Raw genomic sequence first — 72,089 nt, forward strand, 5'->3', positions numbered from 1 at the left:
CGCTGGTCATTCTGACTTTGCGGTTCAGTCAATGTAAAGAAAGGCCAACTTAAAGCCTCAGCGGTTCCCATGGACTGGGAAACATTAACCCTTCATGCTCATTAGCCATGTGAGCTGGGTCTGAATAGGTGGACAAGCCTCTGGTTGGAGAAGAGCTGGGGGGGTGGGAGGCAGACTCTTGGCAGAGGCCAGTGTCAACTGCTGTGTTGTTGTGTGAAGCAGATAATGTGATTTCCGGACCAGAGTTCTCTTCACACCTCTCTGCGGCAGCGGCCCACTGTGAGGTAAAAGTCTTTAAGATGAGCTCCAAGAGGGTGATTTTCTAAACACACTGGACCAAAGCTCACAGTCAATAGAGCCCTGATCCATTCAGGATGCTACAAGTCCAGGTCTGTTAAACTGGCTCAAGACTCAAACAGTTATAGTGACACAGGAAGACACTGCAGGCCTACGCTTCTTTACTTTAAAGATGTGTGAGGAGGTGAAACGGGTGGAGCAGCTATGTAGGCCAGTGGAACAGAAGAGTAATGGCTGACGGCTTAAGCAAGATGATTTAATTTCCAGACAAACATTTTCAAACATTTTATTGATGTAGTGTCACACAAGAAGTCATTTCTCACACCTAAGTAGTCCAGATCACACAGAATTCCCGCTCTCTGATTGTTTTTATTATTAGGAGTACTTCAGCCTGCTTGGTCACTGTGTGAATCATGGCCCATTCCACCCTGCCACACCCGTCATTATAAACACATTTCACTTTGCCAAGTTTTGTCTAAACTCTTGGAACAGGCTTTAAAGTCTAGTGGAGATTGCAGAGTTTACAGAAATATTAATGTGTCAGGCTACATTACAAGAAAGTCTGCCTAACAAAATGTACTGTTTTCCATTTATTGGTAATAGTGCAACAATTTTAAAGTGACATCTTGTGTTTGAATAATTCTCTCAAGCTATGTCACACTTTGGAACAGGTCATTTAGACTTTTAGTGTGAGAATATGTGATTACTGTTTCACAGATTTAAAAAGTATATTTTTGTGTTTTTGAAGCAATGAAAATGAATAACTAGATACACTGTAAGTTACCCGATCATTCATATTAATATATAACACATCCAACATTCCTGCAGATCATCATGGAAGTTACTGATTATTATTGATCATCCATTTTTTGCCATAACTTGCTAATAAGTATATAAATGAGTGGACAGCCACCAGCAAAAGTGAGCAACCACACTTACTGTGACACTTAATTTTATCCTTGTGACAGGTGGACAATGAATTTCTTCACTTTTCTTATTTCTGCATTAACAGTGGATCATACACTGTTGGATCAACACTAAATGACACCTTGTTACGTAGGTGTCACTCATAGTGTTGAATCGACAGAAAATGTATCCTCCAACTACTTCCTCTCAGTTTTACAGAGTGTTTTAGCTTCTTTTAGCTCATTGTTTTGGTTCTACAGCCAGCAACTTTAATATTTTGAGTCACTATTGTCAACCACGTTTTATTCAGCTGTTTTAGCGAAAAAGCTCAGATAAACTCATTATACGCCACCTGTCCTTGATTAAACAGAGGACAAACACAGTTGGCGTCTAGCAGCATTTAGCAGTTAAAGCACCAATGTAACAAGGGCAAATGCAGAGTTTAACATGTTAATTATGTTATGTGTTATATTGCGCATATATTGGACTGGAAACATGATTTAAAATATATTAATGCTGCTCTGCATCTCCTGCTTGCATAAACAAGCCACTGTTTGCTAACATTTTAGCCATACGATGATGAATTGTGAATGTGTAATGTGATTAATATGTGTTGTCATATGAGAATGAAATATTGATGCCTTAAACATTTAAAACAGCATGAAGTGATGTTAGACACTGGGAGCCACAATAGGGGGCAATGGATAGTTGTTTTTATTGGCAACATAATGTCAATATTTAAGTCTACAACTCTGCTGGAACCTTGACACACCCAATCAAAACTATTTAAATCCACTCAATCACTCCAGCTTATATGTTTTCTCTTCTGATTTCACCATCCACCTCGAGCTCCCTTGTTTTCTTTGCCCCTCTTCTCTGTCTCTTCTATGAACTCACTGGAAAGGGAGAGAAAATGATAGCTTTGGTTGTTTGTTCACTCAAGACAAGCAACATTTTACTAGTTGTGTGAGTAATTACAGATTTCTGGAAGTAGAAGAGGTGAAATATCTGCGGGGTGAATGCTGGGTCAGAAAAACAATAACACAAGAGAACATGGTTCACATCCCAGCTTGTGCAAAAAGTTCATTTTGGTTTCTTTTAAGCGTGTCCTTTTAAGTAACCGCTTATTGTCATCAGGGTCACAATAGGTTATCTTTGGGCGAATGGCAAAGTACACCCTGGACAAGTCACCAACTCATCACAGGGCACATAGAGACACAATTTAGTCATCAGTTAACCTGTTAAGGTCATGTCTTTGGACTGTGAGGAAGCCGGAGTACCCCGGAGAAAACCCATGCATGACACGGGGAGAACATGCAGACTCCACACAGAAAGGCCCCAGCCGAGGTTCAAACCAGGAAACTTCTTTTTGTTTTTTTCTTTAAGATATTCTTTTGGCCTTTATTTGACAGAGACGGTTGAAGAGTGAAAGGAAATGTGTGGAGAGAGAGATGGGGAAAGATCCACAGGTCAGATTCGAACCCTGGGATTCAAGCAAGGACTGAGCCTTCGTACATGGGCTAAACGACACCCCTCCCCGGAACCTTCTTGCTGTGAGGTGACAGTGCTAACCACTGCACCACCCATTTGGTCGTTTATTAATTAATCACAATTAAAATCTCAATTGGGGTGTTGTTTAGCTCAGTCGGTAGAGCAGCCACCCCATGTACAAAGGCTCAGTCCTTGCTGCAGCGTCCCAGGGTTCGAATCCGACCTGCGGGTCTTTGCTGCATGTCATTCCCCATCTCTCTCTCCCCACATTCCTGTTACTCTTCAGCTATATCTATACAATAAAAGCTTGAAAAAAAAAATCTCAACCACAGCATCGGCAGAAAATACTCATGGGTTGTTTAGGATGATTCTGATGAGCAATGTTGTTTGTCATTTAGATATGAAGACTTGTTAAGACAGACAACACACCCATCTCAGTCCTTTCCAGCTTGGTCAACTGATCTCCATCCATCCCCTCCCTGTGTAATGTAATGTAACTTCATCTCACCAACATCCTCCAGAGATGCTCCAGCAAATCATTTAATCCATCAGATCCGTTCTTTTACTGGACAGCCAGGACTTTTAAGATGTGACTTCATTTAATTGCGCAGAGCCGTGCTCATATTTACCAGCCCAGCCTGTCTGCACTGCTTTGTACCAGAGGACAGCAAAGGGACGATAAAAAGAGATCTGACATTAATGAGTCAGTGCTGTTTAAATTCAAACTTTGTGAATAAACTTCACGTCCTGTGGGTGGAGAAGCAGGCACACACCACCAACATTTCAGTTATGCAAATCTAAAGCATCACAGTTGGTATAGATTGGGTTCTCTTCTCTGTGATTCAGACAGACGAGTGTGTTTTGGATAATTACCTAGACCTTTGGATGACTATGTTTTCAGCAAACTGCCCTCACAGGCTGCTCTAGTCCCAGACAGACTAAACTTCCTCCATCACATCTCATCTGTAACAGTAAAACACAAAGCACATCTGGTTTACTGGCCCAGTGGCTTCTCAGGTGAAAATTCAGAGCATGTGGATATTAGCTTTAGTTGAACAACTAAAGGGGATGGACATCTGGCTGCCATGATGACCCTCTTCACCAAGAAAACCAGGCGTCATTCTCAAAGTCCTCCATGTCCACTTCAATCTTCTACAAACTCACACACTGATGAATATGTAGAAAGGGTTGAAAAACTTCAAGTCAAGAGAGAACATCTTAATTACAGAATAAGACTGGTGATGCTGTCTCACAATGATTTCTGATTTACCCAGGCTTTGGCTACACAGATTGGACTGGATTAGTGGGATCAGTTCATTGTTGATCTTGGTCTTTTCATGAGATTTGTTGTGAATAGAAAAATCATAGAATAATTACCAGTCTTATCTTTAAAGCTGAATGAAAATAAAAGGCATCAAAACTACACAATAGCAAAATTCTCTGCAATGGATATGAATTTTCTGTAAAGACCAGATGTACTCTGCCAAGGTCGTTTTGAAAAACATTCACTGAGAATTGATTGAAATGTTCCAGACATCTGGCAGACATACACACTCATAATCATTTGATTTGTTTACTTTTCACTCTGTGTGTATGATTAATTTAGTGTGTGCATTACAGTTCCTATTAAACTGTATCATATGAGGCACCATTATGGGAAGTGGTCAGTGTGTGCATTGTACTAAAGGATGCAGTTTGTCTGCTAGCCTTTCTGGTGTTCAAGGAAGAAAAAGGGGCAAGAAACAGGCTCAAATCCTGCACTAGGTCAAAAGACCTAATAATAAAACCTATATTTTGCTAACTACACCAAAATGCAGTTCTGACTGTCAACATGAGATGTCACTCTCACTATATCGGGAATATCAGTCACACAAAGCACTGTGAGCCAGAGCCACAGTGTCACTTCAAGTGTGATTCCAGAGTACCTGTGGTGAAAAAAGAAAATCAGCAACATTATGTAAAATTTAGTATTTTTTTGATGATTTGGCACCCTTAGAGTTTATAGTTTTGACCCCTGGGGGGAAACACTGACTGTCAGTCAGAGTAACGTCAGCTGGGATAGGCTCCAGCCGCCTTATGTGGATAAGCAATTACAGATAATGGATGGATGAAGTGTAAGAGGCTAAAACTCAGAGGTTACATGATAATTCTATATTGGTTTCTCACTATGAATGACACCTTTCATTCATGAGCCTCTGAAGCAACTTTATGTAAGATGCAGTTTCAGAGTGCAATTCCACTGTGGTGACAGCTGTACATGTGTATATATTATCATTGCATAATACTAGTGAGTGGCAACTTTGCCAAACAGCCAAACATCCAGCAAGTGCAACAACACAAGACATAGCAGCCAGCTAATATTACTTTTTTTACAAAGCTCTCACCAACGACTAAAAGTCAGTTCCAGATTTACTCCTGTCTGGTGACTTCTTCCTCGCTCATTCTCTCCTTTTTTTCTTCTTAGCTACCTTCATCAGCCCCTCATCAGTCTATTTGCCTCTGCCATGTCCATAGGGGCTCCTGAGCCCAGTTCCATTGGCCTGCTCACCTGGCTCCCGTACTGGTGCACTTGCCGACACTACTGCCCCACCTGCATTCTTCCTTAAAACCTCCCCTGAAAACTCACCAACACCAACACTTGAACTCCCAGGTCGGACAGTAGGGCTAACTGAACTGACATCAGCTACAGTTAGCAGCAGGTAGTAGTTAACTTACTTTAGCAACAAGTAAAGCTTTCTGTCTATCAGGAAACTGTTCACAGAAAGTTAAAGCTGGCAGTCTGAAGACATCAAACCAGAAAACATTTTTCCATAAAATATGATCCAGTTTCAATAAAATCAGCGAAAGAGACAGCGGTATGTGACTTGGTGCCATAAAGCATTAGGTAATGCAAGCACAGGCGTATGAGGCACCATCTACTCCATTACAAGTCAGTGTAGCATCAAAATTTCAAATCTGGAAATCACTGGGAGTTTCAGACTTTCTTGAAAATGAATGTACAATACAGGACTGTAATCTACCACTCAGATGTTCCTTGGATTGGTGGTTGAACAGTTGTGAAGCTGAAATTGGAGTGAAATTGAAATGGAAAACTGTTGAACTGACTGTGTGTGTTATGATGGAGGCTTTCGCCTCCTCCTTTCCCTATTATTTTCCTCATGTTGGTCTGTCTGTCTGTCTGGGTGTGGCCTTCGGATCTCACCACAACACCTGATTCCCATCATCCAATCAACCTGCATGAGACTCTGTCAAATCATTCAGTGCCCTCTGTGGTAACAAAGTTACGAACAGCCTAGTGAATTTTTAGAAGGCTGGTTGTGGTATTTGTCAAACCTTGATCTCCCTGTGCCTGAGGAAATCTGCAAGCCATTCTCCAACCACCTCTGTCCTTGTCTCCTCTTTGCTCCTGTTTTTGGATTCACCACCAACCCTGTACTGTTCTGCATCACCCTCACCTCAGAGTTCGCTCAGTCATATCATAACATTGAGAGTTGTGCTGAAACTATCCCTGCTAGTTTCAATAATCTCATTTAACTGATCTTGGTCTTTAGCTTGTGTTTGCATTTTGAGTCCGCTATTGTTCTTTTGTTGATCTTGCCATCTGAACACGTTGAACAAACACTTGTTTGCACACAAGAGGGTGTGCATTTGATCTGAGAGGAGTTCATCAAGATTTCTCAGTCATCAAGACCACTGGGAGTAATATTTACTACTCATCATCTTACAACAGATTCTAGTGTACAGCACAAAGTCTCTTAAAAGACTTGAGATATGTGAGATGCCCTTGAACCCTGCTAAACGGGTTCGGTTACATCTATCTCAAGTTCAATCCACAAATTTCAAGGAGTATTTAAATATGTTCTCCAAAATTTCTCCCATTTTTGTAGCATCCATCAACATGTCCTACAGTTCTTTATTTATTGGCATAGTGTCAAGTGTCATGGGAGTTTGTTAACTGACTGAGACAGACTAGCTTTACCTCTTTTAACATCATATGAATGTGGATTTCCTCTTTAAAAAGTCAAACATAAACATATTTACTATTAACCATCCACATCTTCTATCCAGAAACACTGATATTAGTATGTATCTTTCAAACCCTTATTAGGACTGATCTTTCGGGTGAGAGTGTCCAAGTCTGAGAGACGTCTGTCCAATAATGCATCGGGCCTACTGGGCATGCGCTGGCCAGGCCGGGTGTGTTATTACAGTACAGCCGGGACAACAGAGCTTGAATCAGCAGAATACCAAAGTGGATGAATGAATGTGTTTTCATCTGCAGTTGGAGAACAGCTGAGGTATCAAGACTGTCTCATCTCATGTGATGGAAGACTGCATGGCACAGCAGAAATCTGCTGTAACAGATACCGCTGAAACAAAGACAGACAGTCAATAGACAATAGATGTCCATCCAGTCTGTCAGCCAATGACGTGGGGTAGACTTACAGTAATGTTTCCTTATTGTCTTATTGTTAAACATCTGAATAATACCTGAAAACCTTCAGACAGATCATCAATCATGATTCAGTTCTTTATACAGTATATATATATACTTTATTTCATACAGCTAGATGAATGTATACATAGTATACAATACAAAAGACAACAATAAAAATAACATTATCTGTACATGATGTGAAAGAAAAAACAAACTAACTGTACAATACCATCTTTTAGATGGTATGATTGGTCCCTCTGGACTTGTTGGCATTGAGTCCATCAGTTTAAAATTACACTTTGAAATAGTTATCTATCATTGGGTGATGTTTGTCTCATTCCAGATGTCAGTCGAATGTTGAAATTGGAAGCCTTCAAAGTTTGAATCTCAGGTGGTGAAATTCGTCTCCCTCGATGTCCGTCTGTTTCATTGTTGAATGTTATAAACATGTGGTCGAGTCAGACGCCCTTGCACTTCAAATATTAGGGCGTGACACCAAAACTGGACTTTTACCAAATATTTTTAAGATTACTGATCCATTTTCTATGTCACTACACATATTTTCAGCTGAGATGCAGTAACAGTCATCCAATGAAAACAATCCCAACACAAATAAAACTAAATGGAATGTAGATATGTAGACCAATGGGTGTTTGGTGATTGATTGTGCTTTAGAGTGGATTTTCTCTTACATCACCAAAGATTTGTTCCTGTTTGTGAGAGAGTAAATAAACAGACCATATACATTTTGATGGTTGGAACAGTATAGGCTGACATGATGCACAAGCTGGGAAAAATACAGAACATATGCATTATGTCTTTCCATTAAGGGCTGGAGGTGATGAAGCAGCCATGCAGCAGAAGGCCAGAAGCCTGTGATGGCCACAGCAACATGGCAAACATCATCTTTGTTTGTATAATGGAGCTCTGAGGAGGGTAACAGCATGGTGTATTCATTAGCAATATTAATATTATTCTATTAACACTTGATCTATGGAACAGATCTAATTTGTACATATATATCTTTTATCTTTTTCATTTTTGAAGCACTATTAATACTGCACATAAGAGGCCTGGAGTAGGAGTATACAGTATAAACAGGTTAAAAACTAAATGTTTTTACACTGTGTAACTTTTCTTTAGAACTAATAAATATTCATTTTATCATGGGATGTCCTTTCACACAGCTCATTTCTATTTAGGGGAGTGCTTTATTTCTTTCATATCTTTTTATATGTTCTGTCTTTTACCTAACTCTGGAAAGAACTCTGAGTTTTTAACTAGAAAAGTACTCTATAAATTAACTATTATTAGTATTGTTGTATCAGTTACTGCATACTGAACATTTAGGTACTCAGTATAGAAGGGGTTTAGTGGTTTGAGAAATCTATATGAATCTTTCAAACCAAAACTCTGTTCTTCTAGAAGGAGCAAATACAAACCTCAAACCTGAAATCAGAACTTAAAGAACCAAGATGCTTCTTCTGTCAGACAAACAAAACCTCAAAAGACATTTAAGAAGTTAGGACCGGAGATATTTTTGCATTATAATTATACAGTTTGCAGATTAATGTTTTGTTGATTCATCAATTTGTTTCAATGTTATACAGCCACCTTTTAAGCCTCCATGAGGTTTTGGCAAAACCTTTAGAGTCTAACTGAAATCACATTTCATCCCTTTTCATTGTCAAAAAGTTAATCGTTTTTAATATTTAAACATAGAAAAAAGGTCTTTGGGGGAATATCATAAATGCTATTTTTTTTATCTCCATCTGTGTAGACAGATACTCCTTGAATACGAAAGCTGTGGTGCAACTATGAAGTAATTCACAGAGCAGATATGTATATACTGTACATTTATACTGTAGCAGACAAAACAATGCATTTTAAATCCAGTTGGACTTAAGGTGGTGAGCATACCATTAGTAAGCTTCTGTCCAGAGAGGTGTCTCTCACAGTACTAAGACTTTTATAACTCTTTGGCAACATTGAACAAACAGCTGAGCATTGGTCAGTTTAGTTTACACAGAACGGACACAGATGCATTATGACTGCACCGTACAAACAGCCCACATTCTCTACATAGAATGTGGCGACATCTTAGCTCTAACTAAGTAATTTTCCTCTAAAAAATATTTTTTGACTTTTTGGTCACTCTTTGATATTGATTGAAGATCGTCAACTGTTTTTCATTTTGGAAGGATAAAGCTCGTAAAGCTATTTGTTAAGATGATCTGACTCTGGCTGGCAGTGTAATTGGCTGCTGGTTTTGATTTTTCTACATCAGACAATAGCCAATAACACTGAATCAAGAAAAATGAATAAAAGATGTTGAAACTGCATGAATCTGCATGAATGATACAGTACTGTGTTTCACATTTTGAATAGCTCTTCAGTAAAAAAGGAGAAAAATGTCGATTCACAGGCGAGATATCTGCTGCTGCACAGTGAGAGCGTGGAGGCTGAACCTCACAAAGCTTCACCTGTTTGTTCTTGGTCTCTCCTTTGTCTCTGCTTTTGCAGGATTATCCTATACACATAACGATACCAAGAAACTGTTTGAGTGCAGATGTGTGTGATCAGTGTCTCTGCATCTTTCTTCTCTGGTACTCTTTGAATATGCACATTGTGTCATCTTTCCTGGTAGAGGTAGACTAACCACAAGTCAAACTTGCCACAGATGGTTTGACAGTTAACAAGAAGACAGCATTCCTTCTTTTCTCTTATCCAAATAGATTTCTGTCTTTTCAAACAATAGAAGAAGACCCTCTCTGTCTCATTGGCTTTCTTTTTCAGGCTGCATTTGCAACCAACGCAGCCATAGAGACATTATCATGCTGATTTGAGCTAAGGTTCATGTCAAATCTTTGTCTGTACTCTTCTAACATGGCTTCAGGTTGCAGAGGTCCAGTTCCTGAGGCTTCCTTCTTCCGGAGCAGTGCTCTCTGGGTAGATTCAGACCATTATCAGTCATGCAGCGCACTGATCGCCTTTTAAAGCCCCTTCCACAGGACTTGGAGCAGTGGGTCCAGGTCCCTACATCCCACATTGGACATGGATCCCCACATGCCCTCACTGCTACAGGCCTGTCAGCACTGTCACAGTCCACTGCAGGACGCCCCTCCATACTTTGGCATTGAACCAGCCTCTTCTGCAGACCATTCCCGCAAGTCACTGCGCACGAATCCCAACTTCCGGTTACCCAATGACTGACTGGCCTCTTACCCATCATTTGCTTCTGAGCTTTTACCTTATTACTGTCTGCCAAGACACTGTTCTGCGCTGTGTGGCTTTTCTCCTCTTTCCGCAGAGTCTTCTCCTGCTTGCTTTCCTTGACAATGTAGAAGGAGTAGCGCACCCTGGGAGGAGTCATCTTCCCTACAGAGAGCACCTCCACAGTCAGAGGCTCCTGTAGGGGTCTGGTGGCCTGAAGAATCTCTACAGATGTGGAGGTGCCACTGTAGCGCAGTAAGCTGCCTTTTACAATCAGGTCACGCTCCACTGCTGACACCACATAGTTGCCATTCAGCAGGTACTTGCCGTACCGATTCTTCACCGCTAAGTAGTTTTCATCACTGACCATGCCTTTGTAGCCACGCTGACGGATGTCAATATTAGAAGCTCCAATAGGCAGCGTCACCACAAAGTTGTATCCATGACTGAAAAGAAAGTGTGGAGATATAGACCATTAATGATGCTGGATAGCCAGTGATTATTCAGAGAACTTTCAGGACAATAAACGTAATATGTAAACTCAAAGGTCATCAAATGACTCCAAAACAGAGTAGATCACAGCCTGCCTGTTTCCTCAGTGTATCTCACAAGTGGTCTTGAGGCTAGTTTTGACTGGTGTAGTTTTATTAAAACCAATTTCTCACATTTATCTTCAGCAATAAAGAAGATTTCCCAATAAATCCAACACGATTTGGTGACAAACGACAAATCAACATGTCAAAGCTGAAACATGATATTCTACATGATGAAGGAATACTGTGACATTTTGGGATAGGGAGTTAGCAAATTTGCCATCCAGTAACTTTTTGCCAGCCATCTAGACGTGAGGCTCCAATGCATTTCATTGTATTTTCCCCAAGTGTCAAATAGAGAAGATACATTATGGAATTAAAACCATCTTAGAGCAGCTTGAAAGCCTTAACTTAGGCCTAACTTATTAGTTATCTTACTAGGCTGGCTGTTTGTCCCTGCTTCCAATTTTTGAGCTAAGCTAAGTATGCTTTGGACTGTGATATTATCCAGCTTCCAGAGCCAGATACAGTCTTCCAAAAATCTCCTCAAACCATTTCTTACTTCTGTAAGACACTATTAAGATAAACTATTTCATGAATATATTGAGAACCACTGCATATTTATAGGAAATGGTGCCAAAATATTGTCATACATTTCTTCATTTCATTACTTCAGTTATACGGATATGCTGCACCCATGGTGGTCATTTGTGTAGGTTCCAGGTACAGTGGTTACAGGGATACCATGTTGGGAGCGCTGTGATTGGACAACATTGGCTGCTTCAGTTTTCTGTTTATGATGTAGAGATTGTTGAGTGCTCCAGTGTAAAGCTTCTGCTCACTGTTATCTACAGTTGGCCTTACTCTGTCCTGACACTTTAGATGTAAGTAATACAGTATGTGCTGATATGCTACTCACATAGGTTTGGTGAACATTCCTGAAACCTTCTTGCAGCCTTGGTTGTCCCCACCACACACACCGCACTTGTCAAACTTCCTGTTAGAGTCCAACTTGCCATCGCAGCCTGCCTTGATGCATTTTCCTTGGACACATACAGCTGAGGTGTCAGGAGAGCAGGGTGTCCCATCCACAACCTGCAGGGTTTGCAAAATCACATCATGCAGATCTTTATGTCGATATGCAAGCATAAACAACAGAGAGAATGGAAGTGCTGTTGAGACATTGTCTCCACATAAATGCTCTACCATCTTTACATACTTCTGTCTTAACAAACATAATGAATCAAAGTAAGAGCTACATAAATAGAAAGCCAAAAGTAGCACCAGAGGGAGTGTACAGTGTCCTTTAGTGTAAACGAGATGTTGGCTTGCATCGCAGATACACACTTGTTTCCTTGGTGGTTGCATAAATAGTCGCTGACAAGCCACAGCTGTGAGATGATAAGGTCCCTGCATGTTTCGCTTCCTCACCACTCCATCTATCCTGCAGCCACAGACGCTCTCTCTACTGCCACTAACACATAATCTCTCACTACTTTGCTGCTAGATGAACAGGCCTTTACTTCCTTTACTTTACTTGCATTGTGGATCAGGGTCAAATCATACCGGGCAGTTACACATCAACCCTGAAAACATTTGCGAACAGAGAGCTCAGAGCTCAGATCAATATTTCGTTTCAACAACACCTCCCATGAGGTTTCGACTCTATTTAGCTCAGGATATTAACAGAATTCCCCAGTGTCATGTAGCTTAGCTTTTGAGATAGGTCTAACTGTGGCTGAACTTTTTTTTTTTTTTCTTTTACATTGCAGCATAATGAAAGCTGACAGCATGTACAGCATGTACCGTCTACAAGCTGCAACTGCTTTTGCACCACAGCTAGCAATTATCAGGCTCAAATCAGCCTCCAGATGGTTGGGTAATTAAGTCTTATTGGTAATGTGAAAGCAGTCAATATGTCATTTGCTTAGAACTTTTCAGAACTCATTGCAGTTTCTCAACTTCATAAACATGGTATACCTGTAGGGTTGTCTAATACATATCATTTGTGTTGTTAAACTAATTCAATTTTTTCAGTTGATTGAGGTACGGCTCAACATATCAAATTGGCTACATACCTTTGGAGCAAGGACATAGAAGTATCCAGTCCCATTTGCCCGGCAGATGAGCTTGCATTTGTCCTTGGGAGAGATGCCTGAGTATTTGGGAACCCAAACCACAGAGGAACCCAGTCTGTTGGTGTTCAGGTTTAAGCCATTGAAGGCCTCACACTGCTCCTCACGGAAACTCTTACCTGAAGATGGAAAAACAGCCTCAGCATACACTGACAACTCTGTTGACCGTACTGTTACAAGAGAAAAGGCTTTTTGGCCAATGTAATGCTATCTTGGGTGATTTGATAGCTAGAGTTGGGTTACTACTGTAATTTAGAAGCTAGTTAGTCAAACCTGCTAACAATTAGGGTTACATTAAGGCAGGTAAACACACTCAAAATTCAAAAAACTAAATTTAAACTAGGACAACATGCAGAGACAACCCAAGCTTGACAGGCCTGGCATGCCTAGTTATGGATGTGATGCTTTTTTGGGAATGATTAATTACATCATTTAATGTGTGTCTTCCTGTATGAGCATACTCAAACAGAGACTAGAGTACCTGTTTCAGGACAAGGGTTGATGTTACAGGAGCGATATTTGATGCGAAGCCCGTAGCAGTATTTGCCTCCATTCTCTGGGACAGGGTTGTTACACTCTCTCTTGGCCAACTGAACTCCTCCACCACAACTTCGGGAACAGTCTCCAAAAGCACCCCACTTCCCCCACCGGCCATCCACCTTGAACAAAAGCAAAACAGACACAATTACACATCAATCTGTCATAAAAACGACCAAGCAGGACAGTTCTCTCTTTATCTTACCTTGGTGTTTATAGTGCTGTTCTTGTCAGTGCAGGCTCCTCGGTAGCAAACCTTGCCGTTGCCACAAGTGGTGCCGTCTGCCCAAGGGAAGTGTCTGGTTTGGCAGACCAGCTGGCCGCGGGCCTTCCCAGTGCACCACAGCTTGGTGCAGGGCTGCATGTATGGGCAGGGCTTGGAGCCGTGGCCGAAGGCGAGCTCACACTGGCGGTGCAGACTGTAGCTGGAACCAGGCAGGTTGTCTGAGAGAGACAGCTGCCTCTGAGGCTGGTCTAGCAGGCAGTCTCCTGCAGAAATAAACCAACAACACTGCAAACAATAAGACTATAAACACAAAAGTGTGGAAGTGACTACTTGTAATATGGAAGGTGTTGCAGAGAGTTGTCACCAGCTCTGCAGTTTCTGTCATCTTTCAGCTTATCGTTTGTTTTCACGGTCCTCAACTTTACCGTTTTCATTCAGTCTCAGAGGTCATCAACCTCATTTCCAGTGCAAAAGCTAATATGCTAATAAGTCAATTTCATGCTACCTCTCCAGCACCAAACAACAGACGGAAAACATTAGCAACTACCGGATCAGCGACTAAAGAGCCAGATAATTACCACAGGAGTCAGTGGAGACCAAATCATACATTAGCTAAGGGAAAAGTCAATATTGGACTTACAATATTACAAGAGTTTACCAGTTGGACAGAAACAACTCGAAATGAATGCTACTATGTGTCTGCTGAAGGTGTAAACAGGCAACTGTTAAATCATTCACTCAGTCTACTTAATACGTTTGTCATATGTCAGTGTTTTCTTTACAGCTTTGTGCTTTGCACCACTGCGGCCAAAAAAATAATACATTTATGTAACATATTGACTGAATGATGCACAAGGCTGTATGACTATTAGATATGGAGTTGGTATTAACACATATATTTGGACCTATAAACAATACATGAGCCTAAAAAGTGCCAGTACTGTTTGTTCAATCACTTTGGCTTCAGTCTGTAGAAAAACACCTGTAGCTCTATATGACACAGTGCAGACACCAGATCATGTTTGGACTGAACAAATGACTCATGTAGAAAAGACTGTAGTGTTAGCTTTAGAGCGCTAAACTTAGTAAAGGCTAATTTGTTTGTGAGCAGGTCAGGAGGTAATAAATTGGTGTTTAATTCTGTTATTTACACAGAATCCACTTAGACTCACTTACTGGAGTTTACACATGGACAGAAAAAGACTTGGCATTAAAGAGCTACTGCGGAGAAAAAGCTAAATGATATATTAATATGCTTATGAATGTTTGATTGGACTGTGGAAGTGGATCCCACAGACACACACACACACACATATGTATATATATATATATATTATATATATAGAATATATATATATATATATATATATAGATCTAGATAATATATAGATATATATATATATATACACATATGTGTTGTCATTCTCCAATACTAAGACAGTTCTAGGAAGCGGAGTGTTGCAACTCTGTTATAATCTTGTTTTAAACAATAGAGTCAAAGCTATAGAAGTCTGATCCCATATAACCCATGTATCCCATGTATCATTAGTCAGTAGTTTTAATGTGCTTTTTGGAACTGATTATTTCAGCATTTCACCATTTCTCTCTTTGAGAAAATATTCTTTGTTTTTTTAACATTTCTACCGACTGATCAAAAAAGATCAAAATGGTCATTATCAACTCCCAGGGGAAATCTTTCTCTTTAGCTACTAAATGCTACAATATGTAAGCTAATTACTAAATTTATTGTCTGCTGTTTGGTGCTGGACAGGTCGCATACAATGAGTTTATCAGAGCTTTTCTATCAGAGCTGAAAGACACTAAAACACTCAACAACCAATTTCACATTACACGTTGCGACTTGACCCATTGTTCATACAATACAATACAATAGGAACAATATTGATTAGTGCAGCTTTAAGTCTTTATTGTTGATTGATTCCTTGTGTGGTAAAGTGTGTTGACTTTACTAACATCCATTTCATCCCAGTAGAAATGTTTAAAAAAAATAATATGAATTTGTCTTGTGGCTTATTATATTTCCATAATAAGCCACAAGATTACAAATTTAACCTCGACGAATCAGAGCCAAGGTCTGTTTTTTCGTGGGCATTAGATTACAACCAGCTGAACATGAAGTCCGGTCGGAGTGTATGAGTTCAGAGACTTTCACAGGAAGTGTTTACTCACCATGACCTCTGTCCAGGAACTCAGTAATGATGGCTGCGCTGCACACAGACCAGGGCCTGCTCCTGTCAATCTGAATCAGTGTGGGAGACATCATGTGGTTGTCCTTTAGTTTCCCAAATACCTCCTCACATGCTTTCACATTGTCATGGGGCATGTTGAATACATGACCTGAGGGAAGAGGGCGGGGTGGGAAGAGAGACAAAAGTAATTCTATTTTCAATCGTCCCGTGATTTAAAATATGATAAACAATTAGAGTGAGAGTTTAGAGAACCTTTTGAGCAGATCAGGAGCACATGTATGTATAAGGCGAAGCAAACTCGACTTGGACTGACTTGAAGCTGATGTCATAGCAGACAGGAATGCAGTTATGCATGGGAATATTCAGCGTGGCTTATGTCCATGTTGTAAACCAGACCCGACAAGGGAATTTAGTTCCCAAGGAAATCATTTCAGTTCCTAAATGTGGACATGTAGTACTTTCCAGAAGAAAAAAAAACATAAACTGTGTTTCAGCCTATTCAATCATGAGACTTAATTACTTAACATATGCACAGTGTAAACCAGTGCCTCTCCTGGGGCCTCAGGAGTGTGCATCTGGTCTCAGGCATGCGTCTTGCTTACTTTAAAGCCTTTTCAACCACTGATTATAAAAAAAAATAAAAACTATCACGTGTATTATTAATATGATTTGCATTAACTAGAGAGATTTACTGTATGTGTCTCGAACTACAGTTTATGCAGATTAATACCACTCAACGAAGGAGTAGCAGTGTTCAACCTCAACTCATTTTCCGTTTTCATCTTTGACAGATTAAAACAAGTAATTTAAAGATGCAAGGAGATGTTTTGTTGGGTGAAATTACATCCATAAGATCAGTCTAAATCATATATAATCAAGGAAAAGATGTCACTGTAGATTCAGCCTCTTTGTCTAAACTACACAGGACACTTCACTACCCACATGTAAATCGAAACTTCAGTTCAGCGTAGCGTCTCCAACTACAGCTTAGGATGTGAGATTTAGTTGGTGAGTATCATTTTTCTGACACCGTGGGACTAAAACTGGCTAACTCACTGTGACGACAAGACTTTGGGAAGCTGCACTCAGTTACGACATGTAGCTGCTGTTTGCCAGGAAATACTTACAGCATCTAATGTTGCCTAAAATCACAAATAGTCATTTTCTCTTTATGTACAGGTGATGCAAAAAAGGTACGTGTAAACTTTAGACGTGTTGGCAGGCTCGCTGTTTACACCCTCTTCCAGTCTTTATGCTAAGCTAGGCTAACCATACTCTGGCTCTTGCTTTGCTCTTAAAGCACAGACATAAGATTGGTTTTAATCTTTCATCGTCTCACTCTCAGAAAAAAAAAAATCCAAAAAGTTCAACTATTCCACAGCAACTGTGCCAGTCCAAGGTTAATATGTTGGAGACCATAGTGTATTCTCAAATACAACCAGCATTACAGCATTTTAGTGGATTTGTGTCTCCTAAAGAGCAGTGACTGAGGGCTCTGTCCAGAGCAAACACTTCCCACACCTCATTTCTCTTCTTTGTCTACATTTTGTTAGCATCACAGTCCAGCTGGATTGCTAAAGAGAAGTGTCCATGTGTTCGTTTTTATGTGAATTCATGCTTGGTGACTGAACTTTTTTTTCAATTTGTTACCTCTCACTTGCCACTTGTGTAAAGCCACACTGTGCAGTCGTAATGTTGAACGTGCACTGATTCCTCCCTTGAACCCAGAGACCTGCTGGTTTTGATTGTGCCCATCTAACGAGGAACTGATTTTCAAACTGAACATCAGTTGAATGCAATTATATAGCTGATAGGGTTGAAACCCAGCAGTGATCTGGGACCTGGACTGAAAACCACAGCCATATTAAACATAATGAAAGTTGCAAAGCCCTCCGGCCAGGCCAGTTTCCACCCTGATTATGCGTGTATACGTCTGTCAAACCTGCCTGCAGAATTCCTTTGACATTTTAAGCTACGGTTCTGTGCAGCTCTTGCCTTGAGCATATCTCAGTCTGAGGCCAAATGTGCATTAGCATAAATCTAAAATGCATAATGTGAGTATTCAGTCCCTGCTGATGTACAAGTTCCCCAACAACAGGGCCAACTTTCTTACCAAGTTCGTGTGCAGTTGTAAAAGCTGAGGGTAAGCCATCATCTTCAATGACAGAGCAGCTCCTCTTTGGGTCACACATGGTCCCAACGTCAGCCATCCCCAGTGTATCACATGTTGTGGCCCCACAAAGATCCTGGTGACACAGAGACGTAACTGTTAATGTGAAAAGCCTTTCTCTTTACTCTCATAAAAAGCTTGAAAAATCTGAAAGGACTCGAGCCATGTTCCAAACATGCTGTGTGTGGCTGTGCTGTGAGCTACAGAAAGAGCAGCACTAACACAAAGCACATGGGGCTCTGATTTGCTTATTGCTGCTCTATTCTTAAAATATATTGAAGCAGGGGGTCAGGGCAGATAGCCCACCACAGATTTCCTCTTGTTGTTTAGTTAACGAGTTAAGAAGAGAGTTTGGGAGGAGTAGATGAGTCCCACCTGTGGCACACAGCCAAAGGTAAAGTAAAACCATGTCGACTCCACTGCAGTTTTATTATCTACATGTTTACCACAAACTATCTCACTATCTTTTCCTTTCATTCTGTTCAGTCATACAGTTCCCAACCAACTTTCCTCCCTCAATAAATATCTCTGCCAGTTTTGTGTCACGACCTTGGAATGATCTATCTTTGGCATGCTAGCGGTGTAATGTTGGTCGTTTAATCCTCCAATTTACTCCAAACTATTAGATAAATTGCCCTGAAATTTAATACAGACATTCATGATCGCCAGAGGTTAAGTCCTAAAGACTTTGTTGATCCCCCAACCTTTTCCTCTAGTGCCAATATAAGTCTGTTCTTTTTTGGTGTTGAGTTTTGGTGAAATGCCTCGATCACTGTTGGATTTTCTCTCTAGTGCCACTATCAGGTAAAAATCTGAATATGGCCAATGTTTTGTTTACCTGCAAAACTAATGTCTTCATTACCAGCCTCAACAGTGTATATTGCTAATTAGCAAATGTTAGCATGCTAACACGCTACAGTACAATAGTGAACATGGTTCAATTGCATCTGCTTAACAGCAGGAAACACTGTCATTTTGATGTTATCATGCTGGCATTAACAAGCTGGTAGCATGTTGTAAATTAGATCTAGTCTTGTTATTGAACATTACAGGAAAAAAAATTTCCCCACTGGAACATTCAGTATTATTAGAAATAGCCGTGAGTCATTGCTTATCAGGAAAATAGTTTCCTTGTCCTGTCTCGAGGCTAACTGGAAAGGGTTTTCTGTGTCTAAAACTTCTGTCTGTTTCACTATTTCTGGACAAGAATTGTGTTATTATATATCAGAATGACTTCCCTGTGCTTGTAGCATTCAGTGAATAAATAGTGGATGATGAACTGGTTAACCTAGTCTCCCACTGAAGCCCAGCAATGCCAGAAGCACCCTCTGCCAGCCATGTGTATTCCACACCACTTGCTCTCCATAACCTATTACGAGATTTTTCCCATCGCAGCAGCTGCACTCATTGTACCCTACAAGGACAACGAGACCGGACCTGGACCTTCCTACATATAATTGCCCTCACTGTAAATAAGAGAATATGTTTTGACCTTGAAGTGTTTTTGTAGGTTGCTATGCAGCGAAGGAGAGAGGCCGTTTATCAGATGGCCAGTCAGAGCCAAACTGGACCTAATGGAAAGCAGGCACCAACGACCAGACATCAGGCAGGGAGAGACGGAGAGAAGTTAGTGACTCTATGGAGAAAGATTTACTAGTCAGTGGTCACAGCTCTGGTGGCCACATGGGATTAGCTGACAGCTGTGATCAGGATGAATGCTTTAAATAATGTCAATGGCGTGAATAACCCAAGAAGGAATTTGGATTTCTGATTATTATGAAAGTGCTTTATATAGGCAGATAGTGACCCAATTCTTATTCCACAGCAGACAGAGGTGAGGTCTTTCATGGAAAGAACTGGCTCAGATGCTCTTTTCCAGTGACTCATTGAACTAAATGAAGGGGACTTGCAGAACTGTGCAGTTGACAGGCTGCACCAACACAAGAGTTTATAAAAGATTACTGAGCGAGCATACAGAGCACAGACCTCTTCATGAAGTGTCAGGCAAATGAAGGCAATCAAATGACCACAAAGACAGGCAACATGACCACAGAGACTACAAAAAGATAAGGGGTGACTGCACAAAACAACTATAAAGCGGTGAAAATCAAGGACAAAGAGATGTGAAACAACTACAAGACACACAAAATAATAACAAAGAGACACAAAATGACTACAAAAAGGTGGAAATCAAGGACATGGATACATCTACAAAGACACAGAACTACCACAAAGAGATGATAAACAAAAACAAAGAGATGCAGAATTTATACAAACAATAGTTTTTGTATCACTGAGAGTTCTGGTTCACCTGCAAAGTATTACTGAAAAAGTAATTGTTTTCTGTTTCTTTCAGTCTGGTTATCTTTCTCCTTTGTAGAAAGGGTGGGGGGGCCCAGGGGCCCATTGTCTTATAATACACCCATGCACAAGTTGTGTAAGTTGTGAGTGCAGTATTTCTATTATTTGCACAACCAGTGTGATGCATTACAGCTGGATTTGGCATAGCTTACTCCTGCTTACCTGTTTGGTGAACAGAATGGCAGTATCCCAGTACTCTGGGTGCTTGTCACCGTGTTTATTCAACTTCTTCTGCCAGGAGCAGAAGTTGCGCAGAGTGAGGGCTGCATTACTGGAAACCTTAGGTCCCTTGTCAGCTTCATTTATCACCATGAAGCCCACTACCACTATGTTTATGGAGTTGAGAATGCTGGGGTGCTTGTAAAGCCTGGCTGCTACTGACATCAGGGTCAGGAGGTAATGCTTCAGGTCATCCCCGTGAAATTTGGCCATAGATTCATCTGCCACCACCAGCACCTCCACAAACCTGGGGATGGAGGCAAACCTCTTGGACCTCCCCAATGTTTTCAACACAGTTTCAGTTAAGCCATCAATCTCCACTTCGCTCATGTGCTTGTATTTCTCCAGGGAAATGTTGAGGTTGGAGTCAGGTGTAACTCCACACCTGCTGGTGAAGTTGCCGCCTGAGTGCGCAACGCGTCTCCGGCGGATGACATGCGTCCTGTCCAAAGAGTTTCCATATCTATCGGCTGCTGCGTCTTCAGTCCTGCTCTGGCTGATGAAATACTGCATTCCGTTATAGGAGAATCCTCCTTGGAGACCTTTGCACAGGCTGAGTGCAGCGTATGAGTCCGGGTCTGCGTTGACATCACCGGAGTAGAAGCATTCCCTGAGGTCAGCGGTGCCAGAGCCATTAGATGCTGAGGAGCCACTCTCAGGCGGCAAACTTCCCGCTGCAAGAAAACTAGAATCTGGCGTTAGGTGGAGGTAAAACTCCTGTTTGAATGCACTTAGTCTAAAAATAATCTGTCTCTCATTCATCTGCTCTGCACGCCGGTGCACATGCTTTTCATGCTTTTGGTGATCCACGCGAACAGGTATGCAGACGTCCACCTCCATGCAATATGTAAGTTTCGAATAAAGCATGAATTTTGTAAAAATTATCAAAGAACTAATGAGTATAGCCATCTCTGCTCCTGCTCTGAAAAGTCCACTCTGTAATTCGGCTGCGGTGCGTTTGCAGGCAGTGAAGAAGTTGTGCGCAATGGCACGAAGCGCCGCTTGTGCGTCCTCAGAAAAAGAAAAAAAAAAAACTAAGCACCCGCACTGCCTTCTAGCTTCATTCCCATCTTTCACCGTTTCCACTCTGGCCACCAACTTCAGTGAGCTGCTGAGCTTTAAACACCGATGATCAGTGTCAAGTGAAATCAGGGTATGTGCGCAAGAGAGAGCTCATTGGTCATGCGTCTCGGTTTGTGCTGCACACCGCAGCCACTTGTAACTCTCCAAATATTATTGTTGCTGTACAGCGTGTGTGAAAAGAGCTCTAGCACCCCTGCCCCCCCACCCCCACCCCCGCCAAGACTCACTGTGAAGCGGACAGACATGGAGCAAACACAGGAGGAACAAACGACTGCTTTCATTTGTATTTTTGACATTCACGCACCCAATTCACCCCAAACCTCCAAACTATAGAGCCAATGACGTTACACAAAAATCTCTCTTATTTATTTTCCATATAATGTTTATTAAAAACACGTTTCCAAAGTTCCACAAATTAAAGAACCAAAACACGATTTATTTCTGCATACCCTGACTCTTCAGAAAAAGTAAAAAAGTCAAAGTGAAATGCGCACAAAGAGTGACACCTGTTGGCGCCTCAAGTCCACCGCAGCTTCAGCGCGTCAAAGCGCCTCAACGAGTTTGTTGTTCTCTCGCGCCATCTAGCGGCGAATGCCTCAAACCGCACCCTCAGGAACTTTTTTTTTTTTTTTAGTGCGTGCATTCTGCTGGCAAACAGTCGTAATAAAGTCATTTACATGGTGCCTGGCAGAACATGTGTTTAGTCTTGTAAAACAGCAGAAGCCCTTTTTGTTCATGATTCCATTATATTATATATATATTATATATATATATATAATATATATATATATATATATATTATATATATATATATTGATATATATTATATATAATAATTATATATATATATTATATATATTATATATATTATATTATTATAATATATATATATATATTTATATATATATTATATCTATATATATATATATATATATATATATATATAATTTTTAACATTTTGAATAAAAATTTGAAGTTTATTTGTTCCATTGCTCTTTTTTATTGAGCTCCTTTAAGCGTTGCTTAATCCTAATATTCTAAAAGTTCCTGTGTTGAAGGTTTAAGGCGCAAAACACCCAATTAACTGTTAATATTCTTCCTATAGCTCCACTGCTGAGGATGAAACATTTCCCAGTGTTCAAGGTTGCGGTCAGTTTCAAACTCACACAGTGCGTGTTTCTGTGTTCCTTTGTGCGCAGATAGAGCAGATCGGCCTTGTGGGGGGCTCCGGACTCTGTGGGGGCCTGCCACTCACAAACCGCTCAGAAATAACTTGAGTAGCGGACTTCCAGCTATGCGTAGTATAGATGTCCTGCCGCTGCCATATAGCACGCTGGGTTAATAATAGGATCACGGTTGTCAAGCTATTTCAGAAGGGGGGAGTGTCGGCCTATTCTCATTGGATCCGTTTTATCCGCGAGTATCTCATGAAGTGCGAGTGGGAGGAGAATTTCCAGCAACGGAGGATATCAAAAATAAACCCCCTCATGTCCAGAGAAGAGCAGAAAGTATAAATACCCCCGATGTGTCCAGATTGCAGCGGTGCTGGTGAGTGGTACAAGAAGACTTAGCTTGGTTAGGGAATTCAAAACGACAACTCAGACAGACTGAAATTAAATACCAGACATACTTTGACCAAGACTGGTTTACAGCACTGGAAACAAATCACTTTAATTTGAAAAGATTTGATTTGAGAAGATCCCCCTTCGATTGGAGACGACGCGCCACTTACCAGAGAGATAACGGACATACATTGTAATAAACTCTTTATTTTCTATCACTCGAGTGCAATTTCCATTGCAGAAGATGTGTTCAACTGTGTGTTTAATATTTTCACTCCTGTGCGTAACGAACGCGGCACTTTCCACTCCATTTGAATCAGAGGATATTGTACCTGTTCGGATAAATGGAAGACTCAGCGGTCGTTTTTGGAAAAGAAGCGAGGAGCTGCCGAGATTTAGCCTCAGTGCATTTGGCAAGGACTTGACTCTAAACCTCATTCCAGATACCAGCTTTCTCGCGCCTTCCTTCACCATCCAGCGCATCAAAGCCAAAGATGTTGGCGCTTTACGCAGCGCTTCAGGTGCCCAACCTGTCGCCAATCTCCAGAATTTTATGAACCAGACGGACGAGAGTGAAGGACAGCTCAGGAGCTGCTTTTACTCTGGGAACGTAGATGACGACCAGAACTCTGTTGTGTCTGTCAGTTTGTGCTCTGGTATCTTTGGCTCCTTCATAACGGAGGGAAAAGAGTATTTAATTGAGCCCAAATTTCGTGGCGGTCCGGGGCCAGACTCTGCAGAGCAGCTGCATGTCATCAAGAGGAGGACATTCACCAAAAGCCACGGTGTTCCCCTCCTGTTTGATCACGCAGCGGCGGAGAGCCGAGTGGAGAAGCACAATGGGGAAAGTTTTACGCACGGCGACAGTGACGCACAGAGGGAACCACCTCGCCGGAGACGCTTTGTTTCCGCGCCACGGTTCATAGAGACCCTGGTGGTAGCAGATTCAACCATGACCCACTTCTATGGAGATGAAATAAAGGTCAGACACGTTGAACGCACTCCTTCACGCACACACTGTTGATAGAAACAAAATAAAGCACTATAAAGCAGCATTTTTATTTCATAGATTAGATAAACAAAGAAAAACGTCACATTTTCCATTTATTTCTACATCTTGTTTGCAAGGATTCACAGCCTGAGAAATATAGTGACAGAGATTGTTTCTGTTCTGCTTCATAAAACATGTTTTGAGGGAGCCTAAGAGGAAGTCGGTGGGCTCCCTGTTTTCCACAGGCTGAGAAAGAGGTCAGGCAACAAAAACGCGAGCAATGCTGAACCACATTCCTCAGGACTTGGTCACGATTTGGCAGCAGATGCTCAGCATCATCCAGGGAAGATCCACAAGGCTTACAATATCTATTCTGGCTGTCCTTACTCAGTGTTATAAATTCATATAATCAACCAGCTCCTGTTGTATGTCATATAAAACATCTAAAATTTCAATTATACAAAATTGAATAGATGGTGATTTAATATAAAAAAAATTAAAATTAAAATCAACAACAATCCTGTTTCAATCTGAAGCTAAACTGAAGAACTATTTCAACAAAAGTAGGACAATCCATGATCCTGCCACACTCTGCACCAGCCAAATTCTTGTCTGTTTGTACTTAACAAACTCCTCAGCTGCCAAACCCTCTGCCTTATCCCACAGTAAGTACATAAGTAAAGGGAACCACTCTCAGGTTAGGACTGATAAACTGGGTTTATATTGGCTTTTCATTATAAATCAGGCTTATCCTGAATTTCACAAAGCTGTATTACCCTGGTATTCTGCGAGCAGCGGCGGTGTTAGTTATTTGGAGGCAAAAATCAACATGTGGCTCTGTGGGTGTGTGTACAGCACATGTGGAAAAACTTTTTATACTGGGAATATCATCCCACACTAGAAAAAAAAAGTGATGGAAGACATAAGACATTACAATACACATCATGGCACAATCCCCCACGTTTTCCTCTAAAACACAACACTATGACAGCTCTGTGGAAAACCCTGCCCATCCCTACCTCCCATGACACAATCATGGAGAGTGAACAAAAAACAGTTTGGAAGCAATAGACTAATACTGCACATTATTAGCGGGAGAAATACAGGCGGTGTCAGACTTCCTTAATGACCAATCATCAACCAAACATCTGCTCCTCTCATCCCCTTAAAAGACAGCAAACTGTTTATTGGGCTGGGAGGAGACTCCAGGCCAACTTTTTCAAGGAGAGAACTAATACTGTAAATAGCAAAACAGATATGAATATACAGCACAACAAATATTAATATAGAGGGCCAAAGAAGGTAATTATATGAATCAGAACATTCTCAGCATGAATAACAATGCACACAAAGTTATTTGGGGAGTCAATTTTATCTGTGCCCTTTGGTTATATAGTAGAATAGCAACAAGTAGTACAGTAAACTGTCTTTATATTAACATCTGTTACCTTTATGTTCAATTATTATCAGTTTTTATCTGTGACAAAGTTATACTGTATTAGCCAATAAGTAACAAGAAATTTAAATTATGTCTGCTATAATTTACATATCAGTCATATCAGCAGATAAAGCGTTTCAGGTTTTGCAACTCAAACATCAGCCACAAAAATCCAATATTGATCGGGCTCCATACGAGCATAATTTTATTCAGAAATTCCTGCACTGTGTGATAAATATCCATTTGACCCTGCTTTCTTTTATCCATCCTCCACTGTCTCAAGCGAAGAAGTTCATGTTCACATGTTTAAACATTGTATCTTGTCTCTCCTCCTCTACAGCACTACATTCTGACCCTGATGTCGATGGCCGCCCAGCTTTATAAACACCCCAGCATAAAGAACTCAGTAAACATGGTGTTAGTAAAGATGTTGGTGGTGGAAGATGAGGAGGTCGGCCCCGAGGTCTCCAGCAACGGAGGTGTGGCTCTGAGGAACTTCTGCTCCTGGCAGCAGCTCTTTAACCCACCAAGCCAGAGGCATCCAGAGCACTATGACACTGCTATGCTCTTCACCAGAGAGGTGAGTGCCAAAGTACATACCTGGTTTACAGCTGCCGAATGACCTTTTAGGTCTCTGCAGTAAAACATACCACCATCTTCATATAACATTTCAAACATTTAATGAGAGACATTTGCCAGAATTTGAGCATAAAAGATCATTCTTGACCTTGGAAGCAGTAGCCTGATTAAAAAAAAGAGTTGTGAACATCAGACATTGACTGAGAAGGGGTCAAAGGTGACCAGAAGTCATGCCATGGTTGGAGAAAGATCAAGAAGGCCATTTCCTTCAAATACCAAATAACATCTTTGTTCTAATTATGTTTAATGGACAGGGGCATGGTAACCCCTGTCTCTGTTCAAAGTTCCATACTTAGGTTAAATTATGACAACTGAGCAATCTTCATCCACTGTGGAATACTTTGTGACGTGGTTGAAATCAGCGAAAAAGGTTAAGATTTTTTTATGGTCAAATTTGCTAGAATTTTTACATAACTCTCAAACAGCAGTGGCCCAAGAACAGATCCTTGGGGAACACCAAATATTGAATTGAAAGGAGCACCAGTATCAAGTGGTTTGGTTAAATGTTTTAGCCACAGGAAGTGGTAACTGCTGACAATATTTGGTTATGAAACTATAATTTAAAATGAATCAATGCCTGTGCATAATATGAATGGTGTTTCTAATTGATTTGGCTTTCTACAAACAACATAAGCATAGTGATATAAACATCTCTACTAAATTGACCATATACTACCCAGCACGAAACAACAGGCAAATGGAGTGAATAAGTTAGTAGCTAAAGAGCCAGATATTTCCCTTGGGAGTTGTTGAAGACTAAAACAAAATTAAAAGTGCAGTGAATACTTGATTTCTCAGGTGGCCAGAAACATTTGCCTGATATCAGAAAGAAGTGTCAACATGTAAGTCTTCATTTCCTTCTGAGCATTGGTCAACTCTTTGGAGTTTGCTGATTCAAAGGTCTGGATCCAGGAAACAGAAACATGACTCTAAATAAATGTCAGTGATTCTGCTGAATATGTACACGTGTTTGGCTAGCACATTACTAGCCATAAAACCACAAAAGGCCCACAATACATCAGACATGTATGATTTTCAACTTATGGTGGAGCTCTGCCTAAAAAAAGCCCAAACAGAATTAATACAGCTTTAAAACTATTCAAATATCTTAACACTGGTTTTGACTTTGGTGACTCACAGTGATTTTAAAATACACACAGATCATGGTAGATTATGATACACTAGCCTTTCTTCAGGGGGTTAACTGTTTAGTGCATGAAACAACTCGAACAACATTGTGAGTGTATTATTAGAATAGACAGTCCACTCACCCATGGTCTGGTGGATTTTCTCCATTCAGAAGACTATAATGCAACAAGGATGAGTCACAAATTGAACCCTTGTGGAATTCAGTCCAGCTGCAGTACATAATTTGGTTTCAGAGGCAGCAGATTCAACCACACAAGAATTACTTGAAAAAAGCAGCATAGATGCATTTTCAGGTCAATTGTGTTTAAAGTGGTGGTCCCAGATGAAAGAGAGCCATCTTGGGGGATAGTTATTATCACATTGTGCTCTTTTGAGCAACCCAAGAGCAAAGATGAAACAAGGTGAAGTTAACAAAAACCTTTCTAGCCCTTTGGGTAAATTAAGGATGCTGAAAGGGGAACTCTGGGATGGAATAGTTGTAATCTTTTCCAAGCAGGAGGAATGTCAACAGAGAGCAAACAAACTGTGCTTTATGGATGCTTCAACAGGAAATAAGTTCACAAGTCCTCGGGGTTTGAGTTGTGATTGGCTTGTTCTCCTGTATTTGCCTGCCTTCGTCCATCTGGTATGTGCATGTTGACAAGGTGTTAGCAGACAATACATTAGGCAAGGAACTTCTCTGTTATTACATTTTTACAGCTAAGTGCCCTGGTTGCAGCTTGGTTTGATGACAGGCTTGACATTTGTCCGCCTACTGAATGACGTAGTGATGTAAATCTGACCCTGGACGGGGAAATGATGAATAGAACATATGGGCTTTTTGCAGTCTTGTGTTGGGTTTGTTGAAATGGCTTTCAATCAAGGAAACAATCATTCACGCAAACCCAGTTTATTTTTCCATTTCTGCAGAGATATGCTTTGAAATGTAGAGGACGGAATCATCATCATCCTTGTGGATGAGCTAACTTTAGTGCAGCCACAAATCAACCCTGACACGATTAAGACTCTTTAAATGGTCAAGACCTGAGTATGTGACCGGGTCAGGGGTTAAAAAATGTATCCCACAGTCATAAGAGAAGGCTTGCAGCTACTACTGGCTGTTGTGAAACTCAAAACTTACACTCCGTCGCATGTAGTGGAAACATTTTTCTCATGCATTTTTGTGGTGCGCTTGCAAGTCCGCCTGCAAATGCAATACTATGACTTGTGCTTTGACCCATACGTCTCACTTTGTGTCTGTGTGTCTGCATACGTGAGTGATGGATGCTACTGCGGAACTAGGTGTACAAACACATGCTGAGCTGCATTCAAATGTCAGCTCCAAGTCCAGATGGGTTTTGAATCACAGCAGTCTCTGCCTTGTGGTTTTTTGGGGGCTGATGCGAGACCATGGACACGTCCGTCTCTGTCATACACAGCTGGGTGTATTCTCAAGTAGGGAAAGATTTCTGATGCACCACACTGTTCATTTTCCCACATCACAGCTCTGGATATCTGCACACTGAGGGTGATTAGTTGCTTTGTTTTTATGACGGAAACACTGAGCAACATGTTTTTGATTTGTTTCTTAAAGTATGGCATAAAAACAACAGGACATAAATAGATGGTGAGGGTTCACCATCCTACGTGATTAATATAACAGTCACTCAGGGCTGCCCATACACTTACTATATTTATTATTTTATTTGATAATGTGTTTAGCTCTTTGATAGCCCACTCTGCAAGCTGTTTCTCAGCAAATGGTAAATGCTGTTCAAGAAAAATAGCCCTTATCTCACTTTATAACAAAACATCAAGCCAATTTAGGTGATTAAAAATCAGATTTCCATTGTGTTGTGGTTACAGATTGATTAGAGGTTCATTGAGGAATTGCTCCATACTACACTGATTGTCCAAAGCCGTAATCTGAACTGATTCGAGTGAAATAGTTGAATTCGAACCAATACAAATATGCAATCTCTTGATTTTAGTGCAGAGTTTTAGTGTTCCATGACACTGAGGCTGTACAAGATTAAAAAGTGGCTCATAGTATGCTGCTTTCGTTCTTTGCAGTGAACGGTGTGTCACTGTTGATTTTTGGCATTCTTCTGTGGTTCTACTGGCTTATGGCACTTGTAAATGATGCATGCCAATTCTTATTGACATAATGTATGCCACTGCAAATTATTATGATGTACCACTGTTTGTGTGACTCGTCATTAGTAGCAGTACTTATGTCACTTTGACTCGTACTGTGTTGCTGCCGTTCGAATGGTACATATCACACCCCACTGCTGCATTGTATTGGCATATGTCACTGCTGTGGTAAGGGTTTGCCTAATATGGTACATATTTGTAAACACATACATACAATACACTTAAAGTAAATTTAAAGTAAATAAACATTTTGATCTAACGCCCATTTGCTTTTAGCTCGCACTGCTGGTTGAACCTCCAGCTTCTACTTTTTTTTGTGCCCGAGGGGAATTTTCTATCCAGGTAGAACACAGAATACACAGCGATATAGGCACTAGGCACACAGACTGAAGTATGAAGAACATGATAATATCAATATCAGCCCCCAGGAGTTAAACGAGAAGCTAATCATCGGTTAGGTCATTGTGAGCATAAGGCTAAGCTCACTGCACTAGCCTTACGGGGATAATATATAGCTACAGGTAGTCCCAGTAGCTTAGATACTAGAAAAATGTAGCACTGACAGCATATGATCATGGCGTTACCTACCTGTTTAAAACAGTACCTGCAGATGAAAAGTGGCACCTGTCAGCGGAACATAAGTTTCATGGTGTTTTTATGTGGCACACAGCAAGAACATACTGATAGTCAGCAATGAAAAATAGCTGTAGTGATTGTCAAAAGCCTGTCGTTGAGTAGTATGTGCAGGCAAAATGACAGTAACCTTTGCACCAATGTGTCATATTCCAGTTAAAACTGCTAAGAATTGATGTGAAATTGCTAAAACAAGAGCAGGCATACCATCAGTGCATGATCATAAGAACAGATATGTGTCTGTGGAAGAAAAAGTCTCCCACATCATAATCAGCAGTGATATACTGAAAGTGGCATATGCCAGTAAAACAAGAGTGGCACACACTCAAAGTCTTAGTAACATATAATACACTTAAACACAAGTGCTACATGATTTTAATTTTCTTGCAGGTAAATGAACATTTACAACAAATAAAAATGTAATCAAAAGAAGTCTACGTTTTCGAAGTCATCGTTGTGACCCCGGTGCTCTGGTTTCATTCTGTGTTTGTTTTCTGTTGCAGGACATCTGCGGTCAGAAGAGCTGCGACACGCTTGGTGTGGCCGATGTTGGGACGATGTGCGACCCCAAGAGAAGCTGCTCGGTTATCGAGGACAACGGGCTGCAAGCTGCCTTCACAGCTGCACACGAGCTTGGTTAGCTCACATTTATTGTCATATTGGTGTTAGGCATAGAAATGATGGAAAAATGTTAGAAAAGTAGTGTAATGTGTTTTTTGTCAGTCATTCATGACCACACTTTAGTGCACGTGTGAACCTGAGTGTCATTAGAATTGCATCCTTTCCCACTGCAGGTCATGTGTTGAGCATGCCTCATGATGACTCCAAGACCTGTGAGAGACTGTTTGGAGATCTGGGAGGACATTACCTGATGGCGCCGCTGTTTGTGAGCCTCAACAAGAGTGCGCCTTGGTCTCCCTGCAGCGCTCTCTACATCACAGAGTTCTTTGACAACGGACATGGTAGGAAATATTTCAGGTTGTCGCCCCAGCCTGTTAAAAAATTACACACTGAATAAATCAGAAAGTGAGCAGCCCTGTGGAGACCTTCTGCCAACATGGACATCTGCCACGACACTGTGGCTCTGTTATTAGGGCTGATTCAGAGATGAATAAAACATACTGTTATTTCTCTCACACTCTAAGTATGGCTTTCCTGCTTAAACATGTCGCTCCCATTAAATTATGGGTTGTAGGGATAGTTTATCTAGCCCTAGATTTCCACATCTCTTCTTTCCACATCCTCTTCTCCTCACCCTTTCTGTGTCTGGTGTTGTGCATGTTGTCCATCTTGTATTGTTTGTATCTTTGCAAGACGTATCAGTGAACCTTCTTTTCCACTGAGTCATACAATGGACTTCTTCCTGTTCTTCACCTCAGCCAAAAGCAACAGCTGGTGTCAGCAAAATATGTTCTTTATCAGTTGGAAAATGCCTCCAACAAAAACTCATGTGGCTGAGAATGTTCATTCCAAGCTGCGGATGTCATTGACAACTCCAGACTAAAAGCTTATTGAATGTAATAAAGAATCATTAGAGGAACAATGAATAAATTCAGATTTAGAATAGCTGTCAAATGTCCAATTTCAGAGCACGAGGCTACCCATAAAACTGCACTGCATTAGTTACACCTAAATTATTCATTTTTATAGTCAGGATACAACTTGCCCTGAATATTTTTCCACTGGTGTCATGCCACACACAAAGAGTAACACATTTACAATTGTCACAGTGCCACAGTGTATAATCTCCATAAACCACAATATAATCAGCCTCATACAGTGTTGCTTTGTATTGTAACCACAGGGGACTGCCTGCTGGATGTACCAGAAAGTACCCTGCCGTTACCAAGAGAGCTGCCTGGCACCAAGTACAGCCTGGACCAGCAGTGCCAGCAGATTTTTGGAGAAGAGTTTGTCCACTGCCCCAACACCTCAGACAGTGATGTTTGCAGCAAGCTGTGGTGTCGTGAAGACGGGACACAGCAGTGCTCCACCAAGAACGGCAGCTTTCCCTGGGCTGATGGCACCCCATGTAGTCTCAACGGGACCTGTCTCCACGGAGAGTGCATGTTGACTGAGGAAGTGATGAAGCCGCCGGTAAGACTGCTTCTTCATCAGATAACAATGGTTTATGTCATCAGAGCAAGGCTATGTATCCTGAGTGAAGAATAAATGCCCTTCTTACAACTGAGAAGATGAGTTCAGTATAAATAAAACAAACCCTTGGCCTGCTATAGCTTAGTTGGTCTGATTTAACCAGTAACTCATAGTGGCTAATCCTAGCTGGTTAGAAAGTCAGTTTCCTGACTTTGTTACTCATCTATGCTATTATTAGCGGGTATCTACAGATTCAAAAACACATAGGCAACATCAGGCAAGCAGCTGGTGCTGGAGCAACAATGACAAACAGTACAACTGCACACCTTTTAACTTTTAACCTCACTAGAAATTGCTAGAAAAAAAGGCAATACACTGTATGCAGCAATGTATGTCTGTGGGGGTGCATCAGTAGGTATTTTGTCATTGCTTGCTTCTACAGCTGTCAAAAGCACCACTGGACTGTAGTCTTTACCTTGATGATGACCCAATGACAAACCATGGCAAAATACCTTCTGATGCTCCCCCACAGACACACATCAGAACCTTTCATCAAGCTCTCAGCTAATGTCCAAAGTCCAAACCATTGCGCAATGATAGAAAAATACTAGAGGGACAGCCAAAAATAGCATAAATCCTGTGAATGATGGATCTCGATCAGCATATATTTGAAAATGAGCACAGTTCCCCACTCAGCGCTGGTGTCCAGGGGAGGTGGGCAGCCCATCTCTGACTAGATGGTTAACGTGGTCATGACATAAATTAGTCCCAAAAGGTTGATGGTGTCCTGCAACACTCTATGTCAGCATCGGCTTTTCAAGGTTCGTGTTGAGACATTTTCAACCCAACAAATGCCAACTTTTATAATGTTGTTATGGTTTAGCCCCAAGGCTGTTATCAAATTAATTAAAAAGATTAAAGACAAATTTGAACATTTCACACTTTGAGTCATTGAGTGCCCGTCAGCTGTCAGTAATTTTTGTCAAGTTTCGACCTTATCAACCGTGAAAGCATATGACATCAGTTAGCTATGCACTCTTTCCCAGTTGACTTCTCGTTGCATGATGCGTGCTGACAACATTTATTTGCTTGCACTTGCACCCTGCTGAGAACTGCCTGCAGGTTTTTGATGAGTCACTTCCTTAGAATCTCACTGCTCATTTACTCAGACATAGAGTCTCGAGATCAATAGATTGTTCGTAGAAATAAAACTCATAAGTCAGCAACTTCTCCTTCAGCAGGTTGATGACAGACAGATGTTTTACACTGGGTTTTTAATATGTGCAGAAAATGCATCTGTAATCAAGGTTTGTCTGAGGGTTTCACGGTTTAATTAAATTAAATTAACTTTCCCACCCATGCTGGTTTGCCAGATTTAAAACATTTTTGACAAAAGATTCATTCTTGACCTTGGAACCAAGAGTTGAGGAAGTGATGGACAAGGAAGTGCTCAGACAAAAATGGAAATTTGAACATCTAAAATTCCATGACAGCTGGCAAACTCAGATGAAGAATGTGTAATACAATTGAAAGCTCCAGAATAGTTACCATTTGAATAACCCAATACAACGTTTCCATTGGAAATCTGCTGATTTAGGTTCGCCTGCAAAGACAAGTCATCAATACAAAGTGTCACTTAGTGGAGATATGACACATTTTCATTATTGCAGCTGTGTGCAGTGAGCAGGAATACATGAATGAAAAGTAAAGGCTAAAAGTACAAGTTACAGCATTGTTGGACTTGAGTGAGTTCAAATCCAGTTGCTGCATGATGCCTTTTTATATTTCCTTAAAGAACATTTATACATCTCAGTGTTTCATTTTAGCTTGGTTGCCTTGATATCTTCTCCTTGTGTTATGATCACACATCTGTTTGTGAATCCAGACGTGCTGGCAGTTGAGATGTTAGCAGGTCCAAACTCATAAAACTTCTGGAAAGGACACACACACCAGAGACACACACACACACACACACACACACACACACACACACACACACACACACACACACTTTCAATTTTGCCTTACAAAGCTGCAGCATGGCAGGTTCCACTAGCGGTGAGTGACACATGTGGCAGGAATGTGGGTAGAGGCAGACAGTAGACGCGTGCCGAACTTCAACACAGATTTAGCCTGAAGTCGCGGCACGCCAACGCACTGTGCGGCCTCAAACCCAGAAGCCCAGACTGTGGTTTAGGCTACACAGCTGAGATTGCCTTTGGCACTGAGCTCCAACCAACTACTCTGACTCTTCTTTTTTCCCTCTTTTCTTACTGTGTACCGCAGGTGGTTGTGGACGGTGGCTGGAGCTCGTGGGGACCGTGGCAACAGTGCTCCAGAACATGTGGAGGTGGGGTGGAGTTCTCCTATAGGGAGTGCACTGACCCTGTGCCTCAGAACGGAGGGAAGTACTGTGAGGGACAGAGAGTTCAGTACCAATCCTGCAACACGCAGCCATGTGACAACACAGAAGGTGAGAATCAGCACTAAGCAGGTTTCAAAAACTAATTACTCCAAGCTGCTGACAGACAGTGTTTTGACATGTATCAAAAATATTGATTTTATTTTAATTTCATGACTGTTCTAATGCTTTTCTTTTTAACTGAATACAAATATTAGTGGTGTTACCAGACTTTGTTGACAAGGTAGACAAACACAATAACATGGAAACCTGGTATAATGAGACCTGGAATTATATCATCTGTCATCAGTCAGTATAATGCATTATGCATCTGACCGAAATATTATTTTAAGATCAATTTACGTCCCTCCTACATCCTCCAGTACAAAACAGTGTAATATTGGTTAGTTTATTAATATCAGTAGTTTATTGATTAATTGTTTTTACAGATTTTATTACTTATATTGTATTCATTTACATTTTGTAAATGCTTGATTTGTTATTTATTTATTCATTTAATTATTATTGCATACATGGCTTTTTGTTTTAGCAAACGCTGAAGTGTATTCCACACTGAACTTTGCTGCATATCTTGAAGTAACATGTAACAAATAAAGCTTCTGAACTAAAATTAAATAGAATTTCATAACAGACTGCTCATTATTTCTATGAAATCATAGGTGGTGAACTGTCTGGCCTGGGTCAACAATTTATTTTACAAGTACAACTGCTGATTATTTTCCTGACTCATTGTTTAGTCTGCAAAATGTCTGAAAATGGTGACAAATGCTTTCATAATTTCCTATAGCACATGATGACATCTTCAAATAGATTGTTTTGTACACTTTACAAAAATAATTTTAAAAAATCCTAATGAGAAGCTAGGAGGAGGTAATGTCATGTGATTTATCTTGATAAATGACTAATTAATAATGTACTCGTTTCAGCTCATTTGTCATTTTTAAAGCCAACAGCAGCTTGATATAAGCTGATTTATGCTAGTGTAAAAATGAATGATGTCTTCAACAAATTCTCCTGTAGACGTGAATATACTTTTAAGTAATTAGAGATTAATTAGATTTTCATTTGCTTCCTGTCAGCCTCACTGGATTGTACCCTAAACTTTGGTCCATCTTCTACCTTTAGGAAAGAGTTTCAGAGAGGAGCAGTGTGAGAAGTACAACAGCCCCAACTACCTGGACTACAATGGGAATATGAAACAGTGGATACCAAAGTACGCTGGTGTTTCTCCCAGAGACAGGTGTAAACTGTTCTGCAGGGCCAGAGGCAGCAGTGAATTTAAGGTGTTTGAGTCTAAGGTACAGTTTATATGCACATATCACAGCTCATACACAGCCATCAGTGTTCACACTACTGTTAACGTGTATTCTGATGCTTATATCTTCAAATATATTTTCTGTCAAAATTTGGTGTTTACCTTATATATATATTCAGAACACAATTGTACCCTAACACACACAATCTTGCTTGAAAGTTTAACATAGAATTTGAGCTACATCCTGCATAAGAACCCGAGAACCAAGAATGAACTGAGAAACTTATTTCTACACTTGTGATAAAAGAATCAAATACACATACTTTTTGTGTCCCAACAGGTGATTGATGGGACGACCTGTGGCCCCGACACCACATCTGTGTGTGTCCAAGGCCAGTGTGTGAAGGCAGGCTGCGACCAGGTGATTGGATCCAACAAGAGAGTGGATAAGTGTGGCGTGTGTGGAGGAAGCGGGCTCACCTGTAGAAAGATTACCGGCTCCTACAATAAAGCAATGTAAGTGCTTCAAAAGCATGAAGACGATAAAGTAATTACAACTGTATGTATGTATTGTTGTACAGATGTAGTTCAGATGTATGATAGAGAGGTGAGATAGGATAAAAAACAGAGCAAAATAAAGTGAAAGTCCTAAATAAAGACAAAAGAATGAACACATAAGCATCAAAAAAATAGTTCAGCATTTTCAAAATACACCTATTCGTTCAGTTTATTTAATACCGGTCTACAGCAGGTACAAAGCTACTCGAGAGCCCACTTTTGCAAGCATTTTCATCAGGATGAGTGCCATGGACACAGCTGGAAACTTTATGAAGGAAGCAATTTAGAAAAAAATGTACATGCTTTATCACATTTGTTTAATCCATATACAAACTTGAATATAAAAATGATCTTTGCAGTTTAAGGGTTAGATGTACAATATCCTGACAGGCTTATACATGCACCCAGCATGTCTGTGCAGTGCATTTACTGCAGTAAATCTGCTTGCGTACAAATTAAACATGCTACAACAAGATACACACATAACATATGGTGTATTAAAGAAATTGTTTGAAATATTGGGAATATGCCTATTTGATTTGTTGCCCTGTCATGCTGCTGCCTGTTAGATATAATCCTACAGCCAGCAGCCAGTTAGCTTTCATTGCACAAATACTGAAGGGGAAAAAGCTAGCCTGGCTTTGTTATTAAGTGTCTTGCATCAAGTAGTGGTAGGTAGGTTTACAGGTAGGTGTGTTTTGGGATTTTTGACAGAGTGCCAAACTTGCTGCTTCCTCTTGCTTCCAGTTTGTGTAGTAAGCTAGGTCTTACTTAATTAATTTATCTCTCTGGAAGAAAGCAAATGAGCATATTACCTAAACTATTTAACTATATATTAAAACTGGGGCTTCTATAACTCTGGACCTTAGACCACATTCAGACCAGTAGGCAAGGCAATCTGGACCCAGACCATACCATATGTTATGAAATGTAGACCTCTCTGACCTTGAATAAAAATTAGATGTGAGCTTTGAGTAATAAGTTTGACAACATCTGCTATAAACTAAGAAAACTGTGTGTACATTATCTAAATTCAGTTCTTTGTTTTCTCTACCAGCTATGGATATAGTGACATTGTCACAATTCCTGTTGCCGCTACTAACATTGACATCAAACAGCGGAGCCACAGAGGAATCAAACATGATGGGAACTACCTGGCTATAAAGAGAGAGAGTGGCGGTTACATCCTCAATGGTAACTTCTCTGTTTCCACGGTTGAGCAGGACATTCCTGTTTTGGGTGCTGTGTTGAAATACAGTGGCTCGTCCACCACACTGGAGAGGATCCAGAGCTTCAGGCAGCTGAAGGAGGCCATCACCATCCAACTCCTGGCCACAGCAGGAGATGCCAACCCTCCCAAGGTCAAATATACCTTTTTCATCCCTAAAGATTTGACCTTTAACAAATCCAAGGAGAAGAAGGGTCCATCACCATCTTTGCATGTCATCCATCCATTTGGTGTGCCTGACTGGGTGCTGGGGGAGTGGTCTGAGTGCTCCAAAAGCTGTGGGTCCGGATGGTCCAGGAGGAATGTTGAATGCCGTGACAATGCAGGCTTCCTCTCCAGCCAGTGTGACAAAGACCTGAAGCCCACAGACATCAGGCCTTGTGGGGATCTGCCATGCCCCATATGGCAAATGGGACCGTGGTCCACCTGCTCACGAACTTGTGGCCAGGGGGAGCGCCGTCGCAGCATCTTCTGCATAGACTACACTGGGAAGACTGTTGAGCCAGAGAAGTGTGATCCAAGCAAAATCCCAGAGCCTGTCTCCGGAGAATGTCTCGAACGAGAGTGCTTATGAGAAATATGAGTATAGTGAACTTTCCCTTTTTGGTCTGATTGTACTTACCAACCATGGATCGATTACTGAATGGGCACAATAGGCACAGACCCAGGGGCCCAAGGGGTCAGGCAGCAGAGGCACAAAATGATCACAAAGAGACACAAATGGACACAAATGACTTTGGACACAAAACTACTACAAAGAGACTTAAAATGACCGCAAACATACACAAACAACCTCAAAGAGACACAAAAGAGTATAAAGGAATGCAGACATTGACCAGAAAGATACACAAATGACTTCAAAGGGACACAAAGCTACTACAAAGAGACTCAAAATGACCACAGAAAGACATAAACTGACCACAAAGAGACACTAGTGATTTCAAAGAGACATAAACAACTACAAAAAGACAAAACTATTACAAAAAGACACAAAATGACTACAAAGGAGTGCAAATAACAAAATGAATACAGAACGTTGCAATCAGCTAAAAACAACATCTCTAAGCTGTTTATGTGTCTCTGAGATTCTGAAAGTTCTGCTTCAGCTGCCAAACACTGTTCAATTGCATCACATTGTTTTGTGTCTCTTTCAGTCTGGGGGTCTGGCTTCTATGTAGGAGGGGTGGGGCCGCGTTTCACATGTCTGTGCCCAGGGGCCCATTGCCTTATAATCTGTCCATATTACCAACTGGTCGCATAAGTCACATCATGGGCATTTGCCTAAATATTGTTCTGTCATCTTTTGTTGACATTTGACAACCACTATTGAGAATTGAAACAATGGAAATCTACCTCAGGATGTACATGTGATGCCATGTATAGATGCTAGATGAAGGTGCTGTGTGTGTGTTTTCTCCAGAAAGAGAAGTTTTCTAGTCCCACTTCAAACTAACTTTTTGGATGAAGTCTGATATAATCTGTCTTTTTAAGTTAGCTGTCAATGAAAGTGGGGCAAGAACAATGGCATGAAACCTGCTGTCAAACACCGGCACAGTGTAAATATACCTCCAAATGTCCTCCACAGAACTCAAACCCCGATAAAGCTTTGATCGAGCCGTTTACCTATTATTGAGGTAGGTACATACGATTGATGCATTGGGACTTTAAGCCTCTGGGAAATGTGTTCTTGTTTGATTGCTTCTCTTTTCTACACACATACCAAAATGTGATTTGTGTTAATAGTTGTGATGATGATGTCATGTTTTAATCCTGAACTTTAGCATTGTTGAACTATGGGAAAACCAAGCAGTAATGTTAAGTCTGACAATATTTTGGACTAGTTAGAACCTACATGAGAACAGATTGTTTCTATACCAAACCAGATGCATAGATTTTATAGACATTAATAGAATTTGAGTTTACACGGTGTGTAAAAGAAACTGGCCTCGATAATGACCAGAAAAACCCATGACAGAGAATTTCCCTCTGCCCTGTAGATTAGTTTTTTTTTTTAACTTTTCCTGGGTGCATCATATTGCAGTTGAGAGGAACAGTGGTACAAAAAAATCTCCAATGGAACAAATGTTACTTTGGAGTTAACTGATAAGCATACTATCTATCATGTATATGAAAAATAACATTAATTTTTTTCATTTCCAGACTTTTATTTGTTAATGCATCATATGCAAACACTCACAGTTGTTTTTTAGACTTTTGTATGTATATTTGTTTTCTTCATTCCTGTTGTTAATTTACAGTATGTTATAAAGCAAAAGAGATGGAGCATTAGGCCTATATCCCTTCAGTGAAGGACCATACTATTTTATTATTACAGCTTCCTTTTTAAGCTATTTATTTTTGTAAAGTTTTTACCTTGGACATGTAATTAACATGGCAGATGCTGCTGTCTTTGAGATTTTTGTCTATAAAAATGGTCAAATAAACACATTTATGTCAATACACGCCTGTCTTTTACTGCCACTTATCTTCAGTGAAAACCAGAAATAATCTTTGTGCAACATTTCTCCAAGTGTCTGCATGCAAAACAGTGTAAGAACCCTTCCCTTTTCTCTATTGCGCAAGCTCCATTGCTTGAGGACTATGTCCAGACTGGTGGGTACAGAACAATCGTGCCAGTCAAAAGGAACCATGTATTTAATAATGACCCATAAATTCCAAACAAATGTTCAAGTTTAATATTTTCCAGGGAACTCTTTTAGACTATTGTGGGCCACTGAAACCCACCAATGAAAGCCAGAGAAATGGAATTCTTGTAGGTGGGACAGCAGCTGTTAAAAGCAGGGTGAGGCAGATTTCACTGCTGGTTTACAAACTGATGTTCAGTCAAATACTCCCACATTGGAATAACTTCTCCGTTCATAAGTCTAAAATAAAGAGTGCCATGTGAAAACATACTCAGTAGCTGTGGTCAGGGAGGAGCCTCCTTTTGCAACAACAATGACTTAATATCCTCTTTTTCTGATTATATTCACAGCTGATGCAGCCTAGCAGATGTGAAACATCAACCTACAGAATTTGGTACAGTATAATATTGCATTAAGAAGAAGAGATACTTTTTTATTAATCCCTCAATTATTCTTTTTTCACTGAATTTTAAGCTGAAATACACATGTTTAACATGCAAATGTAGAGAGATGGTGGAGAAAGCGGTTGGGGCAGGCCACCTCTCCAGCTACCAGTCCACCACCATACTTTGCTCTATACTGGACTTGAACCAGCCACCCGCCGGTTCCTCAGCTAAGTCTCTATGGACTGAGCTACTGCCACCCTTGATATGTAAACGAATAACAATAAGAAATTAGAGAAAAATACAATATTAAATATGACTACTACAACAAGTCATATTACATAAGATACAGGGCAATAGAGTACAGTAAGTTATAGCAAAAGATATGAGCACGTGTTCTGGTGTGCAAAAGAGGTAGGCTGCGAATAAAAGAATACATTAATAGTATTTAATAAGTAAACACAAAAAATAAGAATACATGATACATGAAAATGTGTAGAAAAGAAATGCACAGCACGTAGTAGATGTGTGCTTGTTGTGATCAGACGAACAGAAGGTGACACAAGCTGCGTGTGAGTGGGTAAACAGACAGAGGGGATTCCTGAGCACTGCGCGAGGTGCGTTCACTGTACATGTAAATGTGACCGAGGTGCGTTCACTGTACATGTAAATGTGACCGAGGTGCGTTCACTGTACATGTAAATGTGACACTTCCTGATTCTTACAGTACGGTACCGTGAGAGATGCGCGTTGCATTGTGGGGATACAAACAGAGCGCAGAGGGGCGCACAAAGGAATGAAAACAGCACCGAGGAAACTTTTAACTTCAGTCTGACGTGAATTCATGTGAGCGTTAATCAAACTGGGACTTTTGGGCCGGCTGGCAGGCTGACAACTGCCCCCGAGGAGCTGCGGGGAATGTGAGTGGTCGGAGCGAAGCGGCAGGGCGCACCGCTGTCTCCGTCTATCGCTGCTTTTTGTCAGCTGAGCTGTTCGCATCCCGAGGCCCAGCCCAGCCGCTATCACGGGCCCTCGTCCCACAAGGTAAAAAAAACAACAACAAACACCCTCCGCACAGTCTGTCTGCTGGCGGTAACCCCGCCGTGTAAGCGTTAATTCGGCTACGTTGTTAACAGTCTGCGTGGTGATAAAAACAAAAGCACGGACTGAAGGCACGGTGCTGCCTCTGCTAGCGCTAGCTCGGTGGCTAGCGACAATTAGCTCATGTTCGGCAGCTTCGTCGACGTATCCAGGGTCAGACCGGAAATAAGGCTAATTCGTCTTCAAAATAAAAGGGGTACATTTAAAATTGTGTTTGCTTACTTGCTCAAAATTGCAATGGTTGAATGTATGTATTGACGAAATGGAAAGGAAAATATAATCATGGCATAGTTAACGAACACGGCTGTTTTTGGCCAGGACATTACGGTCAGGTGTTGACAATAAATAAAGCGCATGTTCTTACGTTACCATTAAATGCCTTTTAAGTTTCAAATTTGAATACGTATAGTAAATTAAATTGGCGTATTTTAATGTACTACAATGCTGCGAGACATACAGCTCAAAAGCTCTTCAGTATGGTCACTTGTCTTTTATTTTGACAGTAAACCGGATGTACTTTTTTTTATCTCCTGGCTGACTTGACGTGAGAGATTGACAGTTAGCTAGTGCTTGCTAAACTGTGATTGTTGTTGCAAACATGTTTGTAGCTCACAGCGTACACACACACTCACACACACACGCTGACTGTCTGCAGTGTGTGTGAGTCTATCTCGCTCGCAGCTACGTGATGTAAACAGAGAGCAGGCTGAAGTGAACGCCTCCTCTGCTGTGCCGCCATCAGAAACATGTTAGAGAATAGAGAGAAGTTCATTAATGAGTTGTTCCACAAGTAAAACTAAAGTTTGTGACAATAGCAAACATCCAAGTGATGTTTTCAAATGGTTTGTTATTTCTCAAACAAACAGCAAAACACACAGACGTGATCATTTTTATAGATGGACATATGATCTGTAATAATATGTAGCCATTGTGTGATTTTCTAGCTATCACACCTGATGTTGTAGCTTCACGGTGAAGCATGTAGGAGAGAACCTGAATCACTGATGGAACCATGACGTAATCCTTCATAATTTAAGATTCTTGTTAACTTAAGAAGCTTCTTGGACGAGAGGCGAAACGTCTTCACGGATCTCCAAACAGTCCAGACTTAACCTTTTTTGAAGAAAGATGACCCAGATGACCGAGAACCTTCACAGAATTCTTTAACTTAAGCATTATAGTGTAGTGTTTCTTTTTTCTAAACTTTTTACACCACGTACCACCTCATGAAATATTCATCTCTCCAGGTAACACTATTCTGACAGACATGCAAACCCAGCAGCATAGGCCGACCCTGTTCAACTATGGACAGTTCACACAGTGGGCAGGTTTATTCCTGATGAGAAAAAGGATTTATTATCGACTGTCGCCGAACACTTTTATTAAAAAAAACAAAAAAGACATCCCAGCGATATATTTGCTTCATTCGAACTGTTGTCGATAGATTACAGAGATTCCTCCATGTACCAGTTTAAGAACCACATTAATAAGCAAGCTGTGTGACACTAATTGGGAGGGAAATATCATACAAAATGCATTTGTTGTCACAAAGTTTGTTTTTTGTAGAAAAATAATGTAATGATTCTAGTTTGTTTATCATTTTCTTTAAGACATGATTTATGTTAAAGGGTGTTTGAGTGTTGTTTTTCTAATAGATTTAATTGGTGTGTGCATTTTTTAAGCTCGTGTACTCTTCATGGACATTCCTGTTTTTGTCCGTTGGAGCTCTAATAGAGATCATGTAGCTGAGTAACTCTCCTCCAGGAGACATTTTTGTCTCAAGAAAACCCCACGGTGAAATTAAAGCTCTGTTCTTGTAGACCTGTTTGCCGGTGCAGACTAGACACTCTCCTGTTGCACCTCCACAGCTCCGGGTCTATAATTCACTTTGCCTTTACTGGGCCAACATAACCCAAGAGTATTTTCCTTTAGTGTGTGTGTGTGTGTGTGTGTGTGTGTGTGTGTGTAAAGGGGAGTGCATTCTCCCTGCGAGAGCCCCTTTACTTGAGCTTTTGTTTGATGGAAAATCTCATGCCTCAGAGAATCCACATGTCTCACAGACAGCTGCTGAGCATCCTGTAGTGCACTGGCCTCCACATGGGTCTGGCTCGCATCGCTGCGCATCTGCTTTGATTGTTGTTACATAACTTGGCGTTTGTCCTCTGTGCTGTACTCTGCTAGAGTAAGGAGCCCCCCCCCCCCCCCCCCCTTCCCCTCACAGAGCACCTTAGTATTTCTCTCAGCGTACACCCACTGCCTTCCACTGTGTGCTTTTCTTTCTACATCCTGTCGGCACCGTGGGACTGGCGTTTTCGCGGAGTGATATTTGACATCTTGTGTTGTCTTTTGGCAGATTGATTTCTGTTGGAGTGGTTCAGGGAGAGTCCACTGTGATCTGTTATTTCACACCTGATTCTTTAACTGCTCAGGCTGGATTTTGTTTAGTTGGGTAATCACCGGACACGTGATGTTTCTATATACAAACAATGATGGTGGAAAGTACATGACACAAAAGAATAACAGAGTGTAGCAAAAATTTCTGTTAACATTCGTCACATGTCTTTGTTTTCCCACCAGAAACAGACTCCTGACGTCCAGTTGAGCGGTTTCAAACTGAACTGAAGTTTTCTGTTTTCTTTCCGTCTCTCTGCAGGACGCACTTCCTGTCCACAGTCAGAAACTGACTCCACTATGGGGGTCAAAACCTTCATCCACAGCTCGACCTCCCACAGCCAGGAGATGCTGGAGAAGCTCAACGCTTTACGCAACGAGGGCCACTTATGTGATGTCACCATCCGGGTCCAAGACAAGCTCTTCTTGGCCCACAAAGTGGTCCTGGCATGCTGCAGTGAATTCTTCCGCTCCAAACTGGTGGGCCGGCCAGAAGACGAAGACAAGTTTGTGTTGGATCTCCATCACGTGACCGTCAGCGGCTTCGCTCCTCTGTTGGAATATGCCTACACGTCCACCCTGTCCATCAGCACGGAAAACATCATCGACGTTCTGGCAGCTGCGAGTTACATGCAGATGTTCACCGTGGCCAGCACGTGTTCAGAGTTCATGAAGTCCAGTATTTTGTGGAGTCCAGGTAACAACAACAACAACAACAACAGCATGGCTGCAGACAAACCGCATGAATCAGCACCAGAGAGCGCCTCATCAAACTGTGCCCTGATGCCGCTGGATGGCAGCGTGTCACCCGTTTCGTCTGACTGCAGCGTGATGGAGAGAAACGTTCCTATATGCCGCGAATCGCGGCGGAAACGCAAGAGCTTTGTAACGATGGCATCGCCTGAGAGTCCCCTCAAATGCACTACACAGATGGTCACCACTTCCCCTCAGATCCCCAACCCATCGCCTTCGTTCTCAGACAGCACAGCCCAGCCCGTGGAGTCCTCCCTGGCCTTCCCATGGACTTTCCCATTTGGTATCGACCGGAGGTTCCACTCAGACAAACCAAAGCTGCCTGAGAGCCCTCGTTGTCTAGAGCAGGGCACCCAGGGGACCTCAGAGGTGGTAGTGGGCCGGCGGCTTAGCGACTTCCTGACGTGCGAGAGCTCCAAGGTGGTGTCATCGCCAGTGGCGACAGAAGAAGAAGACGTGAGAGTGAAGGTGGAGCGTCTCAGCGATGAGGAGGTCCAAGAGGCATCCTCGCAGCCGGTCAGTGCCTCTCAGAGCTCGCTGAGCGACCAGCAGACGGTGCCAGGGAGTGAGCAGGTCCAGGAGGAGCTCCTCATCAGTCCACAGTCCTCCTCTATAGGTGGCGCCATTCTCCTTATCTAACTGAACCACAGCATTTAGAATTGACTGCTTGCTAAACTGTTGAGCTTTTCTGAATCCAAAGAACAAAAGCCAGAGAAATAGATTGAACACAGCACTGTGCAGCTAACTAGCTTAGCAAGCACTTTGACCATATGCTTAAATTCTGTATTGTCTTTGACCAAATATGGTTGCATATTAACAGCGATGAGCACTCCAGTAGGATAATTCTTTGGTATGGGCCAATTAAGTACCATAACAAACCACACGTCCTGAACCGTTCCTGTTCGGACCAATATGGCCAAATTCCACCGCTCTGTGTGCGCTGTTTCAGTCAATGTTTCAAACCCCACCGGGCCTGACGTGGTGCGTGGGTCATCGTGAAGAAGTCAGACACAGAAACAGCATAGAGAATCCGGTCGAATCTCAAAATAAAACTGCTGATTGTAAACAAAATTGGAAGCAATTTAAGTACATAGCATATTTTCATATTTAGAAAGCACATAAAACAAGCGGGAAATGACCAATGATGTGCCTGGGCGGTTTTGGCGTTCCACCCCTACCTACAGTATAAACAGATAGCAACCCATCAGAGGCAACAGGCATGTTATCAGCTGCTTCATTTTGTGGGGTCACATTGGGTCAGGTCACATCAGGTTGCACAAAGAGAAATTTCAGTTCATTCCCTCTGTATGCGAGCCAAGATGCTACTATATCAAATGCTTTTGTACTTGGTTGTGGATGTTTACACTCCATGAACTCCACCTTGTTTGGGCTGGATGGTGTTGTTCCTTATCCTCTTAATTATCTTGTCAAGTGAAGCAGAAAGTTAAACAGACAAATGAGCTTTAAAGAGTGTGTAAACGGTGTCACTTCTCCCAAGTTTTTCTATAGTAAGTATTCTTTGAGCATTTTCATGAATAATACCAAGGCTAGCACGCACAATGCTGTTTCTTTATTTCCATCATCAAGTAGTGAGGATGCATAGGACAAGTTGTTACATTTTACATATATAAGACCCCACGGGTTACTTGTGGCAAAAATAACAAAAGAAATCGGCAACATCTGCTAAAATCTGCTAGTGACAGTTGTCAGCCCACAAATTCACATATGCCGGCTTAAAAATGTGAAACCTGCATCTGTTTACTGTCAGTAATTCCTGCATATGTGATTTGTTGCCAGATTTTATGTACTTGGATGGATATATTGGCTTAAAGAGACATTTAGATCACTTTCCGGCATCTTGTTGTTGTACTGCATCACCACAGTGATAGAGGCTGTGTCCTGACCCAGTTAACACTGTCACTTTGTGTAAAACATGCAATCAAACCTGCCTGAGCCAGCAATCAGAGCTGCCTGCCCACCTACGAGATTTATATTTGTATTGGTCTCAGTGGAAAGTTTTATTGTCCGATGGCCCAAATGCAGCTTGAGAGGCTTTTCTGCCCTGCCATAAATAAAAAGAAAATGGAAACATTCGTCATTTTTTCCTAAACTGCTGAATAGCACAGTGAACTGAAATCCTGCAGCATCAGTCCTTAAATGTGGGATTAGCCCTCAAAGACCTACAGTGTATTAGTGTGACCCCATCCAAGATGACACGCTCTAGACTTTAGAAGTTTAGTAGAAAGCAACCGTACGAGTGATTCTTTTTCTTCCTGTCTCCAGGGTCGATGGATGAGGGAGTGTCTGAGGGTTTGCCGTCTATGCAGAGCACCTCCAACACCGGGGGACACGCAGAAGATGACGAAAGGTATCACGATTTGTTCTGACTTGCAGCGAGGCGAGTCGTAAGCAGTAAAGAATATATAGACATAAAGCTGATAACCGGGTGTCTGAGCCACACCTGTTGAGATCATAAATTTAGACGTCATGATGAAATGTCAGACATGATGCACTATGATATAAAGATTTGTAAAAGCCTCGAGCCACAAACATGCCTGATAAATTTTACACTAATGTCTTTATCTGTGATGACTGGAAATGAACATTACATACCCAAAAATCTGACGCACATCGCCGTTATATTATCATCATGAACAACCTGTAAAACTTACAAGCTATATTTTTATATGCAGGGAGACAAACCAATACTTAGATGAGTTACTTAGATGTTTGAAGTATTCTCATACATACAGGTTTTGATTTTTCCACTCTTTGTGTTTCAGGTTAGAAGGTATTCAGTATCCATACCACCTTTATATCAGCCCCTCAGCCAGGCCCGGCACCAACGGCCCCGACAGGCCCTTCCAATGTCCGACCTGCGGAGTCAGATTCACACGCATTCAAAACCTGAAGCAGCACATGCTCATACACTCCGGTACGTTAAAATGATGGACACGAAAACTTGAAATATGAATGAAGCTTTGAGTTTTAATCTAGGAACAACCCCCCCGCTCACCCACACCAGAACTTTTTATTGTATTACAACATTTATTAATGGTCGCTCTGATTCGGCTTTTTTTCACGCCGATCAACAGAAACACAGACTCAGAGTGTCAGAGTGGTGGATCTGTTTGTTCTTTCAGGTATAATGCAAGTTTGAATAACAACTGGCTGTTAATGGGCGTTTAAAAGAGTACTGCTCGTTTTATATACGTTTATATTATATATATTATATACGTTCAGTTTTTTGGGGTTTATATTTGTATTTTTTTAGATCAATTTGTAACAAAAAGCCACATGACATCAACTATAAGTGAATGTTTTCAAAAAGTAAGAACTAGGAAAAAGAATCTCCAGAGGGTGAAATCCATTTACAGGGCGTGTATCTTACATATTAGGAAATTCAGAGGAAACTTTTGAAAGCGTGCCCGTTGTAAAATGTTTTGGATGTTCTGTCTTGCTTATTTTTAGATCATGTGGAAATTGTACAATTACCATGTTGGCATTGTTGCTCATTACAACACTGTTGGATTTAATCTTGCTTTTAAAATGTTTAGTGACATCAGTAGTTAAATGAGGTTGTAAAACAATAAGTAGGTCTTGTAGCCTTGCAAATATCTTATAAGATAGAAATAGTACAAACCTTTTTAGATATCTTTTTAGCATTATACGTTCCATCTTTGGGGCCATTGTGTTCATTGTTTAGTGTTTGTTTGGTGTGGAAAAATGTGGACATGTGAAAATGCTTGAAGTTAAATTACAATTGAGTTTGACAGTAGAAATATTTCAGTCATCTGAAACATCTACAGCAGACATGAGATTCTGTCTGAGTTAAAGCAAAGATACTCAATATTTTCAATCTGTACTCATCAATCAACTGGAGACAAATCCACTGCAGAAGAGACAGAAAGTGTCAAGGAGTATCAGTGACGTTCAGTCATCAAGCTGTGATGAAGGGTCTGTGATTTAGAGAGAGAATGATACTGAGACACTTGCATGTCTAATTGAAGTAACATAAGACGGCAGTATGCACAAAGCAGAAGCAGCCCTGTGTGTGGGATCAGTCGGGATCCATCTTTTACATTAACACAGCAATTTATCAGTCCTATCTGTGGAAAAGTGTTTAAACTGCACATCAGACTACACAAGCCATGGAAGCAAAACTCTTAGCAAACTTTTCTAAATAGTGTAGGCACAGAGGCCCATGCCAGTGGAGCACAATATTGCCTGACAATTCCGAGTAACTCTGGATATAGAATTAACTTAACATAAAGCATGACTCAGTATGATTGACTCAACATGACTGTGATTATCTGATATGACACAATGGAAAGTCAAGGTGTAACAGTACAGAAAATCCACGGTTCAGTTTTGAGGTCATGGTTTGGCGTGTTTTCAGCACAGCAGGAAACTTTTTGTTGTCCTTTTTATTTTGAGAAACGTAAACATTCAGCCGTATAGTATGGTCACTGACTCACAGCGATAAACACTATAGCATTAGTCGTCGCTTTGGCACGGTCTGAATCTGCAGTGAGAGGCTGCCTGAGCGCTGTGAGGAAAAGGACTCACCTTCCAGTCTGTTTTTGTCGAGCTGCAGTTGCACAATGCTGGCACACACTTTCCATCTGATCCACTAATCTTGGCCCGTTTGCACCGTAACTAATCAGGAAACCTTCCATGCTCCCATAGAGTGGGTCTAAATGTCATGGGAGGATCCTCCAGCTCTGGTCTCTCATCTGTGTTTGCCATTCGGATAGCAGTGGCACTACATGAGTTTGACTAACCTGCCTAGCAGGACAGTTTGGGACAAATACACATACATACATAGGGTCAGCGACCCAAAGGCTAGGGTCACGTTTCATTTGGGAAAAACGCTTCTAGGAGATAAACTTTAAAGATTTATATTCAAAAAACTAAAAATCTGGTTTAACCAGATAGATTACATATTCACCTAAATGACCATCTTTTGTTAATTAAATTATAGATAAAAGATTTATTCAAAGACTCTGGAACTGTTTTTTAAGGTGACCTGGAATCAACCATAAGTCTCCAAAGAGCTTTTCTTGGGCACAGTTGCTAAGGAAATGAAAAGCTAAATGATAGCAGGTTGCTCTACTTGTGATGAATGGATGAGGCTTTTTGTTCCACGCATTGGGGGGAATTGTGATTTGGAAACCAGTAAAGGCTGACTGTCTGGTAAGATATAGTCATGAACCCTCCTCCGTGTCTCACCTCACCCACACACATACTGTAGATACTAACACGTGTGATGCTGATGTCCAGCTCAGCTGAACTCTGTTATTTTTTATTTTTTTCTTCCTCTTCAGGCATTAAGCCTTTCCAGTGTGACCGCTGTGGGAAAAAGTTCACACGGGCCTACTCCCTAAAGATGCATCGGCTGAAGCACGAAGGTAAACGCTGTTTCCGGTGCCAGATTTGTAGCGCCACATTCACGTCCTTCGGTGAATATAAGCACCACATGAGGGTCTCCCGACACATAATCCGCAAGCCGCGGATTTACGAGTGCAAAACGTGCGGGGCCATGTTCACCAACTCTGGCAATTTAATTGTACACCTGAGGAGTCTGAACCATGAGGCATCCGAACTAGCAAACTACTTCCAGAGCAGGTGAGGAGTCTGGGGGCACTGACCCCCATCATTTACTCAGATCTCACCTGGATCAGAAAATAACTTCAGTTTAGATTCTAATACTGAGGTTCATTTGATCGTTTCACTTTGGTTGTGTAGAATTGTTTTTCAGATGATTGCCGTTGATTTGAATGCTCAGTTCAAGTGTACCTGAAGTATTTGACTGTATTTATTGGAGTTTTAATTTCACCTGTTTAAAAGAATAATTTGACATTTTGGGAATGACATTTATGAATTTCCTTCCCAGGAGATAGGTGAGTAGATTGATGAGAAGTCTTACCTTAGCTGAGCATTTAGCTAGCCTGGCTCCATCCAAAGGTCACAGCATCTGCCTAATAGCAACTCTAAACCTCACTAATTAAGGGGTTATGTTTCATTTCCTTAATACACACAGAATATTCACTGTTTTACAAGGAGTTGTGAGCTTGACCATTAATGCTAAGCTAAGCTAAGTGGTTTACAGACATGAGAGTGGTAACAATCTTCTCATCTAACTCTCAAGAAGAAAGGAGCGATCACATAACCCAGAAAGTTATACTGTTCATTTAACATTCATCATTAAGAGGCGATGGCAAATAGCTTCAGTACGTGTCGGCTCAGTTTACTGATGAAGTGGGTTATCAATCATACAAGAACTGTCAATACTGGAACCCAACTATACACCTCAGATAACTTCAGTGTTGTTTAAGTCATTCATTTTGTGCTCAAACAATAGCTGCAAACTTAAATCATTTTGTTGTCTCTGTTTGTGTCTGTATGAATGGATTTTCCTTCGAACACAGTGGGTTGTTTTGTTTTTATCAGCAGTTCAGCCCACAAAGCCTCGTGAAAGTCAGAACACAGTGTCTTTATAAAGTCGAGGAGTGTTTTTATTTCCCAGACTTTTCCACTTCTTAATCAACTCAAGCCCTCACAGGTCGGCAGGACTCAAATGGGCCATTGACTCCTCAAAGGTTTTATAGTAGAAGGTCTACGCCTGAGATCATAACAGTGTGGAAAATTCTCTGGCAATCCAGTTAGACTCTTAACTCCCATCCTCAGTCTTCACATAAAAAGATATGTTAACTACTCTGTATTTTTGTTCTAAGTTGCTGATTTTGCAGACCAGTTTGTCAGATCCACTCAGACTTAACTATTTATTCTGGATACTGAGCTCTAATTCCTGCTGTTTGATAGTGTGTGTATATGTTACGCTGCAGGAACGGGAACTCTAAATCTAGTTTACAATCAGTGTCACACTGTGCACACACTTTTTAAAGGGCCTCTGGCAGGAATTCAAATGTAATACCATAAGTTAGTATCACATGAAAATTCCATGAAATAACTCATCTCTGTGTTGACTTGCACAAATATTTGTATATCCATCTAATTTGTACTGACAAATCCTCTAAATATGTTCAAATCAAATCAAATTTTATTTGTAGTCACAAAGTACATTTGCCTCGAGGGATTTCATTCTGTACAGGGAGTGACACCCTCTGTTCTTAGACCCTTGGTTCAAGTGAGGAAAAAATCCTTTTAATGGAAAAAAGGTGGAAGAAACCTCAGGAAGAGCCACAGAGGAGGGATCCCTCTCCCAGGACGGATAGATGTCACGTGTACAGAACAAATCAACAGAGACATATTGTACAATTACAATGACTGATAAAATAACAATGAATTACAATGAATGATAAAATAACAATGAATCACAATGAATGATAAAATGATTACAGTAGCAGTGGAACCTGTGATAGAGATAGAGAGACACAGATGCACAGCGGCACCAAATTATCAACTAACTATAAACTTGCAACATATGAAGGAAATATTGAGGCGAACACTTTAATTATACTTAAGCCATCAAAACATCTGAGTTCATTCTGTTTTGACTCATTAATCTGTACCCACAGGTCAAATGTAAATCATATCTATGGAAGGTTGTAGTGTAGTGAAGATTAATTAGTTTGTGAGATTCTTCTAATAAACTTTGTTTTGCTGTATTCACAAAATCATGACGTCATGACACAAATGGTCTGGCTTCATTTAACATTGGCGAAACACATCCTGTAATCACAAGGAAACATTTTAAGATCATGGAATAGTTTTTATGTCCATTCACTAAAGAAGCAGTTTTTTCACAATTCATTGTGTGATCTCACACAGCATAATGTGTGTATATATAAAGAGATCACAGGAAAAAAACACAAAACCGTCTTTTGCCATGTCTACTCCAACCGTCCATCAGTTTTTTTTGCACTCAGTCTGAGCAGTTATACAGGAAAAGATGTTTATAGATGCCAGCTACAGGAGCAGCCTCCACAGATCAGAACACATGAAGCCACGAGATGTTTCGTGTTTCTCAGTTTGGGTCGTGTACAACCTGCATCCAAAGAACCAAATTTTCAAGCCATTTATGTCCCCAACATCTGAGTGAACACAAAAACTAAAAAAATGTAACGTTGCATTATTCGTAATATAGAAAATCACTTGCTGAGAGGAGACCAGATGAGACTTTATGGAAGAAACTTGCCAGATTACTAGTAACAGTGTGTAACAGGAGCAGTAATATTAATGATTATTTTCACCATCAATTAAACTGCTGATGATTTCTCAACTAATCTTTTGGTCTATAAAATGTCTGAAAGTACACAAAACTTGTCATCACTAAACAAAACCCAGAAATATTAAGACAATTAAGACAAGCACCCTGTCCTCACATTTGAAAGGCTGGATTGAGATGGTGTTTGTTATTTATGCTTTAAAATGGCCAAAACAATGAAGATTCCTTTTCTGACTAATTGTTTCAGCTTTAACCTTCAGCTGGTTGAACCGTTGTCTAATTAACATTTTTTTTAGATTGAGATTGATTCTTTGGTCGTGGAGTCATACCATATTTTACTCTGTCAGTTCAGTTTAGCATTGTGTAGATAATGATAGACTCAGGTCTAACTCAGCTTGTTTCTTGGTCAAAGGCTTGTCTATCTGCTAAATATCATGGCCATCAGTTCAGATATTTTTGAGGCATCCTGCTACAGACAGACTAACTTGGTGGAGGCAGTTCCTTTGTAAAGTCTACTGACAAGTCACCAGTGTCAAGCATGGATATTTGTGAAAAATGGCTAATTTAACAACGTTAAACTTCCAAGATTTACAGTTTGAAACTTTGTGATCAGGCAGCACGTGAAAGGACACTGAACTCTTCATTCTCTTCGTCCTTGCAGTGATTTCCTCGTGCCCGACTACCTGAGCCAGGTACAGGAGGAGGAGGAGGCGCTGGGAGTCCAGTATGAGCTAGAGGAGTCCCAACATCACCCCGTGTACCCGGGCAGCACCTCCGCCTCCACCACCACTGCGGCCTCATCCTCCTCCTCAGTCCAGATGCCCGTCATCTCCCAGGTCTCCTCCTCTACCCAGAATTGTGAGAATTCCTCCGGCTTCCTTTCACCCGAGCCCCTGGATCCCCTGGAAGCCCCAGCATCCCTCAAGATGGACGCCGACGAGACGGCAGTCATGACAGAGGAGACCAAGATGGACAACAGTGTAGGAGGCAGTTCCCCAGAGGTGCTTGAAGAAGAGCAGCAGCAGCATGCCCAGGCTAAGGAGCTGGCTTCCATTACCATCGAGTGATTCAAGCCTTCTACTTGCCCATCATGTCTTATTTTGCAGTCATGTCATATGGGAATATATGTTGAAACGCTTTGGTGGGTCAGAGGGACAAAGTTGGGACATGGCCACATGTTGAAACCTCATCATGTGAAGCCATCGAGACGCCGTGATTGAAGTTTTCTGAAGACTTCAGTCGCAACACAGATGCACTTAATCAAGTTCATGTTTTACACCAAACCAAATCCAGCAGTAAATGATGGTTTTCTTTGTTCTCTTCTGCAGTGATGGTATACTTTTCCTAAAGTTTACTGAAGAAACGTTCAATAGGTCACAAAATCAGTTCAGTCCACCAACACACCTGAATTTCAAAGTATTTATCAAGTGAACAATATTTTTTAAAGAGTCATTTTTAAGAAGGATGTTTTTCTTTTGTTCCCATATGACGTGAATGCAGCACGTGCTGAAGTCATTTATGTCTTAGCCAATTTCAGGTTTGTTAAGTGCAAGCCTTGCCCTACTTTTGGAAAGTGCCTGAGAGTTCCCATTTTAAACAAAGCAGCGCGTCGAGGAAGAAGAACAGTGACAAATCAAGTCTTTGCAAACTGAGCTAAACAAAAAAAACAACCTTGTATTTCATTTGTAGTGATAATGCTAGTTTGTATGAGCTAAGACTGTGTTATTCCTTCAGTGCCGTCGCTATAGGCAAACTGTTCAATGTCAATATTATCTATATTGCAATAGCTTGTACTGTAGTTTTACTATTTGAATGCTGTGTATGTTGGATGTTGTGAACTATGATATGTCAGGTGTGTGTATGTGCATTTCTTTTTATCTATATTAAATTTCATTTTTAAATGTTTAAAACTTGAAATTATATTGACAGAGTATTCCCACAAGATGTTTGTGCATTATAGAATATTTCAAACTAAAAATTTTTATGAACACTGTTGTTAAATCAAACCTCGCATCTCCAAAAAAAACCTGAACTCCAGGAGTTCAGGATCAGCACTGATGCATCTTTTATTCTGAAATCCAACCAAATAAATGACAAAACGAGACCTAAATTTATGTCACATGAAAAACATTTCAAATTTGGAGTTACAAGGTTTTCTCACAACTACAGTGTTATATTCCCGAATGGGCTCTAAGGCGTGGTAATGTAGCCTGTTGCGTCCCAGCTGAAGTTTCTTTACGTCTGTGTTCTGAATATTCTGACATGAGTTTCACATTTTGGTCGTCATGATTTCCGAACAGGTACACTGCTGATGTTCTTAGGCTATTGCATGACTGTTGCAGTGATGTTTGACGTAGGTACAACATGATTGTCTTTTTTAAGTTTTATCTTCGTGCGACATCGTGGGTGACGAACCCAGAATATTACGTCATCCCCAACGTGTGTGGATGAACCACCAGCTTTCTGTTTCTTCCTTTCCTTTTACTTTGTCACAAAGGGAAAACCAACATGTGAAAATTTCCCTGATGAAAATTTCAGAAATATACTGTACGTCTGTAAAGCAGGAAGTAATGTAAAGGTTATGTATGATTGGCTGTCTGTGATGGCCGGCGCTCAGTCAGAACAGATGTTGAGTGTTCTGTGATAATATTGCTTTAGAAGCAATAGCAACATACTAATGTGTGAATGCAAATACTGTGAGTTAAATCATTCTAAATGATAACTTTAAATATATTATGTTAGGCAAGAGCATATCCTTCACCTTAAACTGAGATCAGTTTGGCAGTTGTTTGATTTCATCGACTTTTTAATGCTGATCTAGAGTCAGTCTCCAGCTCCTGTTACCTGTGTTGTGCCAACATGGTTGTAATTGTGTCCTTGGACATTGTTGTGCCTGTATTTTGAGAAGATAATGATGCCCATGGTTAGAATCCATGAGTTGAATGCTACTGACTGTGACTGGGTATCTTGTTTAGTGAAAGTGTTTTTTTTTCTCCTCCCCCCGAAAGCAGTACAAACAGCCGACATTAGGATTATCACAGTGGGATGGAAGACCTCACATACAGGGTTGATTGTAAAATGTAAAGGATGAATATTGCTGTGTGTGATGAGGGCATCAATATGACCCAGTCCTGATCATTGAAATTCACTGAGCTGTCTTAATAAGAGCTCGTGGTCAAGCCTGTGCCATCCTATCAGTCACTTTTTTCAAAGTCGTGCCATTTGCCCTTTTTATCCGGGTATAAATCATGCTTTTTCCTATAGGACCAAATGTTCTCTATCTCATTGGGGATTTGCCATGGCAATCAGTAATTGCACATACTAAAAGAAAGAGATAATCATTCGAAGTGGTCCATGCTATTTAGCAAAGGGGTCCTGCTGTTCCGCCCCTTAAAACACTGTATGATGTTGTGCATTTAAGAGGCTAGCCTTAGTAAACGGACCTATTAACTCTAGTTGCACAATATCAAAATAAAAAAAATAAAAAAATGTTTTCTATTCTCCATTTGTATGTCATGCTTTTCATCAGTTTTTTCTTCGGTGTCTGTACTCAAAATGACTTTTTTATAATGAAATGCTGCTGTTTGTTGAAACGCAAAGTGCCCAAAATATTTTTGTGAACCAATGGTGTGCAATAAATGGACAGGTGTTGTTTTTTCAAAGTTTTAATTTTGTCTTTGGAGTGGTGAATTCTGTAACAAAAGTTTTTTTTTTTTTTTTTTTTAAAGAAGAAGAATGTATCATTTAGTTTGAATCAAATGTGACTGAAGGTGACCCCATTTGATCTGTGAAACAAAGAACAAAAAGCTTTGATATCAAACAACCGGTTCTATTCAGCTCCTTTCTGTTTGTTTTCTAAAGTCGCATGTTCATATTGTTCTGTGAAGTGGAGAGCATGTCTTCAGTTGGCGATGCATTCTGTCAAGGCCTTACTTGCCTTCCGACTCTTCATCCGGCGTAGCTTCGATCCGTTGTTCAGCATGCCCTCTCTTCTTTTCTGTACGTTTTTTCCCCCTTTTTATGTGCAATGTTTTAAAATATCTCGATTATATACAGGACATGCCTTTTCAATGTACACTTGATGTTGTATACGTTTTCCAGTCCTTTATTTAAAAGTATGAAAATATAAGAAAAAATAACATGGTAGCTCTTCATAATGGCATATATATTTTTGGTGACTTTTGTATTATGGTTGCTGTTTCATGGCATCTTTGGATATTCTTGTTAAATGTGAATAGAACAGCTTTGTTTGTGAGTATGGGGGGCCTTGGTAGTCTTCACTTTGTGACTGTCTGCAGTGTGTGTATATATATAAATATACCGTATATACACTCATACTATGTTGCATATTCTTTATACTGTAGGCTACTTGATTACAACCTGCTTTGAGACAGATGTTGTATTTTGTGTCTTTGATACTGTATTTAAACTGTAGTTTGGAGAAACTGTACAAAAACATCCCAGATAGTAATGCAACCTGCACATTGTATAGGGAGAAACTGACGTTTGTGGTGTTGAGTGTTTTAACTGGATCATATTCCACAGTTGGCTGTTCAAAACTGACAAGACCACTCTGTATTTTAGAGTTTATGGTTGTTCTGAATCTTTGCTAGTGTACTGGCTTTGCAGTCCTGTTATTAAAAAAAGAGTTGTTTTTGTAAAAGTATGAATTGTAAATAAAAAAATCTAAGTCAGAATAAGTCTAAAACCTGTCTGAAGTTGTTTTTTGTCTCTGTAATATAACAGAGTTTACTTAAAGGTCATTTGAGCACATTTGTCTTTGGAAATACAAAACATTACTAACATTACCACACACAGCAAAGAACTGTTGTATTGTTGGATATAAAGAATACTGATGTATCGTTGTCCTATAACGTTGTCAGACTCATGATAGACCAAGACATCAATCAACAATTATTAATTATTATTATTATTATTGTTATTAAAAACTGGTGCCCACATTACCCAGAATGCAACTAGAGAGATTGGTTGGAAACATTGGGTGTGTAATGATAGTAGTGGTTAATATAGCCTTGAGGTGCTAGCCTCAACCAGATATGAGGAGCAGGCTACAGTCTAGTAAGCTCACTTCTTTCTAGCTCCACAGTCCCGTTTTCATTTTCACTTTACATCACTTGAGGACGTTTATCAGACCTCACACAGAAAAACTATTCCACTTCTCTTAAGTAGTAGTACTCCTCAACACTTCTAAACAGGGAGATGTGAGATGAGGGGACAGGGGTAATGTCTCGCAACAAGCATCCCCAGCTAGATTCAAACTGGAGACATCTTGATTACATGGTCAACCACCAGAACACCCTTACAATCCTCCAGAAACTAGCAAGTCGACAATTTTACTAACAGCCAAACATCAAGCAAATGCAACAACACACAACAATACTTATTTCATGATAGAAAAGTTACACAATGGGGCCTTGACCATGTTCTTCTCGGGTTTGATAAACCAACATTCTCACAGATGTTCTGAGGATGTGCACTGGCTTGAGTTAAAGTGGTCAAAACATCATTGTTGTGCTTGTGAGCATTTAATGTTTTAAGTTCAGTGCTCCGTGCAGGCACCAGCCCAACATAATAAAGTCACTCAGAGTACACACAGTTGAGAAAGGAGTCACATCTGCATTGCTCCTCATCATTATTTCTCATCTTGGAGTGTTTGTTATCTTGGAAGGAACACGACATGTTCACTCTGGTTTTGGCTCAGAGATGGCTGTCATCCTTCTTAAGCCCCCAACACATGACGAGAGGTCTGAACTGAACTAATGCTTGGTTGACTGCAGAGCTGTGGCCAAAGCTCAGATCAACACTCACACATCATAATGTAACTCACTAGTTGTGTATATATGAAGAGTTATACTGATGATTATTACTTTTACTGTGTAGCTGAATAGTCACAATAACCTTAATTGCCACATTTACAGTAGCCTCTAAAAGAAGAGGCTGTGGCTTCTCACAGTTCTGAAAATCACTGCCCGCCACTGAAGTGACTGGTCAAAGCAAAAATAGTCCTGAAGGAAAACTTTATTGTCGAACAAGTGGCTTGACTTGTGGGACGCAGAATAATCCAAGTGGTGATGGAATTTTTAACATCGGCCCCCGATTTCTGCTGGAAATCTGCTCAATAACAAATGGCCTGTAGCCAATACTGAAGTCTTTAACAGTCTGGCAGTTAAGGAAGGTCAATAATGTAGAATACTGGACAGGTGTAAAAGTGATCTTGTACTTTCACATCCACAGTTGTCACTCACAGCCATCAGTCAGAGTGATCAGTCCTAGGGGCCATGAAAGCCTGAGGTAAGCCTGGAGTCTGCAATCAGCATGGTGTCCCCCACTGGGAAGGTTTGAGTCAGTTTGTGGCCTGATACTGCAGGCCGTAAAACTTCTCAGATCCATCAGGATAGACTCCATGTCGCCACTGGAAGGGAGATCCATGCACTTGGAGATGTCCCCTGATCTCTGTTCTCTGTCTGATCTGTTCTTCTGCCAATCTTCATGGTGTAGGAACCAAACAATCAAACCCCCACTGAATAAAAAGCAGGCTTATGTATAGCCTGGCTGGGGATAGATCCATCATTCAAATTATTATTTTTTTTATTTTCATAGCACCAAATCATAACAGAAGTTATCTTATGACACATATAGAGCAGGTCTGGGCTGTACTCTTTATATTATTTCCAGAGACTGAACAATTCCCACAATGAGTAAACACTTGGCAACTGTGGCAAGGAAAAACTTCCTCACTTATTGATATCAAGATCATTCTGCTATGAATGGTTACATTTGAACTAAATATGGTGCCAGATGAAACTTATTAGCCCTGGTAACTGGTTAGCATTAGCCACTAAGTTACTTCTACTAACACTGACAGTATAAAGAAGGGACGGCGTATCCGTGACATCACCCACAGGTTTCTGAAGAGCTGTCGTGAAGCTCAGTGTGGTGGCTCTGGCTGCCCGCATGTTGGAAATCCTGCCTCTTCCACCTCCCGGCTAATCTAAAAATCAGCAAAGACGTTGATCATCGGCTGTCCTGAGGCGGGCTCAAACAAGCCATCTGACATCTGTTACAGTAACTGTCTTAATTCTGCTTAACTTTAAGTCTTGATATCATTTGAACAGGTGAGTTGTGTATAAATTCACCCTCAGTACAGTTGTCATGAACGGGGAAATTATCTATAGAGACCAAAACTGTTTTCTGTACCAGGCTGTAAACATGTTTATTTCTGCTGTGAAGTTGGACATTTGAACATGGGGACTTCTTCTTCTTCATGACTCACTTCTGAAACCAGCCTCAAGTGGACGTTTTAGGAACTGCAGTTCTTGGCACTTCTGTATAGGGTTTACTTCACAGACACAGAGGTTGCCGCTTGATAGCAAATAGCTACATAAGCGCATAAAACTACATATTACATATTACACTGCTCGTGTTATACTAACACATTTAATCAGCTGAGTTTCACATCTGCACTCCCATCCATGACAGACACAAGCAGGCATCACTAGCACCAAGCTGAAAGCTAGTGGATCTTTGGGCTTGGTTTATTTTGCTACTGTAACGGTCAAGATTAAGTTTCCTACTCACATTGTTAATATTATTGTCTCCATTGGCCCTGCTAGAAATTTTGCTGCCAGGTCAGTCATTATCATTAACGGTAGTGGCGCTGAAGATGTCTAGACCTGGTAATTTGCAGGACTCAGGAGTTTGTAATTTTCCACGTCCTTGCAGTGTCCATCACTGTTTTTCAGACATGCATAAAGGCTGCTCTGTGTACAGAGCCACGGCTCCTATCAGATACTTTAATGTGGCATTACCTGTAAAATTCAAAACCAGTTTAAACTTTAAAACTCTTAAAGTCTCAGCAGATCACAGCACCAAAGGATGACATTATGTTAGATGGCACTGCTGTCTCTTTAGAAAAACAAAAGCTCAGACAGCACAAAATATTTTTACCGCTAATCATGTGCTGCCACAGTGAGCAGCCTCCAAGCATTTCATCTGTTTCTTCTTCCTCTGAACTTTTGTTGATGAAATTTGAGACCTTTCTTTGTCTGATTTGATGACGGCTGCCGCCAGAGCTAACTACTGTGTTTTTCTTTCATTTATAACAACGACCACAGTTATTGTCTCTGTAAACATAGACGGCATCACTCCCTGTGTGGCTGAGACATACACATATCATGAGAATATCTTTAGAACAGAAAAGCCTGTCAGGAACTGTCTGTATATATGGGATGAATACTTGGTGGTAAAGAGTAGCAATAGATGGTACACAATTATATATATAAAAAAGGATTTAACTAGATTGTTACTTCAGCTTTTACTATATGATTTGAAGCTCTGACACTCAAAGGTAATATGTCACCAAAAAGGCTGAAACTAAAGTATTTTAAAGTGGGTTTATAGGATTAATGGTTTAGCTTTATGTGTAATATACTCAGAATGTATTATCTACCACATACAAACAAAAAGGTACACACATCTTTATAATGGCTATCCAAGACAGTGAGGTGATTATCAGGTAGTCCAGCCACAGCCCTCCTGTCACATCTGGGCTAGCCTCTGTTTTACTAGTTTCTGTATGTCAGTACAGTCTCTACTTCATTTACTTCTTTCATTTATCTGCCTGAGAAAAAAAATAGTGCGTTACAGAGCAAATTATTTGTGAGACAGATCTTTTTACTACCATCTAATTACATGAAGTGAGTCAGATGACATAACAGCCAACAGCTCTCTGTTGTGCTTTCTATTATGTCCATATTGAATGAGTCAGCACCTCACGCTTAAAAGACCGGTGTGTAGGGGTGTGCGATTGCAACCCACTCACCTCATCCTCTCTTTGAAAGAGAGAAGAAAAAACTACTTGGCCACCAAATGCACAAAGAATTTGCACCTATTTGGAGCCGGCATTTTGTTTGTCCGTCCTGGGCTACTGTAGAAATATGGCGGTTCAAAAATAGCAAAGAGGCTCATTCTAACATAGCATAAAACATAATAATTTTTATTTTCAGGTAATTATACACAAATAAAAACACAGTCATGAATATTATATATTTAGTAAATCTGACATAGTGGACCTTTAATGTCTAGTGCTAACACAGGAAGCAGTGTGTACTACACGCACCAAGGCATAAAGTAAAGGTGTGGACGTGGTGGATGTAGCATGTCTGACTTGTCCCTTCTCACGAATCTGTAATTAATGCTAATTAATACAACATATTTTTATTACCCTTACCATGACCTTTCCCTGCTTTTTATTTTATTTGTCATAAACATGATGTCCCTATGCTTAACCATGCTGTCGTTGCTATGTGCAGATGTAGTAATGGTAGTGGTTTTGCAGAACTGACCAATATCGATGTTATCAACTGGTGATGTGGTTGGGTAGTCATAGTAACAGGTGACCCGTGAAGCAGAGGTAGTCACCCTTAAAACACAGAGTGCAAGTATGAGTAGAATCCTTCCAGTAGTGCACATCTGTCCAAAGCCTTTGTTGAGAACCCCATCCAAATTTCAACAGTTTGAAGGGCCTTGAAGGGTCGATTGGTCTTAAATTCTTTGGATTAACCATTGTCAGAGATTAGAATTCGGCATTCCTCCCCCAGCAGAAACTTGGAAATATAAAAAAAAAATAGAAAATGTATTGCTTCTTCAATAGTTTCATGCAATAAGTTACTTATCTGAACCATGATTCCAAATATTAAAAAAATATTGCTTTTTAAAGCAACATTTATCACAAAAAGAATTATGAGGGAATCTGTAGTTGAGGGAGCACAATCAACATGTCAGGCTCTGGTATGAATCTGTGTTTCGCAATCAAATCTTGTTTTTTTTATATTCCTGGAAATCTTTGTTGAAGAAGACACATAGATTGGTGGATGACACTGTGGATTTAGGTTGATGACGGGTAAGATGAAGTTAATGTATTCCATTTTACAGAGCCAGATTTTTGTTGATTTTGGCCTCTGGTAGATTGTAGACCTATCAGAGAAAAATCATCCCTCTAGCCTGACTTGTGTTTTCAAAGATGAAGCCAACTGCTGAAAGTGTAGTGAACAAAATCTCTTTTCTTTCTGTAAATATGAGACCAGAACAACTATATAACTTAATATACATACAGTATGTAAAACAAAGGCTTTAAACAAGTCATTCTCATCTGAGAAAAAGCAGGTGGATGAATATGAATTCCCAGGTGATGGAACCCATCATTCAATCCACCCCCTTCACCCTCCATTACAGTCCCATTGTGCAACACTGGGCTCTTAATTTGCTCCTTGTAAACTTTTACTGCAGAGCCAAAAATGTGTTTGCAGATGCATTTATGACTTGTTTACATTTGGGGCTTATCTGTTGGAAGTGCACGGCCGGAGGGGGATTTTAGACAAACTGGATACAGCAGTTTGCGAGAAGAGTGATAATGCTGGGGTAAGACTCGCTGCCAGGAAAAATAAAACACACTGCATGACTAATACACATGTCATACATTCCCAATCAATGGAGGGGTTGGATTCAATGGAATATTCCACAAATCACATCCTTGCCAGGTTCATTAGGCTTTTGTATCCACAGAAAATAATAGTTAGACATTCAAAGTCTATATTTCAATAAATGACCCCAGGACCTGGGTAATGTTACTGGCCGTTCTTGTGGCTGACGTCCTGCAGTTATGTAAAAATTGAGTACATTTGCTCCTCTATTTTCCAAGATTCAGGGACAGCGTTGACAGGCACCTGAAAACTATAGACCACGTTGATTTCTCCCTTTTCCACAGCTCAGCTCATGTCTGTCCACCAGTAGCTCTACTGTACCAAATACCTGCTAATAGAAGCAATAAGACATCCAGTTCATCCACCTACAATATTATGTCAATTTCCATTCATTTCTAATGAGCTTCTCAGACTTTTATTTGCTGTTTAATTCTTTCCACTACAGCTCAGAATTTAATCTGCTCTCTAGTGTTGGAAAAGCACCAATTTAGCCAGACATGGAACATCCAGCCTTCATTCCAGTTTAAATTCCTTCGAATCACGTGATGTCCCGCAGTGCTGTGGAACTGAGGAAGGAAAAGGAGGTAAACATTGGAGAGGGCTGTCCAGAGCGCCTGTAGCAATCAACCAATGGCTTATATCTCGCCCTGCTGCTCCACACTATATTTATGGCTCTTATAGGACTTGATAACTGACTGGTGTTTTCAACACCAATTGAATCTACTGCCACTACAGGCCCATGTGATCATCGTTAGGAAAGCTGTCTGATTGTCCAAATTGTCCCCGAGCCCACATTAACATGAGCGCAGCCAAAGCAAAGCTTTGTTAGTTATATCATTTTCATTAGACAGGACCTTGCGTCAACGTAAATTGCTTTGTTCTCTGAATTTATACCACCTCAAACGTCAGAATGACATTGACAGAACTGCCAAACAATATATCCTTTGAGGATCATGTGCCTAATTAAAACTAAGGTCATGCTTCCACTGCAGAACGCCTTATTGCTCTTTGTCCGTGCAATGTCTCTGATCAGGATGTTCCAGACACTTCCCTTGGCCATGTTAAATAAAATTTCTCATTGTTTTTGACCAACGTGTCTGCAATTAGGTCATTACTGTGATGTTTTTGCACTGCACAGCCACAGCCATTCACTTCTCTGATGCCTTTTTGTAGCCGAGTGTGCCCAGGATCTACGTTCATGTTTAATAATTCCACAACTCATGATTTACAGTCATTGCCAATACAAGAAGCAGTGTGCCATTTACACAGAAAGTAAGTGTGCAATGCATCAGACTTTCATGCAGAAGTTGCACCCTTTCCCTTTTAGATCAGCTTTAGCTTTGACGGATTGGCCGGTCCACCAGTTTGCTCCAGACTATAATAACACATTAGATGGCTTGCCATAGAATTTTGTGCAGATATTCAGTCCCCAGAGTATGCATCCTACTGACTTCGGTAGGGCTGCCCATGAAAGTCAGACACCTCAGTCGATTGCGATACGTCAGGTTGAATGTGAATGTGGTCTGAGAAGATGTCTGGGAATGATACAGGCAGCTGGGGACCTGCACCAAGGGTGAGTCTGAGTGAGATGGAGGCAGCTGCATGGACGGAGAGGCTTTGTCTGGTCGGGCTCTGAGATAACATCTTCTGCTTTCTGCTTAGTCGTGGGGAATTGACAGCTCATGGCAACTTCATTTGATATAATCTCTCGCTTTTCTTTGACTTCTTTATCTACAAAAAATGTTGCACATTTCAGATCTGTCATTAGCATAGTTACGATGCATTAGCTTGGATAGATATCTTGGCTTGTTTTTGGTTTTTAGTTTTGTCAACAGCTGATGGATGGATTGCCATGAAATTTTGTACAGATGTTCACGGTGCCCATAGGATAAATGACTTAAGTGACCTCTCTGACTTTTCAACGAGTCAGAGTTTTCACTTATGCAGTAAAATATCTCAACATCTGCTCAATAGACTGACAAAATTTTTATAGACATTCATAGTTCCAAGACAATGCATCCTAATGATCTTAGCTGGAATGATACTTTCTGTGTTTTCATAAAGGGTTTACTAGGGTCCGTGTGATATAAATTTCGTCATCAGGGGGTACCTCTGACTAGTCCATGTGGTAACCGTCAATCCTGACGCTGTCAGTGTATGCATCTGTTTGGAACTACATTCAGGCCTGTAGAGGATCCCCTGACTTTTCTTCTAGTGTCATCATTAGGTTGACATTTTCAGTGAAATGTCTTGAAACTATCAGATGTGTTGTCACAAAATTTCATCCATACATCCATGTCCCACTTAGGATAAATTGCCATAACTTTTCCTTTCCCTCAGTTTTCTCTCTGGTGCCATCATCATTCTCCTAAAATATACTGATAATATAATATAATATATATATATATATATATATATAATCTCTTTTAATAATATTGTGTTTGAGGAGGAGGAGGATAATGGAAACATAAAACTGTGAAATGTACATTAATATGGATGCTGGTTCAATGTATTTTTATTCATTTAATTTAAGTTAGCTTATTTATTTTTTACTGTTTTGGATTGGTGGGGAGGAGTGTTTTTTGTTGTTTGTTATTGTTTTACTGTTATGTTATGTCACCTTGTTTTGAAAGTTTATGGTGAGTTATGCAGTTATGCTATGAGTTTATCATCTTTCAGGAACATGCTGCATCTGTTGCATTTATTAATGTTCTTCAGCCTGTTTTCCTCTTAAAATATAACAGACTGTTGCATTGCCACAGATCATCTGAAGAGGTTAGGAATCTAAGTTTTTTTCCTCATTGTAAGCACGCTCTTTCATTGATTGTAATTATAATATACGGTATATAACTTGTAGTCATGCATATATTTTAAAAAGAAGTATAAAAACATTATCATTGAACTAACAATATCAGTGTTCTTGTCTGGTAATAGGGTTGTGTTGGATGCATTTTCTAGCTTGTAATTTGCGTTTCAGTAAGCACTAGTCTTTCCCGGCAAGCTGTCACTTCTGCTCACCCAAACCTTCCAGCAGTTTCGCTTCTATTTGTTCCAAACAGAAGCATTCAGTATTCCAGAACACTTTCTTTATGCAATGAAAGACAAGATGGCTTGCATTTGCAACCGTCAGTGTAAAAAGCTTTCAATTACTGTTGAGTGATATTAAGTAGTAAAACATATTTATTTATATGAAAATGTTCCAGAGTTTGACTTTAAAATTCTGTTTCCAAACGTTATTCACCCACCTGTCTATCCTTGGGCCAGGAGCGCCGCATTTTCCAACAGCAAGCCATCCACTTAGTTACATAATAAAATTAACCTTTAATGCATGTCTTGGTCACTGTACAGCAAGGTTGCACCCTTGACTTCCTCTTTAAGTCCTGTGAAGGTGGCTCCCTGCCCTGAGACTCATATGATTTCTCTGAAAGGAGAACAGTCTCACACAGACAGAAGCGAGAGCCGTCAAAGCAGCAGTCCTGCTGTGTGATTCAGTGGCTGCTGCCGGCAGGCGTGCACGCCACATATTTCTGCTTTAACTTATGTGACACAGATTTATTGTTTTAAGAATCAATTTGAAGCTGCTCTGCATGGATCCTTTGTTGTAATTGACCCATACGACCAGGCTGTAAGACCTTGTGTGTCTCTCAGGGTTTGACTTTAAATTTTTTTCAGGAAAATAGTTGTTTCAGTGCGTTTACATAAGTCATCACAGACTGGAGCAGTTAGACTTCAGCATTAACCCTGCAGTGTCCCAGCAGAAGGTTTGGGTGTTAGGATGATTGAATTTTGCTCTCAATGTAATTTTTGTGAGCTGTAAATATCATCTGTAAAATGAATAATAACACCAGCACAAGTGATACAGAAGCTTGATTTCAGGTAGAGTTTTAACTTGTGCATGGTAGTTGATATGATGCAATGCATGATGCAACATCAAAGCTTCAGTAATACATTTTCTCTGGCCCCTTGCCAGTGGAACAAGTTGTAACCTCATGTTATCACTTTACAAAGTTAATATGATGAATGTGTCAGCGAGCAATCTGTCTCTAACTTAGTCTGTGGGCTGTGGTGTAGCGTTTTTTAGAGCTTCTTCACTGCAAACTGCTGCTGAGACTGCTTCAAGGTAAGAGTGAATCAAAACAGTTAAGTTGCTGACCAGAAAACCAAAAATAATGCACTGAAAGATGCTACATTAAAATGCTCATTACAGCTGAGAAAATGTGCACAGTGGCATGATAATTCTCCCTTTACCCCATTACATTAACATTTCATTTGATCCATATTTGTAGGAACATGTTGATTTGAGGTTGGTTGTGTTCAATGATAAAGGATCATTTTGTTTTTTTACAACTTCATATCTATTGGGTACAGTGTTGCACTCACCAAGTAAATTGCAAAGAGCTGGTAACAAAGAAACATTGCTCGAACAAAATAAAAGTTGTAATGAACCAGAATTATCCATGAACTGTGTAAAAACTGAAATCCAATATTGAGAAAGCTTTTGTTGTGATATAATCATAGCATGTCTATCATGTGTATCACGTCATCCAGTGTTTTTCTTTGGACAGATTTGCTGCAGTTAACTTATAAAATTCCTCTTTCTGTTGGTTGTTGCCACATTTTGTTTGGACAAATAAGGAAGATCTACAATGCCCCAATGAAGTTGGATAGGGTATTCTTTTCCATTTCTCCATTTTGTCTAGTGTCATAGCAAACTTCGCCAAGAAACTTAAAAACAGACGTTAACAGTGTAATAAATGCCAAGCCTGGTGACAGCCTGGTGACTCTTAAAGTACGGTGACAGCATGGCTGCGGTGTTTGAGACACTCTCAGCTTCAGATGATACACTGAACGTCACTGCTGCTGCATCTTGTCTTTGTTCTGCAGCTGTTTGGCAATTTAGGCGTCTTAAATGTCAGATCTCTTTGGAACATTAGTGTGATGTTCTTGCATCGTAGAGTAAGACATGCTTTATGAGTCTGTCTAATAGCACTCCTAGGTACTTACGTAAGCTTGATTTATTAAGGAGTCATTTGGTTCTCAAGGACTCTTGGTTGGTGTAAATTTCTGCTGTCACACTCTATAGTGTGGCTGGCAGGACAGTCTTTGAAAAACCTATTCATCTGAGCTGTAGTATGAGCTTTATGTGAAACGTGTGTGTTGAGTGTTTGGGTGATTCGTAGGGCCCCCTTCATCTCATCGAAGTGCATTCCTTCAGACTGCTGCCTTATATGGTCTCTCAGTCATCACCAGGTTACAGGGCTCATTGTCCGCCTGCCTGCCACACTTTACTCTCTACATAGAGGAGGATCACACAGTGAAAAGCATCAACATCATAGCAGAGCAAAACTTGGACCGGCTGCATACTGAAGCATAACGTCACTATCTGTCAGTTATTGTTCCAGATGCCTGCACATAGTCAGGTCGGTAACACTCAACTGGAAGTGACGCTCTGTTTTGACGATTCTGGGTGTTCATTTGCAAAAGTGTCACCAGGCATATACCAGATCTTCTCCTCATAAGGATGGGCAAAATGATTCTGCAGGCATGAGTTAATGCTGGCAAAAGTTTTACTAGCGTTTATGTGTATATTATACTCTACCCTGCCTCAGCAGATCACTGGATATTTGTCCAGTCTGATGCATATCTGTCTCATCTAATTCAATTTAGAGGTCCACAACAGAGATATAGAAGAATGTGAGTTTTGTTCCACTGGCTAGATTAATATCATTCACTCAAGTTCATCTTGAAGAACTTTACAGTTTAAAGTAGATGCTTACTAGTCGGATACATCCACTTTAGTTATTAAAGAATTGTATATTTAAACAATTCAGCCTTACTAATCTTCTGTAAGACTGTTCTTAGACACAACAGTGCTTTGAGCTATATGCTAACATGCTAACAATGGCTCTGCTGATGTTTTGCAGGTATAGTAAGTAGTTTCATGTTAGCATGCTAACATTTGTTGATTAGGACTAAACACAGCGAGTGAGGGGGGCATACAGTAAAGGTCTGAAACAAAATTCCATCCAGAGGCTGTTAAGATATTTCACTACAACCACTGATATCAACTTCCTGGTGGCATTAGATTAGGGGATCATCGAGTTGAGCAACATAAGTCATGAGACCTAACCAACAACACAGACAGAAACTGGTACTTTTTATACTACTTCGGACGCTTCCATTAACAGGAGTTCTCAAAATATTATCACATGGCTTTGTCAATTAGACTTAGACACTTTATTGTCATTCAACTGCACATTCACAGTGTACATATTGAGCGAGATTTTGTTGCAAGGCTCCGAAATAAAATAAAAAAACAGACGACAAGCAAAAACAGTATAAATATAAAGTATATAAAATATAAAATAGTATAAAATATGAAAGTAACAGAATAAAAATTGTGACTTATTTACAGAAATGTAGCAGCTAACAGAGTATTATACGTAGCAGCAGGATGTATTATAACAGTGAAATGGACAATATGATAGTAACAGTTTCTCAGTGTAATAGAGTTCAATAGAGTTCACAGTGTCCATGTAAAGTGACTAGTGTCATATGTATGGGAGGGGTTATTGGGAGTTTAATAGTGTTATGGCGCCCTGGTCAGGCAGCGTCTGCAAGCAGTGTCGTGAATGGCACTCTTTCTACACATTTCCAGTCTGAGGCGTTGCAGGCCCCAAACAAGACAGAGATGCAGCTGGTCAGTATGCTCTCTATTGTCCCTCGGTAGAAAGTGGGGAGGATGGGAGGGGGGAGGTTTGCTCTTCTAATCCAATACAGAAAGTGCAGACGCAGCTGTGCTTTCTTCACCAGAGCAGAGGTGTGAAGGGACCAGGTCAAAGTGCCTTTGATCTACACCTCCAGGAATTTGGTGCTGCTGACCAGCTCCACTGTGGCAGTGTTGATGAGGAGGAGGGTGTGATTTACCACAAACATATTATAAAATATATAGAGAATCTATTATAATATCTATAGTAAGCTACATATTGCTATTTAGCCCTAAAATAAACACATAAACATATGTTGTTGTTCGTACCTCCTGAGACTCTTTTGGCTGGACACCCTGGAGCAAAACACAGGACTGGACAGGAACGTGTTTAAGCAAAAAAGTTGAATAATGTTTTCTGAAATAATGTCCTAGTACACATTTTTATATCACAATACCATAAAGCATAGTTGCTACTATAAAGGCTTAAGAGAACCTAATTTTAACTGTCATTCATAGATTATGACCAAACAAACTGTTTTGTTGGAGCTTAATCTTGCTCTACCGTTGGATTCCACACCTGCCAGAAGACAACACAATCAATCACGGTTTAAAACGTTCACTGAGTACGCTAAAAATATTCAATAAATAGTCAATAAGTATTTGAGTGTTGAATGTGGCCAAAGCCATCAATCACACGTAATAAAGTACCCTCCCAAGCAAGCTGCTTCCTCCATCATCTCCTCCAGTCTCTCCCTCATTTTTTACCACATATGTCACCACACTTTCTTCTCCTGGCTTTGGACTTTCCCACCAGTGTTTTAGAAGGTCCAACGGCTCTCTTCAGGATAGTGGGTTGCGTAGTCACATATAACTAATACGTAATGGTGTTCTGAGGAACTTCTTTCCAGTGGTCCAATGAGAAACTTGGGAATACATTCCTGGCTAAACAAAATAAATTCCAATCCTGTTCAGAGTTTTTTGGTAGACCATGTGACCTTCCCATGGAATTGAATGACTCACAAACTGGCTCATCCCCATGTAATACAGCGTATCCGTGACCTTTCCTCACTCTTTGCTTGGGACCAAACTGGACCCGACTACTGTCTGGAAGCATGCTGAGTCAAGTAAAGCTAATTCACACTGTCCATTAATCAAGACTGGTGCTATTCAGCCTGCCTCACTTAATGTGCGTACCGTGCGTCTCCTTGGACTCAACTGAACACAGGGGAGATGGCTTTGTGTGATTAAAGTGTGGGCAAAGTTACTTTGTGTGACCTAATCCATTACAATTGTAGCTCTTAACTTCCTGTTTGGAGGGTCTAGGTGGCTTTTTAGCATCAATTCAAGCACTTGGCCTTCTCCCTGCCAAGTGCTTGAATTGACTGATAAGAAAGGCCTGTTGTAAGGGTCCTCTTGTTACTTTTAGTTTCCACCTCTTGCCAAGATGTTACTTTAGTGTGGGCATCAGCTTCTTGACACCACTTGTT

The 72,089-nt window shown here is 40.6% G+C and overlaps 3 protein-coding genes across 4 annotated transcripts; 2 read left to right on the forward strand and 1 right to left on the reverse strand.

The window, feature by feature from the left end:
• Positions 1-7,267: 7,267 nt before the first annotated feature.
• LOC104917981 (A disintegrin and metalloproteinase with thrombospondin motifs 15) lies at positions 7,268-22,016 on the reverse strand. Its single transcript, XM_019276065.2, has 8 exons — positions 20,680-22,016; positions 18,100-18,232; positions 15,967-16,134; positions 13,756-14,039; positions 13,495-13,672; positions 12,957-13,132; positions 11,798-11,973; positions 7,268-10,791 (listed from the first exon to the last, which is right to left on the reverse strand). The coding sequence occupies exons 1-8, from the start codon at positions 21,643-21,645 to the stop codon at positions 10,014-10,016; spliced, it is 2,859 nt and encodes a 952-aa protein (XP_019131610.1). The 5' UTR covers positions 21,646-22,016; the 3' UTR covers positions 7,268-10,013.
• Positions 22,017-23,312: 1,296 nt separating this feature from the next.
• Positions 23,313-40,374, forward strand: LOC104935663 (A disintegrin and metalloproteinase with thrombospondin motifs 8). Its single transcript, XM_019276067.2, has 9 exons — positions 23,313-24,363; positions 26,151-26,390; positions 30,871-31,003; positions 31,162-31,329; positions 32,172-32,464; positions 34,751-34,937; positions 36,012-36,184; positions 36,482-36,657; positions 37,757-40,374. Exons 1-9 carry the CDS (start codon positions 23,626-23,628, stop codon positions 38,499-38,501), a joined length of 2,853 nt encoding a protein of 950 aa, XP_019131612.1. The 5' UTR covers positions 23,313-23,625; the 3' UTR covers positions 38,502-40,374.
• Positions 40,375-41,476: 1,102 nt separating this feature from the next.
• On the forward strand, positions 41,477-58,099 carry zbtb44 (zinc finger and BTB domain containing 44). Of its 2 annotated transcripts, none has more exons than XM_010751530.3 (6): positions 41,477-41,999; positions 44,710-45,816; positions 47,484-47,568; positions 47,984-48,135; positions 50,528-50,828; positions 54,053-58,099. In XM_010751530.3, exons 2-6 carry the CDS (start codon positions 44,748-44,750, stop codon positions 54,456-54,458), a joined length of 2,013 nt encoding a protein of 670 aa, XP_010749832.1. In that variant the 5' UTR covers positions 41,477-41,999; positions 44,710-44,747; the 3' UTR covers positions 54,459-58,099. The 2 variants fall into 2 exon arrangements, with proteins under 2 accessions (XP_010749832.1, XP_010749833.1); XM_010751531.3 differs by having other exon boundaries at positions 41,480-41,999; positions 50,528-50,611; positions 54,053-54,210.
• Positions 58,100-72,089: the final 13,990 nt, after the last annotated feature.

This window comes from Larimichthys crocea, chromosome VII (assembly GCF_000972845.2).
Source record: "Larimichthys crocea isolate SSNF chromosome VII, L_crocea_2.0, whole genome shotgun sequence".
Taxonomy (NCBI): domain Eukaryota; kingdom Metazoa; phylum Chordata; class Actinopteri; family Sciaenidae; genus Larimichthys; species Larimichthys crocea.

Bases quoted from the DNA above. Each gene is read 5' to 3' on its own strand.
- zbtb44 (XM_010751530.3), top strand. From the start codon at position 44,748: ATGGGGGTCAAAACCTTCATCCACAGCTCGACCTCCCACAGCCAGGAG. The intron at 48,136-50,527 runs GTACGTTAAAAT...CTTCCTCTTCAG, and splicing joins GCACATGCTCATACACTCCG to GCATTAAGCCTTTCCAGTGT. The intron at 50,829-54,052 runs GTGAGGAGTCTG...TCGTCCTTGCAG, and splicing joins GCAAACTACTTCCAGAGCAG to TGATTTCCTCGTGCCCGACT.
- LOC104935663 (XM_019276067.2), top strand. From the start codon at position 23,626: ATGTGTTCAACTGTGTGTTTAATATTTTCACTCCTGTGCGTAACGAAC. The intron at 31,330-32,171 runs GTAGGAAATATT...TTGTAACCACAG, and splicing joins GTTCTTTGACAACGGACATG to GGGACTGCCTGCTGGATGTA. The intron at 36,658-37,756 runs GTAAGTGCTTCA...TTTCTCTACCAG, and splicing joins GGCTCCTACAATAAAGCAAT to CTATGGATATAGTGACATTG.
- LOC104917981 (XM_019276065.2), bottom strand. From the start codon at position 21,645: ATGGCTATACTCATTAGTTCTTTGATAATTTTTACAAAATTCATGCTT. The intron at 14,040-15,966 runs GTGAGTAAACAC...TTATTTCTGCAG, and splicing joins GTTCCTGGACAGAGGTCATG to GAGACTGCCTGCTAGACCAG. The intron at 13,133-13,494 runs GTACTCTAGTCT...TTCCATCTTCAG, and splicing joins CAACCCTTGTCCTGAAACAG to GTAAGAGTTTCCGTGAGGAG.